We start from the raw sequence: 72,089 nt of genomic DNA on the forward strand, positions 1-72,089 counted from the left end.
TGTGTAGGGTTCTGTGAAATCTCTGCCTTTTTCACACATACACACAGTTCTCGCACTTATGGCAGGTTATGTTTCTGGAAACGGCACTGTAAGTCAAAACGATATAAGTCAAATCTGATTTTCCCATACAAACAATGTTATAATAGGGGCTTACGTTCCTGACTCAGGGCCCGATGCTCAACTTTTAATAGAAATGACCATAAACACCATAGCCACCGAGGTGCAGATGGGACCCATCCGCCCCAGGAGTGATTCCCATGGCCCAGCCCGGCCCAGCATGCCTGGGGTCAGAGCCAGAAGCCCTGAGCCCCCAGGCAGCGGTTCCAGCCCCATGAACCCGTGCTCAGTGGCCAGGTGTAGTTCCCGTCAACATCACTAGAGCACTGCCATTTCCTTTTATCAGGCATTTTTAAGGACTGAATATATAAAAAAGCTTAACATGCACTAAGAATTCAAAGAACGCAAGAAACTTACACCCCGGAGCACATCAGGAAGCAGACTGACTGAGTGACGTATGTACATTTGTGCACTGCCTGAATTGATGTCATGCTGTCATGCCATAAGTACAAGGATCCAGCGCCATAAGTAATAACATGGGTGTAAATAGCGGAGCGCCTCAAGTGCAAATCACCATAAGTTGAGACACTGTAAGTCGAGGACTGCTTGTATATACAAAGTATCAAATTTTCAAGGTGGCCATGCAGAGAATTTCTGTAGCAGGGTGTGCCACTTGGCAGATGAATTGGTTCAGATTTGGTTATGCAAATGCAGAAGTAGGGGTCCTAGTTTAGGCACCCAAATTTGGACACTGGACCAAAATTACTGTGTGAATATGGTTTAGTATTATCAAACTGAGTCATGGGTTATAAAGGATCTCCAAAATGAAGTTTGGAGATATGCTATTCATTGTCATGAGTCCATTGTCATTGGGGTTGACAATACCACATCAGGGATGGTTGAAACAAGTGTAGTAGATGAACAGATGATTGTGCAGGCCTATAGATGATAAGCATCTTTTATCACAAATTTCAAAAACCCACTCAATGTGTGAGTTGGTCTGCTGCTGATTATGATGATGTATGCTTTTCCCACCCAAGGGCACACTGTTCCCTCACCATGGCACTCCATTGCTGCCTATTTACAGCTAAAAGCTCAAAAGAGCCAGTAGATTGCACTCAATTAAATGTGCCATTAGGATGACTCTGAAGTGCTTTCTTGGGTAACCATTATTCCCCTTCCCATGCTCCATTTCACCTTACAGAAGCTGCTTGGGTATTTGTATGTCATCCATACAAGCCACATGTCTAGACGATTGCAGCTGAGCCTTCATTATTAATGCCTCAATGTGCAGGCAGTTAGCATGCTACAGAACTTTATCATTGGTAAGCTTGCTGTACCCCTCACTGAGAGTAGAGTATAAATTCCTGTGCTGGGACCTCTCCAGCTGACCAGAGTGATAAACCTGACAGCTTTGTACACTTCTAAGTTGGGTGGAGGATGAAGGCACCATTAATGCCCTGTAACTGTAACAACAGGGAAGTAGTTGGTTAATATATGCTCAGAAGATCTTAGGCAAAAAGACATTGCCCTGTGCTAACGAGGCAACTGTCTGTACCAATTGAACCAAAAGGAAGAACTCCTTCCTGACCTCATTTTTAAAAAAAACAATAGATTACCAGAACAGCACACAATATTCTAAAAGGTCTTACCAATGGTAGTAATGCCCAACTTCTCTTTACAGCATATACCTCACATAATGCACCCCAAGCCTGCAGTAATCTTTTCCCCAGCTGCGTTGCATTGGTAGCTCATAGTCACCCTATGATCAACCAATATGCCCAGGTCCCCTTTTTCCTCATATTTTCAAATCTATGAGCCCCCATCTTACAGCCAAGCCATTGTCATTGGTCCCTAAGTGTATGGTTTTGAACTTCAAACTGTTAAACTTTATTCCATTCCATTCCATGGGATTATCTAAACCTTCCTGTACAACAGCATGTAACACAGCCAGCCCTGGGGCAGTAGTCATTTCTACTGGCCTCCTGGATCCAGCTTTTTCACCCCCTCTGGCCTCCCAGGGTTGCACCCTGTTGTCTTCCTGCCATGCCTTGGTGTTATAATTGGACAGACAGCCTGCCTCTAGAGGGTGGTGAGGTTTTACTTCAGGTCTTATATCCTTGCCTGAGCTGAGACTCTCTAGCCTTGGCTCACTTTACTCTGGCTTGGCCCCTCTGCCTAAGGTCCACTGTTCCAGGACTAGGCTTTCAGGCCCCAGTTCTGGCCTCACCCTTCACGGGTTCTGGGCTTGTGCCCTCTGTCTTTTCTGTGTGACACCACAGTCCTTCCACTGACAGCAGCACTCCCCCTCTCTGGAGAGTTTAGGAGCTAGGATCCCTCTGGCGCTCTTCTCAGTGGCCTCCTCCTCCCCTACACCCCCAGTCCAGTCCTCTGGCTCAACTTCAACACAAATGAAAAATGCTCCCAAACAAAAGGTTCCCCCAACCCTGGGTCAACATCACACCATGGTAACAAGCTGCAGCATGAGATCAAAATACTTTTTTCTGCTGCCTGGTGGTAAAAAGGCTTCCTTGCAGCTCCCGACAGTCTAGAATCCTGCCTCCTTGGCCAGTGACCCCTCTTCTTTTAAGCCTTAGCCATAGTCCTGGTTTTATAAGGCCTCTTAACCTTCTCTCTAGGGCACCTGACCCACTATTTCTGCCCCAGCCTATCAATCACTGGCTGCACTGTGCTGGCTACACCTGGGGCAGGAGGTCATTTTGTTAATGGGCCCTCTGCCACTATCAGTTCCTCCAGGGGGCTGATGTCAGCCAGCTGCTCCCTGGCTCCCTCTCTTCCTCAGTGATGGGGTGGAGGTCCCATTACCTAGGGGTGTCAAATTCAACTGGGGCCCTAAACTACACCTGGGGCCCTAAGCTACACCTATACCATGGGCCTCCTTGTGGGCTGGATCAAATCTGGGGCACAAGAGCTGCAGTGGTGGCAGTGAGGGATCCAGTGGTGGCAGTGGCAGCAGGTCTGGGGGGAAACAGTCTAGGGGCGGCAACAGAGAGCCAAGTTCACTGTTGATCACCATGGCCAGCCTAGCCAAAGGGCCCTGAAATAAGTGTCAGGCCATTACCTCCACCCTCCTCTTTGATTTAAGGTGGCCACTAATATCCCAATAGGATGGACTGATAGGCTCCACAAGCCAGATCCAGCCTGCAGGCTGCATGTTTGACACCCCTGCTGTACAATGACCTAGTTCTCTTCAATATCAGCAATGCCCCCAACTTAGTGTCATCCACAAATTTCACAAGGACACTTCCAGTCCCAGTAACAAAGTCAATGATAAAAATGTTAAAAAAAGATAGGTCTCATACCCAATCCCTGAGGAACACCACCCACTCCCTGGTTACCACCTTTCAGCACAAACCCCTGTCGTCTCCCTTTCAGCTAACTCCCTTTGAAAATACTCCACTCATGATTGTGACAGTGATCCCCATCTCCTCCAGTTTGACTAATAATGTTCCATGAGGTATCACATCAAAGGCTTTGCTTAAATCCAGGTAAATTAAATCCACCACATTGCCCTTATCCAAGATGTCTGTTACCCTGTCATAGAACAAGATTACATTTGTCTGATATGACCATCCTCTAACAAAATCATGTAGTGGTTTGTCCCACTTTACATCTCCTTCCATATCTTTAACTATTCTTCCCTTCAGTATCAGAAGATATTTCTTAGTCTGGGCCATCAGTGCACAGTCATAAGGGTATTACCACCCTTGTAGAGGTTTTTTGGTAATCTTAGTCTCAGCTAACACTTGAGAGTTAAGCACCTCTCCTGAAGTCTGAAAGTGAATCCCAATTCCCATGTTAAGGCTGAAAACTGTGTTGTGTTGCACCACTGCAAAGAACAACATGTACAGGGTGTGCCCAATGACACTTCCTTGTTTGCCACCACTTATCACAAAGAAGCAGCCAGATAGGACATTGTTTACTATTGTTTAGCCTTTACCTTGCCATACATACTATTATGGAGCTATCTTAAGACCGGCAGACACTTTCTTAGGTCCTTGTTTTACATTGCACTTACACTTCTCAAAATGGTAATCAGTGTTAGTGTTAGTTCAAGTTTAGAGAGTCACACATTCAGGCTAAAACCTTCTCTGACTGTCTCAGACCTGTACAACTACAACTTGCCGCTAGCAAGCAGGGTTCTGGAGGATTGAAAGGTAAGAATCTCCCCCTCCTTTCCCTCCTACCCCATTCTGGGCTTTGCCCCTACTCAGGGTTTATCCCCCATCCTCAGGGCTCCCCCTGCTCCTTGGGTACCTCCCTTCCCCCCTAATTTGGGGATCCCCACCTCACCCCCTCAGGGCTCCTGATCCAATCCAGGCCAGAGGGGGACAGTAGCAGCGGATGACAGGGAGGAGGGGAGTATAGCCTAGAGTGGCCACAATTTAGTGTAGCATGAGCTAGGTAACACAGATCACATATAAAACTACCCAGAAGTGGCAAAACTTTAAGATGCCTAAATGGTGCTTAAATCTAGTTTCACATCTTAATATGGAGGCACTCCCAGGGTTAAAAGCTCCCTGAGCCAACTAAAATTAATGTGTAACACAGCCCTTAGACAGTCAAGTCTTTCCACAAGGCTCCAAAATCAGATCAGCTCACTCTGTCAAATGCTACCATCCAGTCAAGAGAAGTTATGTAGACATCAAAGATGTTAATCTTAACGGTCCTGGATTTGCTGAGCAGTGGAAATCATGTACACTGTTCTTCAGTTTGCCCATAATCCACATAGTGATTGCACAAGTTTCCTTTCTACAGTGCCCAACAGCCATCAGTTTGGGAGAATCTGAGGGAATCCGGCCATCAAGGCAAGCAGAAAGATCCTTCTATAATTACTGCAATCATATTTTTCCCTTCCCTGACAAACCTTGATAATAGGTACATCTTAAGTTCTGTGGGGAAATCCCTGTACCTCAAATTTAACAGAAAAGTTTGTGCAATCACTTAGTCAAAAACTGGCAGACAACTTTATATATTTCAGTAGGGTTGCCATCTGGACCAAGGGTTTTGACATCTTTCATGGATGTTTACACATTGGTGTTCATGCAGGGTTGGCAGCCCGATATTAGGGATGAAGGTTTTCCTGCATGAGATACCATATTCCTATTAACAACCTTGATGATGTTCAGGAGACCCTAGAAACTGTTGGGCTGAGCACTTCACAAGTGCTTTTGCCTTCACAAACTGTGAGCACCCTGTTGCTGCCTCTGCTCTTGACCAGCATCATGAAATCCCACATTGGTTCATAAACTGCCTTGAAGCCAGCATAGAAGTGCATATGATGTTCATCAGCATATGCCCCAAATTCATCAGAATTGGTAAACCAGCACAGATCTTTCATCTGGTGTAACCTGAATTGGACTTCACAGCAAACCTTCCTGTAAACCATCAGGTTGGCAGTTCAGTTAGGGTGAGTCAGCACAATCTGATGAGTGCTGTGTAGTTGTTTGAGCATAAACTGAATGGCAGCATCATTGTCAAACCAGTCTTGGTATTGTAGTAGCATACCAGAGGAGGGAAACTGGGGCAGCAGCCCTGGTTGCTGCCTTTAGGGTTGGGGGAGGCACAAATATAGGCACAACCACAGCTGGTGGCTGGCTGCACTGTGGTTGGCACTGCCCCATGTGAAGCAGTTGCCCATGGTACAGAACTGCTCTATTATGCCCCTGTGGTGTTGCCTAGATACAAAATCAACAGTTTGCTCACAGACAGAATACAACATCATACAAGGTTTGCCATTCTTCCACAATATTGGCACTATTGGAAAGGGAGTCAGCAGCAAGATGCATCAGTTCCATGTGCAGCTCCTTACAACTGTCACCATGTGCCATAGGGATTTGGACAATATCAGGATAATCTCCATTATACAGAGTGCTGACTGGTAGAGGGACCATTGCAGAATTTGCTGAAGCCTGTCCTGACAACTTTCCCCAAAACAATGTATAATAGCTGGAAAGTAACCACAAAGGCTAAACATACAAAATCCAAGCAGCAACAGACATATTAGTGATGACTGCCATATACACAAGGGAAGTATGGCTAAGAAGTTGTGTTTTCTTCCTTCCTTTCTCTACATTTTTCATTCTCTCAGTCTTTTCCATAGAGCTGGTCAAATATACTATTTAATTTTCTTGACCTTCAGCTATTAAACATCTTAGCCAGGGTTAGATTATGCCATTCTCTTACTCAGCTGATCAAGAGAATAAGGGAGAGTATGGCCTCACTCTACCCACTGGTTCGCGTTATACGAATTTGGGCACAAGTCTGGCACAGAGCACAGACCTTCCTCTCCAGACCCAGCATAAGGTAATGGAAAAAGTGTGGGCAGACAGGAACAAAATATAGGCAGTGCAGAGATTTCCAGTAACAGGCAAAGTACAAGGAGAGCAGGAGAATAGAAATTAAGTTCTGTTATGTCAAGGGCTTCCATAACTGACCTCCCTGTACAGAGTATGGGAAAAATTGAGACTCTGAGTCACAATGGTGCACATCTAAGCCAAAATAGTTGTGCTGTACCTGCATCAAATCTGAACCTAAATATTCAGTCTAGACTTCTCTGAATTCTTCTTCTGGTATTTGACCAGCTCTGCTTTTTATAATTGGATTATCTGTTCTCTCTGTTCTTCATTCAATGTTTGTACCATTTTCACTCCCAGACTTATGTAGTTGTATCATCCATTTGGTCTCCTGTTTTCCCGTCTCTCAGTTCTCTGGACTGAAGATGCATCAGGTTTGTTTTCAAAGCTGAAAAGCATAAGCAATGACTTCTAATGTTTGGATGGCTGTTCATATAATGTCTGACTGTGCCATCTTGATATTTGTTTTGCACTGCACACTATGCTTCAGCTTGGATGAATCTTGACTTATTTTTTCTGCCTCTTGTCTCCTCAAATTTTACTCTAAGCCTTTTTAATTACTTACAAAATATTTAAAAGTATCAAAATCCACTCCTTTCATTCCTTCTAAAGCACTGGGTGATTTCCACAGCTTCACTTGAACACTAATGCTGAAGAGAAAGTTTCAATGGACTGATTTAACTGCCTTGGGGGCAGGTTCAACCATCTGGTGCTAATGCAATTCCTCCAACTTAGTGTTTCCTTCTCAAGATGAAGGCAGAGAAGTGAAATGATTTCTCACATGCTCAAAAAAGGATATAGTGTAAATCAAAATAGGTAGATAAGAGGACAGTTAAATGCCTGAAGACATAGGAATTGCCCAATTGTTAAAAAGATGCTAACCTGGAACTCAAGAGATGCAAGTTCAGTTTCCTTCCTGTGTTGACTTTGGGTGAGTAATTTAGTATCTCATTTTGCCATCAGTAAAATGGAGATATAGATACATGAGGTATACCAAACGGTAATTTCTCCTCTCTATGGCATGGATTCCCAGGATTCTTTAAAGTCATGAAGCAAAAGGCACAGACCCTAAAGATTCATGCCTTAAATCAAAGTTCCTGGAGTCTTATGATAATATCAGAATCTCAACTTTCACTTAAAACATGAAACCGTAAAATACTTTTTCAGCTTTCACAGCTGTGATGCAAACCTTGAAAACATGACACGAGTGTATTCACCTTCAGTCATTGCTACCCATGGCACTGTGGGCCTTCACCACCACAGGTAACAGCTCTGTGTGCAGGGAGTGCTCACTGCTGTTGTGTCATCATGGCTCTGGTAGCTTTGGTAGGACCTCTCCATACAGGGTCTGTTTCCAATTTTCACTATCACAAATCTTGCACTAGGTACTATCATGATATATATGATTATAACTGGCATCTAGAGATGATAGATATGAAATATGATATATAGATCTCTCTATCTCTCTATCTATATCTATATATGTATTTATCTCTGTCTCTCCATATATATCATATCATGGCTTAAAAATCATACATATCACACACACATACATACATATATACATATATATATATGAATTTTATATATATATATATGTATATATATATATATTTGGCACATCATGATTATACATATAGTGCGTGGTCTGACTGAACTTCTGGATGCTTGGGGCAAATGGCAATAGATCATTTGCAATATTACAGAGCTCTCAATGAAGACGGCAGAGACTGAGTCCTCTCTCCTCTTGGGTGCAGCCTTTTTCTCCTAAAACACAAAGGCTGGTACCCAAGGAAGTGCCAGTCTGCCTCACAATGCCTGGGGACAAGATTACTATCAGCTCCACAGCAGCTCATAAGCTGCAACTTCTGACAGCCAAAATAGGCGCCCAGTTATGGCTTCAGTCCAGGCTAATAGGACCGTTGTGTCTAGGGTCCCCAGGTATCTTAACCTACCCCACAAAGAACATTGCTTCATGCAAGACTCGCTATACTGTACAGATGCAGTTCCATCTCATATTATTGTCCTTCACTTCCAAGCATAGGTACCAGAATCCCTCCACTTTGCTTCATGATTATCTTGTCAAAGATACCATTCTCAAAAGCCTCGTACCATAAGACGAAAGTCATGGTTTACATTAATTTATGAGAGTCAGTTCCTAAGAGCTGTATGGTAGGCATGAGAACTGCAAAGCTAAACTGATTTGTTCTGGCACCAATATTCTGATGTGATAAGATATACCCATGACTGTCATGTATTAATTTATTATAAATCACTGTACTTTTTTTTTTACTTGTGCAGACCCCCCTACAATGAATATGGAAGTGAAATGTTCAAACCAAGGGCTTAACATCTCCAGTTTGCCTTCGTGACAGGAAAAATCTGATTTCCAAGTAACAAGTTCAGGAGGTGGCAAATGTTCAACATGGGGCTAAATATCTTTTCTCATTGCCTTTCATATTTTCACAGCCCAGATTGTATTACACATTGTGTTCTTTGTCTTGTAGCTGCTTTGTCCTTCTAGTTGTGCTTTGTCATCAACTGTTAAAACATCCCATTTTATTCTATTTGATATAGCTGCAATTTTTTGCCCAGGAACTGAGTGCTATTTCCTTCCTATACTAATACCACTAATTATTAATTATTAGTATTATTATTTATAATAGCATAGTGCCAAATAAAAACAGAGAACCATTGTGCAAGGCATTGTAAAAGCACAAGGCAAATGCCAGTCCCCGTTCTGAGGAGCCTGAAGTCTAAATGGGCAAGACTACAAAAGCAGCATTATTACATTTATTTTACATATGGGGAAACTGAGGCATAGAAAACTGAAATGGTTTGTGTCCATGGTCATGCAGGAAGCTTTGGAAAGGGGAAACAAAACCCACCTTTCCAAATACCCAGTCATGTGCCACGGCCACAAAACCGTCCTGCCTCACTATGCTGCCTCAGTGTCCACAGAAGGGGAATAGACAGTGGGCCTTGAAGGATGAGGCTCTTTGTCAACTTAGTTTTCTTTTTGTCCCTTTTCCCCTTCAAAGCACTAAGGTAATGGAACAGCACCCACCATTGCCCACATCACAGTGTATGATAGGCCAAATAGGAGGGCTTCAAATTGTCCAAAAGTGCCCAGCACCCATTGGTCAGGAAGGAGGTATAATGATTTGTAATTGCAATACTTTCATTACCGTCTCTTAGTTCCTTGCACACTAATGTCAAGAGCTTTGTCTTTATAGTGTTATTGGCATTTTTCATCATATTCATGAAGTGTGGGTCAATTTTCTTCAAAAGGCTCACTTCGCCAACTTGCCACAAAGACAGACAGTAATAAATTCTACTAGTGCACAGTGAAGGCTTCGTAGCTGCAAGCAACAATAAAAAGCAATGAGCTGGGTGTCACTAAGTAACTCCAGTTTACACTGCATTTTCTTCTTTTATTGAAACTCAGAATATGAATTTATTAATGAATACACAGGCATACTTTGAAAAGGGTGGGGGGAGACCAAGTCAATTTATTTGGTATTCACACAGTGTGTGCCTACATTGTATTGTTTCATCATTTTATGGCCAGGCATAGCTTGTTAGGCTGTGGCCCTCCAGAAAAAAGCAGGCTCATATAGCAACACCTTGACGTAGATGTACAGCTGCTCTCACTGTGGCTGTCTCACCTTTAGCCCCGTCTGTCTACTGCCGGCTTTCATTTTCCGCATTCATACATCAATAAGCTTTGCATGCTGACACCTAATTTTGCAGGCTACTTTGGTTATGGAGGCCGTGTTTTGCATATCACTACCCACCCCCTTCTGACATCTACTGCCTTTAAAGAGGGAGAGAATAGAGAGAGCACGAAAGAGGGATTCTTTTCTTCTCAGCCTAATCAGAGATTTCTTTATATTTGTCAAAAGCAGATCTGCCAAATCAACTTTAATTGATTCTTCCACAGTTCTCATGTATGATTTTTGAAGGACTGGGCTTGTGTTCCAAGACACAGTGTTGTGTTTCAAACAAATATGAGGTTTCTACAGCAAATCAAATTTGGATGCCAATTAGTTAGCATTTTCCATTCCAATTAAATTTGAGACCTTTCTGATTTTGGAAGACTTTATAGATATATATTTTATAGTGAAAACTACCCTCGGTGGTCTAATAAGCAGGGAGGGGATATATCCACCCATATGAATATACATTTTGGAGGGAAGTGGGGGAGGGGTTACCTTGTTTATTTCACAAGGATTTGCCAGCCCATCCTAACCTGACACCACAAAGGTTTTTACTTCCAGTCAGGTGGCTAATGTCATTATATCTTTGACAACTCATAAAAATGTTATAATCTAATAGGGATTTCCCCCCCCCCCCCCCCCACGCAATGAAAGCTCATTGTAGCAAAGACAGGATTATGGGCAAATGCAAGACTATTGGTTAAAATGACAGAAGGAATCTGATAGACTGTGGTTTAAAAACAAATATAATTTAATATATTTTTAAAGTATTCCAATCTATACAGACTGATTCTAAACAAGCCAGGCACAAAATGTACCGCATTTCCTATTGGAGGCTATGTATTCCGTGAAAGGATATTTTTTAAATTAATTTCTTTATAAAATAATTAGTTTGAGAACTAGAAATGAGGCTATGAATAAGGTTAGAAGATAGCAGCTCGGATGGAATCTAATACCACAATGACTGGCACAGACAGACAGACATAAACACTTGTTTAGATTAGATAGCTTTAAAATCCAGACTCACCATCAGATTTAAAACTATCCCAGACAAAATGCATGTGCTTCAAAAAAAACCACCCTGAGATTACTGAATCTGATATACAAAGGATGCTTTGGAGTAGAAAAACCTGTTATCATGAAACCCCAAATAAAAGACAGCAGGGACCTATCCCACCCCTAGTACAGAGCAGGTAATTCAGCTGGCACAACCAGCTGAAATAAACTATCTGACCTCCAGTAGTGTCATTGGAGATGTAACAGTTTTCACCAACTGAGGATTTGTCCCAAAGGGGATCTTGAGTCAAAATTCCTGCTTTCTTCTAAAATATATTAAGGTCAGGTACTTGTTCCCAGTAAAACTTCATTCCAACGGTCTGTATTCCTTCATTTCCATGAGAAAGAAGTTAATCAGTTTGTGTGTATTTTACAATATATATATGGAGAAACAAAAGCGTGTGCTCTGATAAATAAAGAGGTAGCTTCCAAAGAGCTTAAAAATCCTGGTTTGGAGCCAGTACTGTATATTGTGTTTTATACTTTGGATGTGTGTGTGCAACTAGTAGACTACCACACCACAAGCAATAAAATGAGAAATTATGAGGGCTATTGAACACTATTCACATATTCACAGTGTAGCACCGCAATGTCAATTAGCATGCGTGTTTCCATAATTGTTATACGAGGGGAAAATTTACAGTGTTAAATGGCCCTCAAACTCAAACTTCCACGTGGGCTTTGTTTTGTGGTGTTCAGTAATAGCATGCTAGGCTTTCAAATAAAACCATTAGGAAGGCTGGCTGGCTGGCTTGATATCTCCTACAGCTCTGAGTTAATGCAGCCCAAGCTGGTATGAGAACACACATGGATTTCTTTGCTTTTGTTTTGTATCCTTATAACATTTAAAAAGGGGTAACACCAAGGCTGACTTTATACAGCCTCAATGTCTGTATGGTACGGATTCCCAAATCACTGGAGTAGAGCTGTTCACCTTTCTGAAGATTTCAAGATTTCTCATACTCCTGGCACATATCCTATTTAGGTACATAGCAGGACACTGGGCATGTCTTTATAGCTTATGGTTGTGTTTCATAGTTTCATAGTGTTGTGTCAGGAAATGCTGTCACTATACAGAGACAAGCCAAACCCACATGTGCTGGGTTCTAAACCAGACATGCTATAGCCATGTTTGTGTGGCACTGTACATGACATAGGTATGGACTACCATACTATTTCCAGTTGAAGAGCTAACACAAGCGTGCAGAATAGACACAGTAGATGCATCTACATGTGCATATTAATGCAAAGCAATAAACTCCACCACATAACAAGCTGGAGTTTATTGCTCCCAGGCAGCACGTTTACGTGTGCGCCCAGGGCCGCAGCACGTTGAGCTGAGTTGGAACAGCCCTGGCTAGCAGGGGGCCCAGAGGTCAGCCTGCCAACCCAGGGCTGCTCTGACCTGGCTCAGCGTGCTGCAGAGGGGCTGGCTGGGACACGAGGGTGCTTCAGTGTGGGGCTAGCTGGCAGGCCCCCCCACACTGAAGCATCCTCGTGCCCCAGCCAGCCAGGTCACCGTCTATATACACGCTACTGTGGAGTAAAAAAATCTGTAGCAGGATAACACTTGTAAATACAATTATTTACAAGTGCTATCCTGCTGCAGAGTTTATTAGTTTACTCCAGCCTAATAGCCCTGCATGTGTTGATGCCAAGACATTTACTATGGAGCTAATTGGCCTACTCAACAGTAAGCATCTCATGTAGGCACACCCACTGTGTCACAGCGTGATGCTGACTTGCACTGTATAAACATACCCTTTTATGGGTGACTGGTGCCTCCTGAGTCTGGGGGGCACCAGATCACCAACGGGGGGAGGCAGGGGGGGAGGCAGGGGGGTCCCCCAGTGGCCAATCGCCAAGCCCGAAATCACCACTGGTGAAACCGGAAGTGCACTTCCACCAGCATTTCCAGTTTCATGGCTGGCGTTTCCAGGGAGTCCATGGCCAATCTCAGGGGGTGCATGTGCACCTATGTGCACCCCTGACACATTGCCAATGTACCCTTTAAGGCCACATCCACACAAGTGTGGACATTTGTTTCCCCAGGGACAACTAGCAGTAGGACATCTTTTTCTGCTGTTACTTGTCCCCGGGGAATGTCTGTGCCACATGCCCTCTGGATGAGTAAATTTACCTGGGGTCCTGTGAGTCTCCTGGGACTGCATCAGTGGCTATCCTGCCACTTAGAGCCTGGCTGGCAGCTAGAGTGTAGCTCTGGCCAGCCAGGCTCCAGTTTTGGGCAGTGTGTGCTGTCCCACACTTTTTTGCATAGGTCTTTTTGACCCCAGGGTCTCACCAGAGTGTCTGAGGCACTACATACCACACAGCCATGCTTGTCTGGACATACCTTAAGAGGCCAGATTTTCAGAAGTGGTTAGTGCAAGAATTTCAAGCTCTTGATACCAATAGTTGAAACTAGCTTTCCATATAAGCTCATCAAGAGCTGGGGAAAATTTTTCACCTGAAAACATTGTTAAAAAAATGCAGATTCAGAGCTACTGAAATATTTCTCAGATTAATTTGGATTTGTAAGGACAAAAAATTTAGAAAAAAACATGACAACATTTTGTTCTGATATTGTCAAAAAGAAACATTTTGAATGTTACTTTGAGCTGTTTTTTCCTTTTGAAACATTCTTTAATTTTACAAATTAGAATGACTTCATGTTGAAACGAAACATAGAAAACAACACTGAAAAAAAATTAGAACTTTTTTTTTTACTTTTCTATTTGCCAAACATTGAGAAAAATTGTTATTTGGTTTCTACTAAAATGATTATTATTGTATGGGATTGTCAGTAAACCACAAAATCACCTAGTCATCATCCCAGGGTCCTGAGGCCTTATGAAAATCCAGCCCTTCCAATCTGAAATGTATTGTGATACCATTGTGCACCATCACAAGTTGGTCACAGGGCATTTTCCTATGACTTTGGGTTATGGCAGCACAAAGCAAAAGAAAACACAGTGACACATCATGGGATGGACTGCAATAGCCTGACTGGAAACGCTAAGAGAATCGCCAGGGCTCTCAGGTGGGAATCTCACTGAAAACTCAGGAGTTAATCACACTACAGCCAAACACACTGAAAGCTACTGCACTGGACCACTCATGAAGGTGAAAACAGATATGATAAGTTATTATGTTGCTTTGTCTCCAATGTATTCATACCAACAGACACTTGTGCATCTGATATGTAGCACTGTTGTATATTCAGGTCTTTACATACTTGGCACTTTAGAGATATTTTATCACTGTAGGTAAACACAAAGGAGATTAAATTAAAAATTGACCAGGAGCTGGTTTGACTGTGGTGGCAAAATGCAGCATGTTCACCTATAGCAACAGGGTGGAGAAATCATGGTAGGGACATAAATGCTTATCTACAGCAAGATGGCTTCAACAGAGAGCAAAGCCTAGAGAAATGAATGTGGGGTTGGATATAGGGCACTTCCTATTTTCAGCTTCACTGATGTCACGGAGTTACTCCATAACTAAGTGCGGAGAAGACAGTACTCTTTATTTTTCATTCATCTTTCATAGATTCTTAGGTTTTAAGGCCAAAAGACTTCACTAGGTCATTCAATTTGACCTGCCATACAACATAGGCATCAGATTTTGTCCAGTTTATAGATAGCTCTATGAAATACCAGTCCTATACATTTCAGAATTCACAGCATAAGAAATATGCCCCTTTGAATCAGAAATCATTCACTTTCTTTATATTATCCCATCACCATAGCTTCTACACCATTGTCTCCATAGGGAAAAGTTTGACTGTGTTCCCTGAAAACACCACCTTTTCTCACAATGAGTCTTATAACAAGCTGGCCCCCAGAAGAACTCAGCAATAGCCTGGTATCTGTAGCAACATTCCCTAAAAGGCAAATCCTGGTATTCAGACTAGGCATGCAATACCAGCAGAGCAAGAGGCACTGGCATTCAAAACACTAATGTAGCTCTTTGGAAGCACTGGTCAGGAAGTTGGGAGCTGCATCCTCCCGATTTGCTGTACTTGGTACTTGTGCATCTTTAATGACAGACCCTGTCTGAAGGAGCTTACAACCTAGCCAAAACAAAAAAATAAGAGGGGAAAGTGTTTTAGCTCTGTTGTGCAGGTGAGCAACTGATTCCCAGCAAGACTATGGCAGTGTCTATACTACAGTGGCTGATGCTGCTGTCACTTTTCAAACAATGACAGCAGTGTTAAGGTGGCTTAGATGGACACAGTACTACCACTAGAAGCTGCTTTTCTGCTGCTAGAGATACCTCAGCTCTCCCAACCAACAGAGAGCAGTACCAAGATGTTGCGACACAGACAAGGGCTAAGTGATTCCCCCCAAGTCAGATGGGAAGTTGGTAGCAGTGGGAAACTGAATTCCATTCTCTTAAACCTCAATCCAAGTCTTGAGAAAAACCTTCTGCTCTACTCACTACATTCATTTAACATTTGAACCAGTCAGGCTGGGTAGAACAATTAGAGGCAATGGCTCTGTGGAGTTCAGAAAAGCAGTTTTAACAGACACTAAGCCATAAATTTTAACTGAAAGCACATCTTTGCAGAACATCCTCATCTGAAAACAATTCCCCTTCTCCTTTTTTGGCAAAAAATGGTGCAAAGCATTCCTTTCCATTCATGTTTGAAATTCCTTGAGTGGCACTGACTTTGCTGAAGTAGTGATATGTTTATCCTTGTGGTAATGAGTTCATCTAGCAGGCTAGGACCAACATCTGAGCTGCAGTGTCACCTGCAATAAGTGAACATTTACTTTGCAACCATGGTCCCCTAATGTTACACACAGCCAATGGCACAATCAAGCCTGCTTTCATGCCTGCTTTCCTGAACTGCACATTGGCACAAAACATTATTTCACTGCCAACATTGCAAGAGTCTGGCTGTCTCACTCTCCTACTTTGCCAGTGTACCAGAGAATCGGTTGTGCAATTTCATTTAAATGCTCCTGCCTAATTATTTAGCACGGTCCCAGCACTTGGTGTGTAGATAATGGGATCATTGAGGCACCATTCCACTAAGTCAGAGGTAAAGCACTGCAGTCAACATGGGGTTTTTGATTATTGAAATCAGGATCAATTGTGTAAAAGTGGATTACAATTTATTTTTTAAAAAAACCTCTCACCATCACGTTTCACTTTTAAGTGCTCACCCTCAGAGTCCCCAGTTCTTAACATGTAAACCCAGATGAATTTTAAAAGGGTATCTTAAGTCTCTGTAAAGGAGAACTGCTCTGAATGGATGCACAACACAGAGATGAGCCCTAATATGACTACCAGAGCTAGACATTTCAGATTTTCTATCTAAATCCAGATATGAATTTTGAAGATGACCTCTATATCTATAATAGGCTAACCAAAGCCTGGATCTGAGCACCCCAGAGGATTAAAAATGTTCAGACATAAAGAGCAGCCCATGGAAAACTGCTTGGACCCATCTTTGATAGTTAGCCACCCTTCACCCAAAAAGAACCTGCAGCCACTGGATCCCTAGACCAACAAGATGCTGACCCATGTGCCAAGAAGTGCTCCATATCCCATGCAAACTGTGAAATATGTTTTGAAAGCCAAATTGACATTTTGTACATTTACAGACATGCTCTGAGAGGCAGGGAGGGAGGGGGCACTCTAATTAGAGTGGTTCCAAAAGCTCTCTAATTAAAGTGCCTGAAGCGTCCCGTCTATCAGTGCCCCCATGCTGAAAAATGGCGGTGGGGGCACTTTAACTAAACCTCATCAAACAAGCTTTAGTTAAAGCATCAATGCTTCATTTTTTAGTGCAGGGATGCTCATACACGTGACACTGGAGTCTGCTAGAGTGCAGTAATTACCACGCTTCATCAGATTCAATTAATCAAGTCTGCTGCGACATGTTGTAATTATAGCACATAGGAGCAACCTCTCTGTATGTGTATAGGTGCCTTTTGGGTCCTGCTGCTTGTTTCAGTAACCTGTCCCACTGAAGTGATTTCCTCTGTGCCTGAGGGATACAAGCTGTGCCATAGCTCAGCATCAAATCCATTTTAGATGTATTCTACATTAAATGAGAAGATTACTTTGTCTTCATGGGCGAGGTTTTCAAAAGCCTACAGGGGTGGTGATCTAACTCTGTTGCCACCAAATTTGAGGGGAATTTTACTCTTCATCTTGCTGAGAGTAGCTCTTTCATCTTTCAGAGATCAGCTCTGAAAACCTTACCCTGTAAACATTCTGTCTCAATATTACATGGAAGGGTGTCAAACTCAATGGCTGAGATTTGCAGGGATTCATGTAAATATCTTATCTAGTTTTGTGTTATATGGATTTAGAAGATCCCTAATTTTCACATGGGGTCCAAAAAACTTCAAACCCAAGCAAGGAATGACTGATTTTCAACTACTTTCACATTATAATCATGCTAAATTCTTACATTTTCAACTGCAAAACCATAAATCAGACCAGGTTCACTCACGAAATTCATGACCTGTAGTGAACCCACACATCACTTTGTACAGCCTCTCTGTCTCCATTGGGACCATGAATGGAACGGCTGGGGGGGCACAGCTGCACTGGCTGGTGGCAGGAGCATGGCGGCAGCAGCAGGAGCCCAGGGGCGGTGAGCAGGGAGCTCCCACAGACGCTGCTGGCACTGGCAGCAGTGGGGGTGGCGAGCGCCGACCATAGGTCGGCGACCACCCACAGGCGCCACCAGCAGCAGTGGCAGTGGCCACAGGCAATCATGGACTGCCTGCAGACACTGCCGCCACTGCCAGTGGCGTGGTGGCAAGCAGCAACCACCTGCAGGCACCACCAATAATGTTGGCAGTGCCTTTTTGCAGGGGGTGCAGCGCCATGCTCAGGGGGTGCACGTGCACCCCCTACACATCACCCCTGATTGGGACTAGCAGATATGGTCTATGGGTGAAGACTATAGGGAAGATACTTCCTTGTAGTATCTTGGGGATGCACGAAATGAAGGTTTTATTATTATAAATAATATTATCAACAGGGATGATAAATAGTTCCAAAGCATCCGAAAAGACATGCTGTAAGAAGATAGTTATTTTTTAAATACTACAACTATGCATTTTACAGTTTGGCTGTTAGCAACGAGGATCTTCTCAGCATTAGAAAATATCACCTTTGTAACATCCCATAATTTATGTAATGGACAGGAGAGCAGCTCCCCATTGTAACACATGGCACTCTTCAGGAGGCACCACAAGTTACAATGATCCCCCGAACCCAAGAGAAGTTTGCTGCAGGGTCCTTGGGATTGGGGAATCCAGCTTGCAGCTAGTCTCCCATAGCAACACCTCTCCCCTGTTCCAGCCCTGGCACTGTTTTCAGAATGGGAGGGGGGAAAAGGAGGAAAGGGAACTAAATCCACCTTGGCAGTGGGGCTCCAATCCACCCATACAACCCTCAAGCACTGGCTGAAAAAAACCCAGACTGAACTCCCTCCCCCCCACTCCCATTCTGAAAACAGCACTGGTGCTGGGAGGCAGTACAGACACAAGTTACTGAGGGTGCCTTCCTTCGAACATCTTCATCTGAACCCTCATGCAATGAGGGCTCAAATTTTCATGGGATCGGGCCCTTTTAAAGTGCTCTGTAGCCATGCACTTCTGTTTGGTCACAGCTGTGGAGTGCTTTCAGTGGCCAGACTGGGCAAAAAATGTCACTTCTGTCTGCATCTTTATATTACAGTACAACATCAACTGAAATCTGGGCCCTATTATGCTAAGCCCCCCAAAAGCCAAAAGCCTACCTAGACTGAAGAGAAAAATTGTGGGAAAAGAATAAGAATTCTTAATATAGATGAGAATCTGATTCTCCTGAACCCCGAGACAAAGAAGGGTTTCCATCAAGGACAATGCTAGAGTATGGGCTTAAGTCTCACCTTAATCTATTTCCACCAAGAAGAGAAGAAACTGAGTGATTTCAGTAGGACAGCACATACTGAAATTTAAGCATATGATTAATGCTGTCCTGAAGATGGATGGAACAAAGTGCAGGCTTTCAGGATTTCCTGGATATGGGCCAGAGAAATTAAATTACTTGCTCTAGATCACAAAGAAGTCTGGGAAAGAACTGGAAAAGGAACCTGGATCTCCTGAGTCAGAACCAAGTCATCCTTCTTCTCTAACTGGGGATATACTTATTACCAGATGATGTCTTCCCTTACTGGTAAATTTCAATATGAAAAGGACTAGGCTGTTTCCAGGAAATGTCTGTCCTAATTATTAGTGAAAATTCCATAGAAAAGATATTTCTGCCCCTATTTTAAATACCTCAATGGTGTTTTCTCCTCCAGTATGTGAAAAGCAGGGTGGCAGCCCTTCAATCTGTGCATTTATCTAACCTGAATATTACTCCCTCTACTCCCTCCTCTCCAAGCCTTCCATCTAATTATACCAGTGCTGATAATACTCAGGTTTACAACTCCAAATACGGTGAATTCATTCAGGATCTGATTCCACAGTTCTCACAAGGTTGGTATGGAAGGCAGATGACGGGGGAGAAGAATCCTTAAAAGTCAGGGTCAAAAAAACTGATTCATTTTTGAGTTATACCAGGTTCTTACAAACAGGTTTTCCCATATTCATCTCCTAAGAGTCAGTATGAGATATTATATTTGGCTCTCAATGAACTGCGTTGCTTGGAAGATGTTTTTTATAATACATAAGTGTAAATAAAGGATGAAACTGCACATAGTACACATTGATTTATTCTAACCATCATCTACAATAATAGTCCTTAGTTTGTATCTCAGATGAAACTTGCCAGGATAGTACCAATCCCAACAAATACTATAGAGGTGTATTTTACAAAGCTGCCTGGGCCTGGCATAAAGATCATGCCATTTTAAGCAGAGAATCTGTTATTGTGATGTTTGCGAGAGGAGAACAAGTGGGAAAGTCACTTTCAAGTGCAGCTCAATGCTCTTTTAATGAGGGATGGGGTCTTCTTCAGAGCCAGCCAACTACTGAGGAGGAGCTGACACCCTTAGTACTCGACATCCTCAAAACAGCTGACAGTTTCAGATAAATCAGTTTGTGTACTTCCTCCCCTCTTCACATCACCTGCAGTGACAGGAAAGCACTAATTTCCTTTGAGAGGGAGAGAGATGGATGCATGCATACATCCTGGGCATGTTGATCCTTCAGTGTAAAATTAACAAAAACAGAGGCCAGGGAGAACTGGGAATAGGCAAAGCACTTTGTCAAGGGAAAGGCTTTGCTGCAGCACAAAACTGTATTCATCATATGGTAATTTACAAATATGCATACAGCATAGTCACATTATATTATCCCCCGGAAAAAGAAGCTATGACAAATACAGTATGTTTGGTGAACCAATTGCTCAATTCATATGTATAATTCTTTCCTGCTTGCACAGGAGATGGGCCAAGTAGACTGGCAAACAGCACTGTGCCATCACCTGCTTGTGAGCAGAAGTGGCATTGTGGGTGCCTTGTACCATACCTCAGAAACAAAGATGTTAGCCTGGCTGACATATGGAATCTCCAGCAGGAAGGGTCGGTTTTCTTTAAGCCCCCTTACAAAGAAGAGAAAGAAAATCAATGATGCAAAATAAATCAACTCATTTTACTTACAACACAAACAAAGGGCAGTTCAGTTACATAATCCCAAAACAGAGCTAGATAACTATGTTTTAAAAATTTTCAAACAGTTAATCTAGACTATCACCCCAAGTTTTTATACAGGTCCTGTCATAAAGACCATGTTAAATTGAACACAATCATACTCTTACCACATAGAATCAGCCCTCAGAGAATAGGTATGATGTAAATAGTAGGTACAGTTTCTAAAGGGACAAAAAGGAATAGGGAGCACAACTCTCACTGACTTTATGGACACCTGTAGATGGAAATATACATACTTTTTATCTATACCTATCAGTACAGAAATAATTAGCCAATATATCAAGTTACTGGTTAGACCTGGTGATTAGGACTGGACTGCATACCAGTCAAAGAGCTACAATAGAAATGATCATAGTGTTTTCCAAACGAGATTGAGGATGCCCCATAATGTCTTTGCTGAGTCCATGTACTATCGCCTTTCAATACAGCACCCACTCAGACTAATAAGAGAGAATCCAAGGCAGTGAAAGAAGAATGTTTTCCCATTATGTATGTGACTATCAATTACATTTCAAATGTCAAATGTGCATGATCACATGGAAAACCCTCCTATCCTAATGCATCTGGGACTCGCATCATTTTCTCAGGCTTGTGGGAGAGAACTCAGTTTATCAGTTGCCTGCTATAATCAATATAAAGTTAAGTACTAACCATTCCCTCTTTCACAAGCAGCCCTGGCAGTACACTTCCTGAATCCATTAGCCTGATGGTGTCCCATGACTAAATAGTGTTATATAGATTAGATATTCCAAGCCATTAAAAGCAGTACACATTCATGAAAAAGAAACCTACTAAAGAAACTCCTCTAGTAAAACAGTCAACCTTTCCTCAGAAGCTGCACCTACTATACCTCTCAACTTCCCTCACACACAAAACCCATCCTCTTGAAGCTGCCCTAGTTAGAAACACCATACAACAATAGCAAGACTTTTAAAAGGTTTGTTTCCTCTCTTTGATCTACAAAAAATGCACCTTTTTAACTGGTCATTGGATCACCACATGCCCCAGGTGCAAAGTTTCAGGTAGCTCAACCTTCAAGTGGAGATTTTCAGAGTCATAAATGGAAGGAAGGCAAAAATTTGACTTCAAGTGTGTGTTAGACGGTCCATCGTGTTTCTGGAGAATTTTCTTCCTAATCCTTTGCTTCTTGGAGGGAGGCACAGCATCACAACAGACACCTCACCAGAAATGGGCATGTCCTCACCAAACATATGGGTCAAATCCACCGCACAATTTGTGCTGGAGACACAGTGCATTGCTAATACAAGTTATCTTTTGCATTGCATTAGCACCTAGGAGTCCAACTCACAGACCAGAAGTCATTTATGCAAAATACAATTCAGGGCTTACCAACTCAACCAACCCTTTTTTTTTTTAGTTGACAGCAACTGCATTGTTGCTGTGATGCATCAGGTTATGTCAGCTAAGTCACCTAAGATTTCATCACTTATATAATGGGATGTGACTGACATGATCAGATGAGACAAGTCACAGCAATGACGTGTCAGACCCGGAAATCTAAAAGGAGATATTTTTCTGACAACCATTTAAAACACTTGGAAATTTACATTTTTAAGAAATATACACACGCACGTGCAGTTAACTGCACTAAGTTTGTTGCATTTCTTCATGTCACCTCAGGAATCTGAGTATAAACTATATAAATCAGGACATTACCCCCACTTCATGGGTAGCCCTTTTTTTTTAAAGCCTCTTCATGAACACGTCTTATAAGTTGCTCCATGTAAATTGCCCTGGTGCCCAGGCTGAATCTTGTAAATGTGAACTGTCTTTGTCATCTCATCTTTCCAAAGGCCAGGAAGAAAGCTGCTCTGACCTCTGTGGGGCTATCATACCCCACAGTACCCATGGGCCGGTCTGGAAAGCAGAGCAGTTCCCCAACTCTCTCTGTTCCTTGCACATGGAATTAGGTACTGGGAATGTATCCACTGCACTGTTTTAAGGGTGCAGTGAGTTCTGGGATGCTGGCCTTGCACAAAGACTTCTGCACATGATAGCACACATGGGTAAAATGCTGCCACCACTGAATGCCCCATCCAGCAAGCCTGCTGTTCTTAAAAGCACAATATGTTATTATGGTGCACAGATCCACATAGCTGTGGCCAGACACAGAACACAAAGCAGTGTTATTGTAGTTTTAGCACTGGAGTGGGCTTTTCTTAAATTATTGACAATTTCTGCACAGGTGTTTTAAAATACCTGCAATTTCAATTGTTTTGTTCTGTTCGTGTTTTTAAACAGCAAAGAAAATTCAGCAAATACAATCAGGCAGAATTAATTTGTATAAAAATGGAGTGATTAAACATAGTCAATAAATTACAATAACGTGTCCACAGTGAACAATGCCACCAGATGACCATAATAGAGATCCAGTGCTCTTGTGCTTTATTAAAACAACAAAGCACTGCAATTAAATGTAAAACCCAGTAATATGTCATCGTACCTTAAGCATCCTTTTCTCATTCATTGAACACTGTCCTCTGATTTAATTGAAGCCTCTGGTCCCTTTGAGACAGCAACAGTCCTTACTCTAGGCCAAGTTTAGCATTTCATTATTTAGTAATCTGAGATGGAGTCATGCTATTGACTCTGGAGCAATCCTCTTTGCTGCTTATAACAAAAAGGATGCCCACAGAAATAATTGATACCACATTCCACTTTCTAGTAAATCGTCCCTTTGTGGATTGTGAAAAAAGGTTTTTGATTTAGACTTAAGAATAACAAAAGTTGGGTATATTTTTCACTGGTGACCCCCATGTGACATGTCCATAACCCCTTTCACAGCAGGAATGTTGGCCTAAAGGCATCTTAGCTGCTAAAATGAGTAACTAGAGGCTTTCCCGGTTTTGTTATATATATTCAGTACAGAAGTGGAGCCCTCTTAAAGGGAAGTCATTTTTTTTCCATAAGACACCTTCTAGACCTGATCCAGCAAGAAGCTGAGCACCCTCCTTTCTGAGTGACTAAAAAGCAGTTTTAGCTGTGCAGCACCTCATGGGAAACAATCAGCTCATTGAAGATTCACTGTAACCAGAGATGCAATTTGTATGCTGAGATGCAATGAAATAGTGTGGGCTTTTATTCTTCTTCACAATAAACTGCAGGCACAAGACCTCAGAACTGAAATTTGTGGGTGGGTACCCTTACCGCGCACACAGCAGAGGTAGGGGGAAGTCAGCCTGACCACCAAGGGAAGGAGAATCTGAAGGGGCAGGGGGGCTACCTATGCAGTATCTCCTGGTCTGCAGCCCGCGCTTCGTGCAGCCCCAGATTTTCAGCCCACACAGCATATGGCCTCCAGCTGCCCAAAAGTTGGATAGCCCCATCCTAGTGAAATCCATAGCATTAAACTTAGTGGAAATAACAATTCTAAAGTTTGCAGTGTAACACAATTGATGCTAAAAACTGCTATGAAAAGTGAATTTAGGAAATCAAGAACATAAGAAACGCCATACTGTGTCAGACCACAAATCATTCTAGCACATTATTTTATATTTCATAGTATGGATGTTAAGGGAAAGAATATTTATGCAGAGCCCATCCAGACAGATCTGTCCTTTTTCCTTACAGCTTACAGCATTTAGAAGTATAGTAAGTCCTAATTTGGAGGACCCCTAACAGTTGCATCTGGCAACAATAAATAAACTGTTAAATGACTAATTTATTCTAGGAAAAAGAAGGGTTCCTGCAGTATTGAAAAAATGTTTTGCTGCTCTTTGGGAGGAGTTTGTTTGTATCTAACTGTGTATCATGTGACAATACATTCATCCACTCCATCTTGTCCAGGGTCTAAGAGATAAACCTCTACACATTACGAACAAAGGGAATGATTTGCTAATAACACATTAGGGTTCATATTATATTGCCTATGCTGATAAATAGGATGTGGCAACCTAGGCACACAAAGTCAATAAACATAAATACCAAGGGGTACATCTGGCATAATACTCCCACTTCTAAATAGGGATCTCTCATACTCCTAACAACTGTTTGAGAACCCCTACCACAGAAAGGCTTGGAGGAGGTAAGATTGACGGTAATGGGCTCATCTGGTCTCCAGTGACACCTCCATGCTCAGGAGGGACTGTGCCTCATGAATATGTAAATGTTGAAAAAATGTTGTTTGGTTGTTTGTCTGTATGATTACCAGATATCTATATATCCTCTGACAATGTTCGTCTTTGTACAATTACACTGAGTAACTAATATCAATATGCACAAGCACAGTATTAGAAAAACCCTGTACCAAATGAGTAGTTTGTCAGACTGGAAAGAGTCACCTACTGTCCCCGTATTCCATGGACTAGCTATGTAACAGCCTGACCATCATGGCACCCTGTAGGCTGCTACAGCCAAAATATTCCTAAGAGGTACAGTCCTTCCTCTTCTTACTCTGCAGCAACATTAGCCTACAAGCAGAGTAAGCAACAGCAACATTAGCCTACAGCTCACAAAGAAATAGTTTTCTGTGACTATCCAATAACAGGGCATGGGTATCTTTAGAAGGCAGGGAGTTCTCTATCTAGTAACTGCAGAGCCTGAAATGTAGTCCTTGGCAGCACAAGGAACCTGTGGCACAGTCTAATGTCCAGAGAAAGATGCCCCTTCACCGTGGGAGTACTTCTAAGCCATGTCCTTTCCTGGTATCCCACTGCAGGGAGCATAACCAAGGTGGCTGTCCTTGTCTGCTGGAACAGCACTTGCTGGCCCCAAGGTCGCAGAGCCATAACTGTGGCTGAACCCTACCTCCCCTGATACCACCTAATCTGCCCCTCTTGGCAGCTGTGAAAAGTCTGACCTACACCTCAGATCAGCCTGGCTGAGCTCATGGGAGGAGTGTGCCTATAGGAAGAAAGCAAGGAAGATTTCCTGCACAGGTCTAAAATCTGCCACACTTCCCTGCCCCTCCGTTTTTTGTTCCACAGGAGACACCCCGCAATGACGCTGGCTTTGGTGTAAATCCTGTAAATAGCTCATCAATCATGCAGTGTTAGGGATCCAGTCTCCCCTCAATACTCCCGCATGGTTCCCATTAATATTAATGGGAATTACACGAGTGTATCAAGAAAGGAATAGTCCCCTAACAGGGTTGCAAATCTCCTAACCCTGACCTACGCCCGTAACCGCACGCATGCACTTGAACTCAGCTGCATATAATCCTGTAATCTATTTGGCATGTTAAATATTTCAAATTAAAAAATGTATGGGTCAGAGCCAAAATAATGCATAATATGTGATAAGATTTTAATTCAGCCAATCTTGCTATAAAATCAGAAGAAGAGGAGAAATCTGCACTGATTATTTTGCATTTTGGGTGACTGACTTCTTCACAGGACATTCCTGCAATGGGTCACTGCTCAGTGGTATTTTTTTCTGTTGTTCTGTGTTTGTTTTTCCCCGATACCCAAATTATCATACATCCATTAGACTAATTAATATTAAGAACATATGCATATGCAAATTAGGCCACAGTGCCCATATATTTCACTTTACATGACAGGCTGAACTGTAGTTGTGCGAGTCAATCAAATGCCATAAATTTGCTATGCACAAGAGATCATTAATATTAATTGGGGTATGGCCACTGTGCAGTAGCCCATGCCACCATTAGAAATGGCCCCCTCACTTTAATTGTTCAGCACAAATTTAAAAAAAAAACCTCAATGCCTATGACCTGATTTAAATATGTAATTGTTTTCCAGGTAGTCTTCAGAACAGCATCAGAACTGTATTAAAAAATACAGAGCAGACCTTTTCTAAGACAGATGGCACACAATGAGGTTAAAAAAAGTATCTTGAGATCCAACCTGCAAGAACAAAAAAAAATTGCTTGCATTGTTGTTTTCATTATCTTGCTTCTGTCATTTCATGAGCTTTGTATCTTGCAAGGAAAGAAAGAAGGGAGAAAAACTGTGAAATTAATCTTTTGTGCATGGCCTGATAAAGAAGAGACATGCTCAGACAAAAGATAGACTGAGAGAAGGTACCGTGATTGATGACTAAAGTAAAGGTGTCAGAAGAGTATTATGTAAATTACTGGAGGCACAGACCATTTCAGAGAGAATGAGAGGGAGAGGGGAGGCAAGAGAGAGAGAGAGAGAAAGGACTGCAGAGTCGATGTCACCAAGACACTGGTCCCCAAGCGCCAATTTCTTGCCATCTTTCATCTGCTCAGACAAGCTCACCTCACATTCTATTTGGTTTGCACAATGTAACAAAGGAGAAAAAACTGTCAACATTAGCATGAATATAGTCAAAAAGAGGGTTTTGAGCAAGCAGTGTCTGAAGTGAATCAGTAGGAAAGGAAGTTTAAGGAAGGCATCATGGGTACTTGTATCTGGGTCTGTGTGAGAGATGTCAAGAGGGGTTGGGCTAATAGCAGATTCACCTTTTAATTTTGTGCCACAATTAGGATTTATATAAACAGGTCCAATTCCTTTCTCTGTCTCTAATCTCTCTCTGTATATAGATATATCTTTGCATGTACAAACACACATACACATAGTGAAATATACACAAGATTTAATTCAGCATTAGGATGAGTGGGCAAAACTCCCACTGATAACAATTAGTGTTGCACCCACTTATGAAGGAGGTGAATTATGTCCGTATTGTTTGTGTGCTAATCTGTCTCTTTAATTACATCTTGTCTACACATCAATATATACTCTGTGTGTGTGTGTGTGTGTTCGCTCATGCCCGTATGCAAAGATAGAAACACAGAAGATACATAACTAACATCCAAATAACGGCAGTAAACATTTCATCCAATACAGTTCTCTCACACAAACACACACACTTGCTCTTTTACTGTATTCATCTTTTGTTTGAGTCTCCATTCCTCAGCTGTGGAATAGTTGTTGGAATCCAACAGGAGGTGCTGGCTTTAGTAGCTTGCATGCTGCATTTTTTACCTAATAAAACACTTTTGAAACACTATTACTGCATTGTTGCATTTTTGTCTTTAAAAAAATTCTCAGCAATAGGCTCTCAGGCTTTTCTGAAAGTTGTTCCTTTGTTCCTGACTGTATGATTAATCTGGCTCCTACTTTAAAACCAATTATTACGTATTGTCTTTTGAATTTCACCTCTGACATATCTTTGCCCCTTATTTAATTTGATGACTGGCTTTTATTCAAAAACTTCATTTTGCAGAAGGAAAAACAACTACAAATGGTCACCTATCACCTATGTGGTAACAAGTGAAAGAACATTCAAATGAGAATACAATATTAAATTGGCATTTGATGTAATGCACTACACTATACGTGTATGTAGCATGCATTAAGAATAATATTATATGCTTAGAGAAGATAACACTATTCAGACATTAACTAATTAATTCTAAGTACACCCCTCTGGTTTGGATTAGAAGTATTGTCCTATTTTATAGACTAGAAGTGAGAGACAAAGACGGGTTAGGTGACTTTGATCATTATCAGTCCCAATTATTCCTTCATTCATTTAATAGAGCTTTTCTCCAGTATAATGCCCACGGGCCAAACATTGCTCTCGGTTACTGTGGTGTAACTCTGATTTAACTCAATTAAAACCAATACGGCTATCTTGGATTTACACCACTTCAAAAAGAGAACAGGATTTGATTCAATAATCATAACATCAGTCCTGGATACAATTTTTCTTATGCCCACTGCTCTGTCACCTCACTTTAGCTTTCAATATTAGGAGGCATGTATGTCTAGAGCTAAGCTTGGGGAAATAACATCTTGATTGTCATTTTTCCTGCTGCGCTCTGCTTTTTGTTACTGTTAAGCATTAGGCAGCATACAGGAGATGAAGCATTTGGTACAAAAAACATGGCAATATCAACAAGAATCGCATCATGACATAGCACAGGTTTGCAAGTAAAACTATTTTAAGTATTCTTTTCTTTATATTTGGATCAAATATCTCATACATAATGTTGCTTATAAATCAAAGCAGCTGAGGGATATTATAATGAGGTTTTGTTGCAAACTTTATATTTCACATTTTCTAACTGTTCTGTTGGCATTTCAGGTCAGACAGGAGAGATGATAAAAAACACCTTTTTTTCTTCTCATCCCTCCCCTTTTTTTTAAAGAGTGAGGGAATCTAGTAGGTAGGGACACTTCTAAATCTAAAGAGGTACCTTTTTCGATGCTATCAATTCGCCCATGAAAGGATTGAAATGAACAATATTTTGCTCTTCAAAAAAAAGATAAAATTGGTATCCTGGGCATCTTGCTCAGTGCAAATCAACTTTAAAAACTATCAGTGAATTCACTTTTTAAAAGACCACTTTAGTTTGTAAGACTGAAATTCTTAAGGAGAAACTCTCAAAGGAAGTTGTCATTTTAGGCTGCACAAACCAAAACCCTTCCAAAATCAGGTGCTGAGAAAAAAAATTGAAGTGCTTTAATAATTTAAATTGCTCCCCTCTGCACATGCCTAGAACCCAAATCCCTTTTCTAACTGAAGTGCTTATATAAAAATTTGACAGCTCTTATAATTTTAAATTGCTCTACACTGAGTATGCCCAGAACCTTGATCACTTCCAAATTCAAGGGCTTATAAAAATTTGAAGCACTCCAATAATTTTAAATTGCAATGCACAGTGTAGAGTGATTTAAAATTATTGGACTGCTTCAATTTTTTTTAAAAGGTCTTCAATTTGGAAATGAGTCAAGCAGCATTCTAATACAGTAGTTTAAGACATACTGTACTGATCTAAAATTTAACATCTAAAAATAATGAAAATTAAACAACATAAACTATTTAAAAAGTGAGGAGGACTATGCAAACACACCTAGAAAGCTAGGAAGCCATAACCATAGGCTGTTTGGTCTTCCTTAAGAGGCATGTCAAGAGCAGGAAGTAAACAAAGCAAACACTCGGATGAGATCAAAGAAGGAAAGGTAACTCAAAACGTCAGGCATTGGGGGAACCCTTCTTTAACAAAAGAGTGGAAAAGGGAATGGCTTTGCAGGGCATGTGTAGACAAAATGGGGGCCCTAAATTGAAGTGGTGGGTTTTAAAAAACACCGCTTCGATTTAGGGCTGATTAAACCCCCGTGTCATGTACCTACCTCGACTTACCTGCCTCTCTGGTGGGGAGGGGAGGGCAAGCTGATGGCAGGCGAAGCAGTCCCTGGGCTCTGGTGGGGACTGGTGCTACCCTCCGCAGCAGCTGCAGCCCCCACCTCCAGGTGGCACCCGCCCACAGCCACCCAGCTCGGGCAGTCCCGGGGGGCACCGCAGCTGCAGAGGGATGCACCAGGCCCCCACACAGCTCAGGCAGGCAAGCTCCAGGGTGGGGAAAAAAGAAAAGATCAGGTTCACTTTTCTTGGGCAGAGCCTGCCTTCCCAGGCTGCTGTCAGGCTGCCTGCAGGGCTTCCTGCAGAGCCTCAGAGCTGCACAGAGCCCGATGCTTTGCTCCACAGCTGTAGGGGCAGCAAACTAAAACTCCTTGAAGAAGTTTTAGTTTGCTGCACCCCAAGTTATTTAAGGTTCATGACGTCACTGAATTTCCTACAGTGGCTGGAATTAATGCATTATACGCCGCAGAGGCGTGCAAACACGACACCACTAAAGCAGTGCAAAAACATTTAGCCCACTTCAAAGTGTCATGCACACATGCCTCTCGTTTCGTCTACACAATAAGTACCGACATGACACAAACCCTACTGATGGTGTTTCATAAAATGAAGTGATGGCTACTGGAGCTGAAATTCATTCCTGTGAACCACTTACTTTATTTTCTGAGGGCTCAAGTGGGGTTTAAGGGATACAAGGTGTTCGCTACATAAGGAAAAGGGCCATTAATCCTGTCATCCTCTCCTCAAAGAACAAGGAAAGGCTGAGAAAAAAGGCTTTGAGCAAATGAAATGTGCTGCAATGCAGTGGACCTAAGATACCCTCACAGGCTGCACCCAGATGAGCGAAGCTATGCAGTAGCTGGTGCTACAGACCCATCTGCAGCACCACATACCATCCATACAGGCATTTCTTGCACTGCTACCTTACAGCACAGGGAAGGGTTTTCACCCCCTGGCGATACACGGGTCAAAAAAACCATGCAGAAAAACGTGGGGCAGTGCACATGGGGACAGCATGCACCACCTGAAACCAGCAGAGCCTGGCCAGCTGGAGCCATGTTCCGGCTGCCAGCCAAGCTCCAAGCTGCAGAAGCAACACAGCTAAAGCTTCCCCAGCCCCCAGAAACCCAGGTAATTAAACTGTGCTGGCCCCAGCATTCCCTACCTCACCCAGGGTAACCTGCCGTGTGCCAGAGGGCACATGGCACAAGCATTCCCCTGAGACAACCAGTAGCAGCACAAGGTGCCCCACTGCTAGTCGTCTCTGGGAAACCAAACATCTGCACTCATCTGGACATGGCCACAAGTTGCAAAACTGAGAGCACCTTAATTTAGAGTCCACTGCAAAGCATAGGGGAAGACTCAATGAAGCCCACTCATCTTTTTCAGCATGGGACTTTGAAATGATGGATCCAGACCTCCTGGTTATAGCTTCATTTGTGAACAAAGCAACTATTTCCTACCAAATCTTAAGTTATCTAACACAGACCGTTTAGCAAATGTTACATTCATGGCTTACAGGGATGTGTGGTGGTCCCAAATACTGATCCCACACTCTGTGCCACAAAAAATAGAAATGCATAAATTTCCACTGAGATGAGCCTTTTATGCCCTTGCAATACAGTTCAGGATCAGGTACCTGAATTTTTGTGTATGTGCTTTTGCCAGGTATTTGATGCCATCTTGTTCTTACTTTTGGGGCAGTTAATATTTTTGAATCCCCACTGAAAGTGTGCACTGGTATTTCTGTTTCATAGGCTTAATTTAATGATGCAAACAAAGGATAACACACAGTTTAGTTGGCAATTAACATTTGCTACAGACCTGAAACTTAGTATGCCAAGTCTCAGCCCCAGAGTCAGTTGCGACTCTCACAAAGTTACTTCAAGAAATCTGTATTGACATTGAGGTTGGGGAGTGAAGAAAAGAAGTAAAGTCACTGTATTTTGCATGCATTTTGGAACATCCACAAGGCAAAATGGTTTCACAGTGAAGCACTTAATAGCAATTTTGGGAACCTGCCTGTGCACAGCTTATGAATTCAATTTGATTGTGGGGATTCTGCGTCAATGACAGTTCCAGGCAGCCCAGTAATGAGACACAACACACCCACTTTGTGCACATTACTTCTTCAGCTGGAAGTGGTATAGCCACATTTGTATGGTGCCATGGAGAGGCAGAACTTATTGGTATATGTATATCACTATACCACATTATATCATACAAAGGTCAAAAAGTAACGCACGAAGAATGTGTTTCAGTATGGGCTGACAACTTTGACCTGAGCCCAAAGCATGCTGTAGGATGATATGGAAACTATGGCAAGGAAACAGGGATAATTTTTATAGTTTTATCCAGTTTCTTATACCAGATAAATAAAAAATGAACAAAAGACTAAAAGAATTGGGGTTATTTAGCCTGGAGAAGAGAAGACTGAGGGGGATTTGATAACCGTCTTAAAATATCTGAAGGGTAATTGTAGATAGACTGGAGACGGGCCACAGGGGACACAACTAGGAGCAATGGCCTCAAACTACAGTAGAGAAAATTTAGATAGGAGATTAGGATGAACTTTCTAACTATTAGGATGGGCAGGCTTTGGTACAGGTTTCCTTGAGAAGTTGTGTGATCTCCATCCTTGGAAATATTCGATAGCGGGTTAGACAGATGCTTGGCTGGATGGTTTAGTCAGGGATAATCCTGCCCTCAGCAGGTGGCTGGACTAGATGACCTTGTGAGGTCCCTTCCAACCCTACTTTCCTATGATCCTATGATTTAGGAACCCTTGCAAAATCTGTGAGTCTGTTTCAACAACCGCATGCCCCTGCAGATGTGATTATTAAGCCCAGGTTGACCATGAGTTTGGAGCCTGGGCATGGATGTGTTCAAGCAGCAGTGCTCAAACTACAGTCCACAAAACCTCTGTGGACAGCCCATCAACTGACACCATGTTCCTGTCTGAACTCACCAGCATTTCAGTGTGAGTTCTAGCTGGAGCCACTGCTTTCATGCCAGTCTGGAGCCTAGGCTATGAATGCCATTGCTGCTCATCCCCTGCTGCTGAATTAAGGCTTTGGAGCTATGTAAAAGCAGTGACTCCGGCCAGTGCCCATACTGACAACTGCTGAGCTGAGAAAAAAATTCCAGTAATGCTTTTCTATGTGGCCTTTGGCCCATTTCTAATTTTAAAGTCTGGACCACTTGTCAAAAAGGTTTAACATCACTCTGCTTAAGCTACAGGAGAAGAGGGCAAGAAAGATCCTGGGGGCCAACACACAGCCATAGCAGCTGGTCCTGTGAGGTACTTACAGGGAAAGAGCCTATGCTCTAGAGGCACTAAGGAGGCACTAAGGAAAGAGGCAGTGCCGCATCCAGACATACAGGCCTGCGTGGTTTGTGGCACCACAATGCTCTTTGTGGTTTGTGCAGACCCAGCACATTAAAACATGCCCTGCACTAAAGATTTGCAGTGCAAGGGCCAGTGTTGCTTTTGGGAAATCCTGGTAGGAAAAAAAAAAAAAAAGCGCAAAAAAAAGTGGTACACCGCACATGAGAGAAGCATGCACTAGCAAATATGGAGGCTTGATCTTCCTGGGAGATGCTTTGGCCAGCAACTAGAGCATCTCCACTCCTTTAGTTGTCCCTGGGATCCTCCAGCATGCCAGGAGCCAGGAGGAGCGGGGAAAGGGCAGTTTCCCTGAAGCAGGGCAATTTGCCCCAAACCAAAGCACACGTGAAGACGCATGCACTATGGCAAAAAGTAGTGGCACAAATTTGCTACGTTTGTGCCACTACTATTTTTGCCATTGCAAGTGCATGCCCCTGCATGTGGGGACAAACCCAAGAGGTTTAAGTGTACCTCAGCCCAGTGTGATCAAACCACAACACAACAGTTATGTGAATGTCCCACCTGGGGGAGCTGTACCAGGGCCATATGACACAGCCATTTTTTTCCCACAGAAAACCACAGAATCTCATTTATTACCTTTGAAGAAAAATACTTGTAACATGCCTGTTTCACATTCACAGGGGCTTCTGTACAATTTTAACCAGTGTACCTCATGCTGTTGGAGCAGAGGATCAAACAGAAAGTCCTATTAAGTTAGGTTAAATATATAAAGTATCCAAATATGGTCTTAGATGAAGAACTTGTGATTGTATGCAACTGGCTCACAATTGATGGCATACAAAATATCTATTTTAAAACCTTGTGCAAAGAGGTTTCATTCAGTAGGCTGTAATGGTGAGCTGTTATGGTCTATCGGGTAGATAATGTGCATCTTAAAATATTGTGTAAATACGTATTTATATAATAGACTGTTACATTTCCAAAGGAGCCATTGCAGTCAGTGCTCAGAGTGAAAAGGAGCTCATAGGAGATGAACTCTAGCACTTTTTCCCCCAGCAGGAGCTGAGCAATGGCAATTTCTCCTGAATTAAAAAGAAAGAAAAAGTTCCTTACTGATTCACATGAACAAGAAAAAACAATGCAAAGGCTGCAAGGTGAAGCAGAAGCCTCAGAGAAATCCAACTGGAAAGAAGAAAAAGAAGTGTTAATTTGACGGCCTGCTTTGCTCACTCCCTACATTCACCATATTTTCTTGCTCCCCAGCTGTGAGAGCAGCATTACATGAATGTTCTCCAATTTTTGCTTCCCAAGAGCTGAAAGAATTATTTGTTGTGAGTGATATTCATTGCAGCTTTGATCCTGTAAATGTTTATGTAGGGAAGTAACTTTATGCCTGAGAATAGTACCATCTAACCCATCTTATTTCATAGAGCTATCACAAACATGTCCCAACCGCTATTCTTCATTCTTCATTTATATCCATTCATTAACATGGAGCCAAATATGAGAATTTCTTTAGCTGGGAAATAGTTCACTTAAACAACTGGCTACTTAGGACTTGGTATGCGTCTCAGTTGTCTGTATAGCTGGTAATGCAGCAAAGAGGCGTGACCAAGGTGCCGGATCTGAATACTAAGTTGGGGGTGCGTGTAAAAACAACAGCCACTGCATGGCTGGTCCGCCCACCGCCACAGGCAGAAAAGCAGACACTGACACTTTCCCATGTGCCAACAACAAATGAGAAAAAGTAGGAACTGCAAATAACACACACCTGCAACAAAAGTATTACTTAAATTGAATTCTTCAAACTATGCACATTTAGAAACATTTTCCCAAATTCCTGGAAACCCCTTGAATACAAGCAGGCAATTAATATTGTGACCTCCCCACAAATAAGAGCAAACTAAATCAGATGCTTTTATTAAAACATGCAACTAATATGCTTCTCTTCTATTCAAACATAACTACTTTTAAACACAGATTAACTGAAAATACCATTCAGACTTTGTCAAGTGGTCAGTGTTGTGAATTGCTGAGATTGGCATGAAATGAAATATTGTATTTTACCTAGCCCTTTCCCATGTACCCTCCACAAATTTCAGGCCCATCTCCATTACAAGTCAAATCAGATCACCAAACGCAAGCCTCTTTGAACAAGGACAAAATTGATATTAAGCTCCAAATAACACACCTCTTTTCTCTTACTCTTTGGCCATACTTTGTATTTACACTCTAAACCAGAGTGGACATACAGCACATATATAATCCTTTATTGTAATACCTAAAAAAGATGCCCTATTATTTGAAATTATTTCCTAATTTGGCCGATATGAGAGGTTATTGCTGCTGAAAAGAATGAATAAAAGCATATCTGAGGCAAAAAAAGTACCAGTAGTAAAGTTTAAAAAGAACAGAAATGAAGACTAATACTCTCAGAAGCTCAGGCTTGGAATACTTAAAACAGGTAGAAAGATACAATGGAAGAGAGAGCAGAGCCAGGAACAACTGTTGTTATGACACCCAAAGCCACATGAAATTTGACAGGTGGTTCATTACTAAGTCTGTGAACATTTCAAGTGAACCTGGCCCCATTTCAAGCAAACTTGGGTTGATTAATGGTATTTCTGTGGAACTGAAGGTAAATTATACTGTTTGTGTTTGGGCGTTTACTGAAACCAGAAACTCAGAGTAGAACATTGAGCTCAAAAACATTGGGATCTGGAAGAACACACATTTTAACTTCGGAGAAATAGCTTGGGCACAGACAACCTGTCTGAAGAACAAAGAAACTTGAAGTCAGTAGGAATCTTTCAATCAAGTTCAAAGGACTTGGGCTCCCACCCCAAGCAAGTAAAAAGCAGCTTCATTTTTAAATCAAAATTAGGAATGCCCAACTTGAATTGGAGCTGTTGACCCATGTGGAGATATGAAGGCAGGCAAGGACTTACGTGTGCCCCTGAACACTGAAGGTGCAAACAAGTATTCAAATGACTCAACTCAAGTTACAGCAGCTCACTTTGAGGTACTCAAACCTGAGTCAGGTTCTGCCACATCCAGGCATTCACATGGGCACTCAGAGATAAGTTGGGGGGCAGGGGACGGAGAAGCTGGCAGAATTGCAGGGGGGCTGCCAGGTCCACAGGAGTGTAATCGAGACAGGTGGGTGGTAAAATAGCCCTGGGGCTGTGCTGTGAACGTGTGCAGGCATTTGTTACACCAGGTTAACCCATCTTAGACCAGGTTAACCCAGGTGGATCTAAAGTTAGGTCACCTCTGAGGTGAATTGACTTTAGATTGGACATGCTATTTTTAGGGAAATTTAAGCCCTCTGAACACTTGCACACACAGCCCTTTAGATCGTCCTAAGTGAAACTATTGAGTTTGGTCTATTCTAATAAAGACTGAGAAAGGAGTCCTACTGATTAGCAATGCATTTATAAAGAACCATTGCATATGTTACGCTGAATACTGGGAAAGGTACAACCCTTTTAGCCATAAATATACTGTTTGTTAAAAAGAACAGGCATAAACACTGCGAACCTACTAGCACTGCTACCCATCTAGCTGGGTAAAGCAATTAGGACACAGAATAACTGAGTTAATAAAGGCAATGGAGAGATGATTAAAAATACTTTGCTAAGGAGAAAACAGTTTTAGTCACATGCATACTGAGATGTCACCATTTAATAAAATGACAAAAACTATCTATCACATATGCATGAACACAGAACAATATAAAGAGGTTAACAGAAATTGATGGCATCCCAGCTTTAATTTTACACTGAATCGGAGTCTTTGGTGATTGAAATAGACAAAGATGTATAGGGTTATCTTGTTGAAGAGGCTTTGCTAATTACCGGCACTTGTCATTTCTCCATAGCTTTATCTAAGTCAGGAAGGCTAACTAGCTCTTTTTCCCCAGTGTGCATTGTTTGTTCAGTAAGCTTTGTGCTGAGAAAGCCTTTTTCATAACTGCACCTCATTATTAACGAGTTCATAAATAAATGAGTCCTAATATTTTTCTCAGTTAGCATTTATGATAGGGACATTTGGACTACAAAAGATTACACTTGTCTCTAAAAAAAATAGGCACTTATACATGAAGTCTATTAGGTTCTTGTTACGCTTAAGAGGAGTAGGAGGAGGTGGTAGGAAGAAAAGGGGAGGAGCGGGATTATAAAAGCAGTATCATATATTTCATGAAATTTTAGTATCCATTTGTTATCTTACATTAGCTAATTATAACTCTAATCTGTAACAGATTTTCTATGTCACATACTATATTCTGTATACTGCCATACTATACACGTTCAAGTAGGTTTGGTAAATAAGCATTCTAAATGGGGCTAATTTAGCACCTGGTGGTTCTGGTGACATAAGCATAACAAGAGAAACAGTGATGAGCCAGCATCACATAGTCCAATAGGGCCCAACCTTTTTGGCAGGTGCAGAAGGGCTTTGAATCTCATGCTGGTTAAAGAAACCCTGGGCTTCATATCTCCAGCTGAGAGAAAAGCCCTTTTTGGAGGGCTGCCATTACAACCCAGGTTTTCCCAGTGGCTGTGGAAAACCATTCACAGCATCCCCATAAAACCTCCTTCTCCAGCAGAAGCCTGGGGTTTTGTAGTCATTGCAGGAAAATGTCCGTGGTAGACCAAAACAAATAACACTTTGAACCAAAAATCAAATAACTATTTAATGGATTTGCTAAGTGGAACAATCCTTGTGAAATATTGTGGCCCATCCTGCATCTTCAACTCTAAATGAAGTCAAAGGGTTATCAAGGTGCTAAGCATTTCTCCAGAACCATCTTTTAGGATTAGACCTATTGTTATACTAGAGTTATATTTTATTAGTGCTACAAGAAACCTTACAATAACTATGTCAATTCTTTTCAGCGGGTAGGCCATCCACAACATTTTCAGACAGGTTTAGGGTGGTTTAGGACTCAAACAATGTTGTTATCTCTTTTATAGTTCCTGTAACACACCTTTTTGTCAGCTATTTATAAAATCACGTACTGTAGTCTTCTTTACACCTAATCTTCTCAAAAATAACTTCAGACAAAACAAGCAGTAATGGACAATTCAAGATGTCAAGAATATACTGATCGAGACCACAAAACTTTACTTATTTTTCTGCTGAGAAGTAGTGATATGAAAGCCAATGTATCAGAACAGCTGTCACAGTAGAGTCAGTTTTGTGCAGACAGTTTTAGGGATCACAAGCATTTTTAACATTCAGTGTTTTTAATTGGATGCCACTCTTGCTTTTTTGTTTCTAGGAGCCTGAGGTTGTTTAAATATTGTTATTGACTTACAGCATAAAATCATTTAAATTTAGCAAGCATGTTTTTTTTTCTTTTCTTAAATCAAAGTGAAGTATACAAAACCAGTTTAATCACAAAAGTACCACTTCCTTCAGGATGTCAGTGATTCTCAAAATTGCTTTAGATATTTGCTGGATATCAGAAATGGGTAATGCAGCATTTTAAGTGGCAGAAATGCATTAGTACTATGTAAGTACATGATCCTTAATGTACTAATCTTGGCAATATGTGTAATGAGAACTTTCAGTAACACTTTATTTTAAGTGTCCTCTGAGAAATGCTAATTTACAATGAAACACCTATGGAAGTACATGTGACATCTACATGAATACCAAATGAATTCATTTTGATCAATGCTATTACATTGAATATGATATGAATTCACAATGCTAGGACATTTAAAGAATTACCAAATTTTCTTTTAATATTACATACATTATGAAGATTAGCATATGTTAAGACTCATGCTGTGTGTTCATTATTAGGTATATACATTACAATCTGCATGGGATGTAGATTAATGTTGATTAAATTCATGTTTGTATCACTTGAAATATTAAAAATATATATTGGGGAACAAGTTCCCTCTTTGACTGTAACCAGGGAATCCCATGGATTTTAGTAGGATTGCAGAGTTGCAGCTGAGGACAAATTTGGAATAATGAATTGAGCTGTGTGCCAGCTACTCATTTTGGTGTGTTGTTACTCATGTGAGTAGACAAGAGAAAGAGTTGTGTTGGATTCTATACAATAATATGCCACAAGCTTTAAAGACAACAATACCAAAGGACAGATTTTCAAGAACAGCTCAGTGTATTGGTTACTGGGCCCTTCTGAAAATCCGCACCTAAACATCCTGGCTACCTGTACACAAATTAGGGCTGTGAGAAATTTCGCTCAGTGTTTCATTTTGAAGCTGTTTCGACACATTTGGAGCTCGCAACAGCGAAATCTAAACAAAACAAAAAGCATCAAAACAGCTTTGAAATGAAATGAGGGCATTCGAAATGTTTCGAGTTTCAAAGCAGCTCAGTGGTGGGAGGCAGGGGAGAGCCAGGGCTGTGTTCTGACCAGCTCCACAGCCAAATGTAGCTCAGCCCAGTGGGGAGCACAGCCCTGGCACTCCCCACCTCCTGCCACCGGGCTGTGCTCTGTAGGGCTGGTGGAGCCAATCACAGCACAGTGCCAGCTCTGCCCACCTCCTGCCACCAGGCTGCACTCCGATTGCCTCCATCAGCCCCATGGAGCTCAGCCCGGTGGCAGAAGGTGGATAGAGCCAGAGCCACGTTTGGCCTCCCACCAGCAGGCTGAGCTCCAAGCGACTCTACAGCCCCATAGAGGTCAATCCAATGATGGGAGGCAGAGCGCAGTGCTGACTCTGCCTGCCTCCCACCACCGGGCTGAGCTTCATGGGGCTGCAGAGCTGCTTGGAGCACAGCCCGGCAGCAGGAGGCAGGCAGAGCTGGGGCTGCGTTTCGCCTCCTGCCATTGGGTTGAGTTCCATGGTGGCAGCGGCAACCTCCTGTCATCTGGCGCAGATCTGGGAGGAGTCCGGCACATCTCCACAGCTCTCACAGGGGTGTGGGCACTAAGATCTGCACCCAGATAACAGGAGGCTGCCGCTGCTTCCTGGAGCTAGCAGCAGCATCTGTCTTCCCTGGCACTGGGTGTGGGCTGTGCCCAGCATGGGTCCCAGGTAGCAGCAGCAGCCTCCTGTCATCCGGAGATCCAGAGGCCCGCACCCCTGGGGGGAGTCTGGCACAGTCCCGCACCCCTCCCAGGGGTGCAAGCCCCCAGATCCGCGTGATGGATGACAGGAGGCTGCTGGGACCAGCAAATTTTGCTTTCAAGACTTTGAGGTGCAGTTTTTAAGAAACCTCTGCATCTATCTCCTTGAAAGTTGGCAGGCTTAATGCCCTCAGAAAGGGCTACCATTCCTACAATTTGCATCTAAATCAGGTATGAAACTACAATGTTTTAGGCATTTTCATGATTCCCCATTATAGTCTACGGGTGAAACGTCGAAATGAGTTGAAACAACAAAACGGGTTTGACAAAACGAAACATGACAGTGCTTCGAAATGAAATAAAATGATGAAGTGAAACACTGTCCCAGTGAAACAGATGTTGAAATGAAATGACGGTGTTTCACAGAGCTCTAACAAATGGGGAGGCTGCTCTGATGTGTTGTAATTACAGTGTGTCAGAGCAGACTCATCGAACAAGCTTTAGTTCAAGTGCCCCCACCACCATTTTTAAGTGCGGGATGCTGATACATGAAACACTGCAGTGCTTTAATTAGAGCAGCTCTTGGAGCCGCTCTAATTAAAGCACTACCCCCCGCCCCCGGAGCATGTGTAAAGTGCCCCTTAATGGCAATTATTAGTGACTGAGGATTTGAAAAGATGGTCTTTGATAGGCTGACAAAACGGAAGTCACGTTCTTTGGAAAATCAGGGCCCCGCTGTTTTGATGTTGAAATAAACAGACCTAAGATAACCTTCCAGAATTTAGAAAAGATGTTTAGGAGAATCTGAATATATTACTTTAGAGAATCTTCTAAGACGTTATGAATCTGAGTAAATTAAGGAGTTAGCATTTTTTCCTGAAATAAAAACACCACTGCCTCCACTGCTTGGGCAATTTTCTGCCTTAGTATCCACCTCTTGTCAAAAGCCTTCAGATGTATGCAGAGGGTATAGTATAAGATAAGGCAGACTCCAGCCACTGGTGAAGAACTCATTATGGACTGGCAGCTCTCTTGGGAACCCAGAAGAGCAATTAATAGCCAGGCCAGGAAACAATGATGAAAGTGGATCTGGAAACTACAGCTCTGATGTTCAAAAATCCTATATAGGGGAGTTAGCCAGTTCCAGCCACTTATACTGGCAGGTGATTTAAGAACAAATTAATGGAGGAAGAGATGATTAGACAGACAGACAGAGGAAGCTGATTATAACTGCAGTAGATCTTTAAACATATTTGTAAACAATGACGAATCACATGATTGTCTGGAAACCAATGCTAATAAAAAGCAATGCATGACTAACCACTGGTGAACAGATGACCAAGAGACACTTGTTTTGTTTTGTTTTGCTTTAAATTTGAGCAGACTTCATGTGAACTTTCAGAATTAACCAAAAATGCAACTGTGTCTTTCTCTAAAAGGCTGCTGTGTGTTGGTTCCTTTTACAAACAGCACGTAAAAGAAACCTATCATCAGGTGTGTTGAAATATTAGACAATTTTCTATTATTATTTACTGTCTTTGTCTTGGTCTGGTCCTGCTTAACTGTTGTTTTTTGCCTCAAAAATGAACTGTATCTGTAGTAGACTCATTCATGCCAATAGCCAGTCTTACGAAGAAAGGAGTGACACCTACTAATATCAAATGCTTAACTAGTGGTTTCTGTTGGCTGGACGGTACAGGAGAACTCTAAGTGCCAGCATCTGCCCCCCACTGGGTAGCTCAGGCTCCAGGAACACCTAGTAACCACTAGAGTTACTGTAATAAGGAATATGCACATCACCTGTAGGATTACCTTCATAGTGCCAAGTATCTCCTGACACATACTTAGGTGAGCCCCCAGCTCCCATGGACTTCTACAAACGTTTATGATGATCAGAAACCTACAGAGCTGAGGGTTTATATCACCTAGACTAATGGCTTTATAAACAAAAAAAAACATTTTATTCTTCACCAAACTCAGTCCCTAGACCATATGCAAGGGTCATTATAAAATAAAAATTAACCAATGCAAAGTTTAGATTATGTATATGAATACTGTACATGAATAAATGAATGAATAAAGTGCAGACTGATGACCTTTCACTACAGAGAATGTATTCTTGGCTCCAAACAGGTTTAGAATAACGTATAACAAAATCATCTAATGAACAAAACCTTGAATTGTTGCATGCCTGACATGCTGAGTGCATCACTGGAGTGTATTTAGGATTATAGGAATCGTATAGGAAAGTAGGTCTGGAAGGGCCCTCCCATCCCATCCTCAGTCTTCTCCAGACTAAATAACCCTAGTTCTTTCAGCCTTTCCTCATAAGTTATGCTTCCCCAGGCCCCTAATCATTCTTGTTGCTCTGCACTGGACTCCTTCCAGTCTGCTCACATCCTTTTTGAAGTGTGGGGCCCAAAACTGGACATTGTACTCCAGGTAAGGCCTTGCCACTTTTCATGGGCACTTTTCCTTTTTCAGTTTCATTGAAGAGATTGCTGTCTAGCCTGGCTGGCCTCCTGTTGCACGTCCTGTTCTTCTATTGGGATGGAATTGAGATAGTTTGCTCCTGCACTGTTAAAAGGAGCTCCTTAAAGTAAAGCCAGATCACCTGAACCTCTTTTACCGTCAGACTTGCCTCCCAAGGGTTCCCGCCCACCAGTTCCCTGAGTTTACTAGGGTCTGCTTTTCTGAAGCCTTTATTCGCTGTTCTCCTTCCTTCTTCCTCTTAGGATCTTGAACTCTTGTCATTTGTGGCCATTTGCAAGTTTCCTTCCACATTCTCATTCACAACCAACTTCTTCATATTGCGATCAGAAAAAAAATGGAAAGAAATTGCTTGAAGTATTTGAAGCTCAGCTATATCTAATGCATTTAAGTCCAGCAAAGGGGCACAGGCACCGCATGGATTAGAAGATCAGTAAAGGAAAGCAAAAGTATTGCACTTTTACATCACCAGAAGAAAAAAATATCAGCCCAACTCAGTAATCAATTTTGGAAAACAAGATTAAAACATCAGAATATATTTTTTTTTCAAATCAAACTGGTTCATCTGGCTACCTCACAAGTATGAAGCTTTTCAATTAAGACTAAAGAATTAAAGACATTTAAAAATGTACTTAAAATCAGATTAATTTGAAATTTGATGGATGAAATGGAGATAAGAGGGAAAAAGAACAGGGGAAATGGGAAAAAATAGAAAATTTCAGAAAATTGTATCCAGAATGAAATTCTGCCCCCTTCCTCATCTCTAGAAAGTCATTACCATCTGACAGCTGTTTAGTGGCATATGTGAGTTGGTGGTACTAGTCCAATTCCTAGTGGGCAGGTGTCTGCATCACAAAAGCCACCATCACAATTGGCACTAATTGGCACCCTTGCTGGCAGGCTTAGCAGAGAGAATAAGGATTAGATGGTATAGAGATCAAATTATCCTGTCACCATAAAGGTGATCCCTCTCTAGGTCAGAGAGGCACATTGGCAGGACAGTTTGAGGAAGTTTACACTGCTTAGGCCATTGCTTTCTGGGGATAAAAGAAGTGTTCATTGTCTAGTGCTGTCAATATGCCATATTTCACAAACCCTTCATTCACGTAAAATTTGTGACTGCTTTAAAAAAAAGCAAGCAAGCAAACAAAAAACTTCCCTGTTAATTTTGACACCTTCTGACCAATACAGAATTGCTGTTTAAGGCAGGCAGTCGCCACTATTTTCTAGCATAATATTGGTACATTTGAAAGATCTTTTGGATTGAGAATTTTTCTCCCATTTATTAAAGCACGCAGATTCTTTGATTTTTCTAAGTATAGGGTGCAAAACATATTGGAAGGGGGGGGGGGAAAGTCTTACAGCTCAGCAAGCTTTTTGAGGATATTCTCTTCGTTATTGAGATGAGTTGAATAATTCTCCACTAATTTATACACCAGTGAAACTGGCCTGTTGGCAAGTCCACAATTAATGCGAATGCCAAGTGGGATTGCAGCTTTGTTTCATCTAGGAAAACACTTAGCTGAACAGCAGCTTTCCCAGCTGAAAATGTGTGTCTCTCTTTAAACTTGCAACAGAAGCTGGCATTTCTTCGTTTCCATTCACTCTATCATTATGATGCATTATACAATGTAATGATGTAATACGCTGGAAAGCTGAAACGCTCGCTCCTTGCCAAAAATAATAATACAAAAAGTGTACAATTATTTTCATCTATGAAAGCCACTCTCACTATCATCTCCTGCTCTCCCGTCAAAGTGAAAGCTTCCCTAATAGCAGATAGTCTCTTTATGTTTGTGAATCGAACACGAATGCAAGAAATAGGACGTCAGCTCATCCATGTGAATTAGAACTTTTAAAAGATGTAAACATATTTGTCTCCTCTGCACGTTGGGCCATCACTGAACTTCCTTTGCTCTTATTTTTAAAAGTGGCAGATTCTGATCCTCTCATCCACTGGGCTAGCAAGGTCTCTTTGATTTCACTTGTGAAAGTGCTGGGGTGTGGTGGTCCAGCAGATGTAATGTTCTACTATGGCTCTAGAAGGCATGAGTTCAAAGCCTTGCTAAGAACTTGTGATGAAGGCTACCTCTAGTTAATCCAGTCTGAGTTACTTGGCTTTTCTGGATGAGCCAAAGGCAGCAGGATGTGATGTAGCTACACTGCATGCCAGTGGCTTTAAAAACAAATAAGCCAGTTAGAGTTAGACTTTGGCATGACTTGCAAAGGTATTCTTGTGAAATAAGGGGATCCAGTCTGGGCCTGTGCTGAAAGGGCAAAATAGCAGAGTTTTTTGAGACCTGATCTTTCAAATCTTTAACTACATGAATACATTTTACTCACAGATATAACAAAAATACCAAAATTTTATATAGTGCTTTACATGGGATGGTAAGCATTGGTAAGATGAAGACAGGTAAGGCACAGGGAGGTGGCAAAACTGTCTCTACTATGCACAACATCAGCAGCAAACCAGGCTTCCCAACTCCAAGTCCAGAATGTGCCATGTCCATACATGGCTCCAGTGTCAGAAAAGGACACAGAACTTGGCAAAACTGTGCCTTTCCAGAACAAGTCTTGACTTACACACAACTAAGGTATTCAGATGAACACCTCACAATTAATTATCTTCATTAAGCTTGTATAAAGCAGGCAAATACTTTGCCTGTGCCTGTTTTACGGATGTGGATCTGAGATATAGAGACTATGTGTTGTCTGTACTGTGTCAGTGGCAGGTGCCTGGGCCAAAATGGGATGCCCCATCCACCCAAGTCACCTGAAACACTCCAAAGACAGAAATTGGTCAGTCAGGCTGTTCCAGGCTTCTCTGCAGAGCCCACTATTAGACCTCCTGGAGACCAAAGGCTCAAGAGCAAACACTAGAGCACATTCACAGGTGAAATTCTTGCCCTCAAGAGCTTTACAGTATGTGGGTATGTGAGTGGGCAAGCTGTGGGTAAGGTATGCTCAGATCTGTCCTCCTGAGGACCTGCCACTGACACAGTATAGACATGCCTGAAGTGCCTTGCCAAGATCACACAAGTGTTTGGTAGAACACAAAACTGAATACAAACCTCCCAAACTCGTACCCAAACTACTAGACCCTCCTTCTTCATCAGAGCAAAAACCTGTCTGAGAAGTAGTTGCAGCTTTCACACAAACCACTTTTCAAGTTCAGTTGGAGCTGTTTTAAAAACATAGAAAGCAGCTAAAAGTACCAAAGCCAAAAATGATTATCTAATTGCTGGGAAAGGGGGCTAATTATGCTAATTTGTATTACACAATACAAGAGCATTAGAAAATGATACATTCCCATTAACAAAAGGTTACACACACAGGTGCATGTGAGAGGTACATGAGTCTGGAAACAGGTCTGTGCCTGGCAGCCAAAGCCCCTGTGCCCTAATGAACTGAGGTCTTCTTTCATTCTCAAGCAGTAGAGTGGCATAAGAATAAGAGATTCACACTGAAGAAAACATTTAGATATAGGCCCAAAACATTTTCAAATATAGCGTAGGGCCGGGCATGTCTATTTAGGCATCTAAATAATCAGTTCATTTGTCTCTTTAGGAACAGGCCCTCCTGCCTTTAATGGGAAATCTAGATGAACAGCACTTCTAAACATAAGGCAGCTTCTTCAGGTACTCATGAAAGGATTTCAGGGCTCAGGTCAGATATCTAGAAGTTGTGAAAAATATCAGAAACAGTATAGTGGGCAGCTGATGAGTTATAAGATAAAATAATTTCCATCATCAAAGTCATAGTCTAGGTACAAAACTTGAATTCACAAGCACCAAGTGGTGCAAAAGGAGTTTTAATCAACTTTGCTAAGATCCTAACAATAGCCCCTAAAACCAGGGGCTTTTCAATAGTGTTTGACAGAGCTAACAGTACGGAGACAGAAGCCATGTTCAATTATTACCAGGGGCTGAGGATAGAAACAGAAATAACTCAGTCCCTTTCAACACCCTTTCAGTAACGTTTCTGTTGGAAATGGCTGTTGTCTACCACCAAGTATCAGACTGACATGGGGCTGTCTGGAACACAGGAAAAATGAAGTCCTGAAAACTACAAGGGAAACTTTGCAGCAACCCAGTCTTACCCTCTTCCAAGACCCCAGTGCTGCCAAAAAATTGCCTGACTGAATGAGAGAAAGGGTAACACAGAAAGGGATATGACAGTAAGACTCCAGAGAAACAATATTGAGAGAGGCCTGGGGGTGGTGAATATACAAGATATTACAGATTGAAATAGCAGCCAGAGGAATGGGAGTGGCTGGCAGCATCTTGTAACCCTGAAATAGGATGTCCATCAGGGCAATGAATGAGGAAAGAGCTTAGTTTCCACTTGCTTCTACCTGAAAGGGATTTACTCTCCTATAAGATCTCTATGCACAACTGTGTATAAGACCGTTCTAAAGAACCAGGAACCTGCATGTTGTAACAAAGCGGGTGCTCTAAACACAGCCTTAGTGAAGTGGGAAACTAGATTTAGTAACATTACAATGAGGAAGCCTCATACTAGAGAGCTTTCAGGATAGGGTGCACTATGCATATACAATACATCAAATACATTCAGGTTTGCAAGGCAAAGAAAATTCTGTTCATACAGTGATATACAATTGCACAGTAAGTGTATCTTAATAATACAATAAAGTGTTAGCTCTGATTAGAAAAGAAAGATGAATTCTCTTGCTAAACCAGGGTAACCCTAAAAGCGTGTTAACATGAAATACTAAATAAAATGCTACTCATCTATAATAAATCTTATTACACATTTTGGCAATTTTACTACTAACATAGCGAAGGTTTCAAGCAATGTTTGAAAATAGAAATCTTAAATTGAATCATTGTTGCATGAATATATGCAAAATATTCATTTCTAGCACTGTGAGGGTTGAGTGCTTTTAAATTGGAGAAATCACTCATGACTTCACCTTTTCATGCAAGATAAAGTTGTATGTGGTAACATCATTACAATGTCATGAAAGGAGTGGAAATCATACAACAGTTCTGCCTAAAGCTAATATACAAAAAAGTACTTCAATATTTTTCAATATTGTTCAATATTTAAAGGTGCAGTACAAGGCTTTAAATATATAAAAAAAATCATTAGGCTTTAGATGTCAGTGAGGCCTTTACTGAGTACTGAGACTAATAAAATCATTGATGAGATCTCTTTAATATTTAACAGAATTCATGTCTTAGGTACTAGCCTATTTTCAACTCCAATCTCTGTAGAAAGAACTAAATATAGAAATAAAAAAGCAAACGATTTATGTGGTAGTCATTATAGATTTTTTTTTAACTAGGGCACTAAAATTAAACTATTTACTCAATAATACTGTCATAACAACAGAGAAAATGCTATGACATTTAAATAGTATTTCCTATAAATTCTTTAGCAGAAGATTACTTCAAAAGTACATAACACTTTTATACACATTAACAATCAGTAAATTCAATCAGTGAAAACGAATGAGCATATCTTGCGATGAGTTGCCACACCATGAATTGCCAATAGAGGACTACTAGAATCTTAAAGATATTTTAGAAGAGTAGAGAAAGGAATAATTTGTGCTCATATAGTTTTTTGCCTTGCCTTTCCTGTGATTAAAAATATAAGAGCTTAAAGTTCAGCCTCAAAAGTAGAAGTTGTACAAAAAAGCCCATCCTGCAATTTAACTGTATTATTTTTTTAAGCACATCTGTGGAAAAAAAAACCCATGGCAAAGCAATTGTACAATGTCAGACTCAACTTTAAACCCTGGTATGCATGAAATTGATAGCTCCATTTCTGTTAGCTAGTCACTAGTCCAGCAGTTTAGAATCAAGGGGATGCAAAATAAAATTATCTGTGATTTGAATTTCAAACCCTACAACCAAAATATTCTCATTTATTAAAATAAAAATGTAAATGTATAAATTATCATCCTATTTTTATGTAAAGGCATTCTGGAAAGTACCACATACCATCATCACATGGCAGAATGTTTTCAGTTTGATTGGCTGTTGCTAAGCTACAAGGAAATGGAATGGACCATTGCCAATGATGAATTAACTGATGAGCCTAGATGACAGTAATCTTTGTCACTGGATGCACTAGCTGTCTGAGCCCTGTCATTTTCTGCATTTCATGTTAAACAGATATACCTAGATTGTAAAACAATACAAAGAAGACACTGCAAAGAAAGAAGCAAACTTTGACAATCAGGGGACCACAGTTTTATGCACAGTCTTAGCAGCATTACACTGTAATATGGCATTCACCCACAGGGTTCACTAGTAGTTCATGTTTTATATGCAATTCTAAGCCAATGGGTGCATGAAACTTTACTAAGGAGCAAATAAACCCAATATAAAAAGCTACTGATGGCAATGTTATAGTTGAGACAAACTCACAAATGACACAAGCATTTGAAATTCTCGCTAATACACTGTCCAGAATGTCTATTATGTCTAGGTGTTCTAGTATGTACTTTATATACATTCTAGGTCCGAAGTACTTGGGGGAGGACCTCCATCACAGCAAAGTAAGTGAGAACTCATGACTCATCCTTGTTCTCTATGCTCACATTGATTCTTCATCATCTTAGAATAATCCCATTTGGCAAGCCCCCTCCTATACACTAGTTAAGGCATGTCTATGCCATCAAAGGACTACAAGATGAAGTGATGCAGTGAAGCACAGCATTCCTGCTCTAAACACACTACAACCCAATAGGATGTAATGGCACACCACCAAAATCTATCCCAGGCATGTTTACTAGCATGTCTCCAGTACCACGTGAAGGGCAGCTTCATTCAAGGTGCTGCAGGTGTGGAGTAGTCCCAACATGCTTTATTGTGGCACTGTCTAACATGGTTTTTTGATTAACCATACATCAAGACTTGATATGGCTGCTGTACAACTAGTTGCCTACCCAGGTAGTAAGTAGAGTGTGAGAAAGAATGAGTTTGGTCTGCAAAGCAATCCATTGGGCTGCATTGGTAGGTATGTTGCCAGTAGGTCAAGAGAAGTGATTATTCCCCTCTATTCAACACTGGTGAGGCCTCATATGGAGTACTGTGTTTAGTTTTGGGCCCCCTGCTACAAAAAAGATGTGGACAAATTGGAGAAAGTCTAGAGGAGGGTGACAAAAATGGTGAGAGGGCTGGGAGATATGACTTATGAGAAAAGATTGAGGGAACTGCACTCATTTAGTCTAGAGAAGAATGAGGTGGGACTTAATAGCAGCCTTCAACTACCTGAAAGGGGGTTTGAAAGAGGATGGAGCTAGACTGTTCTCAGCGGTGGCAAATGACAGAACAAGAAGCAATAGTCTCAAGCTGCAACAAGGAAAGTTTAGGTTAGATATTAGGAAGAATTTTCTCATTAGGAAGGTAGTAAAACACTAGAACAGGTTACCCAGAGAGGTGGTAGAAGCTTCATCATTGGAGGTTTTCAAAAGCAGATAGACAAAGCTTTGGCTGGGATGATCTACTTGGGGATGATTCTGCTTTGAGCATGGGGTTGGACTAGATGACCTCCTGAGGTCCCTTCCAACCCTAACTTTCTATTATTCTATGATTCCACATTTCGGAGATAATTAATTCACCCTCCCCCACCCATCCATACGGTGCCAGGTGACTTTAACAATGGGAACAACTACTGCCTTCCTATTTGGGGTATTTATATGGTCCCCCTCATCCTCGTAGCTGAGTGTCTCATAAACCATTAATCTGTTAACCCCTCCTTAGAGGCACAGTAACTCTGTCATCCCCATTTTGCAGAAAGTCCAGGTGGCCTGCCCAGTGTCAGATAGGAAGACTATGGCCATGCCCAAGACTGAAATGAAGTCTTTGGAGTCCTAGGATGTCACTGAACCATCTTTTTCCCCCTAACTTGAAGATACTAATAATAAATAATAATGCCTTTTCTGAGAGTACTGCAAAACTTTGGCATGGTTTTAGCATCAGTTTGTTGGTTTTTATTACAAACTGGTTCAGTAAATGAGACATAGATACACTTACCACACAGCTAGGAATTCTGACATTCAATGGCTATCTCCTCAGCCTGAGATTGTTAGGCTGATTGACTTTAAATGCCTTGACTAGGTCATCTCTGAAATCAAGGGACTGATGATGACAAGGAGTAGTTTTATATTTCCTTGTTTTTCTTTCTATGTAGAGACCTGATTAGACAAGATCTAAATACATCTTAAGTTTATTCATTTCCTTTGAAAAACATAAAACAAGGCCATGACAATGAAACAGACTTTCCAGTCTTATTCACCTATAGATTATTGACAAGATAAATGAGAGTCATTGGACCTAATACCTTCAATACTCAAGGGCTAGCTAAGCCTTTTTTTCTCCTCAAATATGTGGATCTTGAAATGATAGATCATAACAACAGGCCCAGTGCCTATGAATGGGGATTGCAAACACTTAATATTTCAGTAGAAGTGTATGCAACATGATCCAATCAGTCTGAACAATGTACAAAATGGAAATATATAAAGAAATCTGCTGTCAAAAAAGAGAATAAACAAAGAAATATTGATAAACCTCTGTATGGATTAGGCAAAATATACTCAAGTTGCATTTGAATAATCTCATATATATTTAGATATGTGTGTATATATGCAACATGCTAAAAGATCTTACCTAATAATTGCCTTTTTTCAAAGGACATATCTATGAATCTACTTCTGAAAGTTAATACCAACTCCTGGTAAAAAAAACCGTATAGTTTTGGTGTATGATAAACCAGATCCCTAGCTACTGCATTTTACCATGGAACTACACTTTACTGGAGTCTAGCTTCACAAGGGACTGAGCACTCTCTGCAATTCAGGACAGCATGGATGTTCATGTTTAGTGTTAGGCACAAGTGTACACCATTGAGGATCTGCCCTATAATTTACCAGAACCAATCCTACAGTCCTTTCTCACATGGGCAATCCTATTGGCTTCAGGATCAGGTCCTTTGAGGCTATTTGAATTATATGTGCTCAAGCTAGATTCTTGGATTGTCTGTATCCTTCTCTGTATTAAAAACAACTTGAACTTTGAAAGCAAGTTTTATTAAAAAAAGTGAGAAATCCAAAAATGCCTTTAAACTATGCCAATTACTGACCTATGGCAAGTGTTAGTGGCAGATATATAAAAAGTGGTATTTATAAAGAAACACTCCTAGATTCCCAAGTATAAGGAGCTAACGGGCAACTCTGTAGTTTTAAGCCATTTTACTAATCCATCCTCTCATAAACAAAGTATCTCCAGTACTCACAATGGCATTCTTGCTGGTAAGAGAAGTCAGCAGAGCAACCTGAACCTACCAGACACTAGTAGTCATTACCACCGTTTCTTTATTATTATTATTATTATTATTATTCACAGCCACCCTAAAAGCTTTCTTCACCCAGTGACAGCAAGCCTTATTCACTAGCTGGATATTCTATATAATCAGCTTTGCTGGCTCATTCTCCCATGTGATTACTCCACACACCATTGTGACTTAAATAATTAGCTCTGTTGGCTATGCCGGCCCATGCTCAGGAATTCACAATGACTAACTTCAGCACAGAAATTTACACAGAGGAATGTGCCAGGTTATCACTCCTCTCTTGTTTGAACATGGGCCATTAGCTCATCAGTCCTATCTTGTTCCTTACACTGACTCCTTTGGCCAAAACTTCAGCTGATGCCAGACAGTCAAAGCCCTTCTGACTTTGGAAAGGTTCATAGCTTTCTGCCAGCTCTGGATCTGGGCCCTGCTTTATGAATGAAGCCTGAACAGGTACTGACAAGAGGTCAAAATAAATAAATAAAAGCTTGCTTTATGATAGATCAAGCTATTGAGTGCCATTAGAAAAAATCAATAGTTGAGACTTTTTAAAAAAAGTTCAAACTTTCTTTCAAATGTTTTTGATCTTCAGACTAACGAGGCTATTTAGAATGTATACGATTGCTCTATGTATTATATAGTGCATATATATACACATGCACCCATTCTATATGCTTTCTATGAGCCAAATCCTTGATTATAGCATGGCCCTATATGTGGCTAGGGTGGTACAAAGCAGCTACAGATCTATTGCAGAGAGGTGGACTTCCTACATCGAACCCTCGGTACAGGAAGGTACGGTAGGACAGTGGCTGGGGATCAAAGTTCTATCATTTCCTAGTTGGCACAATGGTTAATGAAGGTCACTATCCAATAACATCAGTCAGAGCAGCCAGATCTGTTCCCAGCCAGCTGGGAAATTAGGGGCCCAAAATGGTGGCATATTTTTTTACACACCACACCTAGGTCTAAGTACAGTTCTACCACCCCCAAAATGGAGCCCAATACGTTTATGCTTAATTATGCATGTTTACCTTCAGTTCCAGGGATGGTCAAATCCTTTTAAAGTGGTTCGGGTAAGCAAAATTTCCAGCATTAAGTCTAGAATTACCAGCATTAGTATCAGAGGCAGGTCAAACAGTGACAGTTTTGTATACATACTCTTAGTATAAAGGGGCCTAGAGACCAATTACCCCCAAAATATATTTACCTAAACTAACCAGCATCATCTTGCCTGAAGGCCATCAGGAACACACTGTTGTAAACGCAGATACAGAACAATGCCACATCACTCACAGGAAAGCTCCTTTGAGAGACAATGGCACATGAAGATGGGTATTCAAGGTGTTCACAACGGGGGGGAAATGGAAGAGGAGACTTACAGTGTGTGCTAAGATCCAGAGAGAGCAGCTGAATTACTGCCTGTCTCCACTAAGAATGTTCCATTGTAATCATCAGACACCCTATTTGTTTCCCCTTCACAAGGAAAATCTGTTCGGGCCATATTCTGATTTAATTTACGCTGGTGTAGATTCTATATAATATAGACTGATATCTACCATTCCTCCAGATTTAAATGAGTCAGCCACTGTTGGCAAACCTGGCTCCTTTATCACGAGCCCTCTAGAACGAGGCTGTTATCCTGTTGCGTAGAGCTTCTGACACATAAGGTGGAATAACCCAGGGAGACCACACATACGTACAAGGGCAGAGGTTTAAAACAACAACAGCTTTTCTCTTAGCACAGGGCAAGAGCTCTTTGGTTTCTTGAACAGGTGGACTACCTGACGAGCAGCAGGTAGCCTTGCTTTTGACTACCACATTTTAAATCAGGCTGTTTGGCAATTCATTAGTGTCTGCTAACTGTTAAACACAAGAAAGTTCAAAAACATGCATATGTTTGCCTCCCTGCCTCCCAGGTGGTATCTGTTTCAAGCAGCAACCTTTTCACTTCGTGCATCAAGACTTGTAAACTTCCTGTGGCTACAGCAGTGTTTCCTAACCAGGTGCCTGCGACAGAGCTGCAGTCTCTGAAGAGCAGCAAACTCCATATGCTGATCTCACTCCATGTAGATGCCATTCGTTTCTCCTTGAAAGTTTATTGTCAGAATTACTGAAATGTACACAAATGTCTGTATTTGAAGGTGAAATTTGGTGGAAAAATAAAGATATAATAGGATTCTTTCTTATATAATTTCCTGGTGTGATGTCTGTCTAAAAAATGAAGTGAAATTATATGATGTCAAAAAATCATGTTTCAAAATGATTGACAACATGTGAGTGTTTTGCATTGTGAAATGAGGTGGAAAATTTTAATTGCATGATGGAAGGACATAATATTTATTAGAACCTTGTAACCACACTGGATTTCAGTGAAGAGGACACAATTTTAAATTTCATATTAGTACTTCAGGCTAAATCTTAAATGAACACGCAGAAGTAAAATTCTGAATCAGAGTCTTTTCTTATGGTATGTGATTAAGTTTTCAATCTCTAATAGTAAAATAGCATCAGTGTGATTGGCACATCATCATAATGACAAGTGATTCCCTTATACATATACTATTATTCTGATTTGAATGTACAAATGCAGAGTTTCCAGGTCAATGAAAGAAAGAGATGGTCCACACATCCTAAGATGAAAAATGTGTCAAACAACCTGATAGGCTGAAAATCAGAAGTAGAAGATGGAAGTAGATGTTGGTTAAGTGCCTAACTAGCTCTTCAGATTAATCATCACAAAACATCCAATAGTAATCTAGCAGCATGAGGAAAAAGTAAATTCTGCTAAATCTCAGAAGTCTAAAGCATACCCTATTAGTATCTGTAAGGTAACACATCTTTTTCAAAGAAAAAAAAAGGTGAGTTTTGAATCTTAACCAGCTTAAATCTAACCAATTTAACCAGCTTAAATCTAAGCTCCTTCAGGCAAAAAATGCAAGTGGATTCAAACTGCAAGTCAAAGACATTGAATAGAATATACCTAGCAAGGAGCAAGTGAAAAGCAACAAGCAGAAGTAGACCTCTTTCTGGTCCATAATTGTTTTCTGAAGGCCAGAGAGTCTATACTGCCATTGATACTAGTGCATTTTTTGACAGCAGAAGTGAACTGGGAAAGTGGTATTATGCACTGTAGGAGGAATATGTATACAGATATATGTAACACACAACTTTAAAAAAATCAATCTTGTCTTTAAAGCATGCCCTGAACATATATTTTTCCAGTGCGGAAAAATACGTATAGATGGAGATATAGATGGAATGTCCCATGAAAAAAAAATACACAGTGCCTTTGATATTTGGCTGTTTTGGGAACCAAACATGCCCCAACCCTCCAATTCCTCATTTCAGGTTAAATTAGACCTTGAAACAATGGTACTGTCACAATGTATAAGTGACTGATCAGAATATAGTCAGATGGGGGCCAATTTTCAGTGCTAGAATGTAGTCCGCATTTTGGAGAGTCAAGAAATTTTCAAGATCAGCACCTGATTTCTCTGTGTTCAGCTCAGTCATATTAGGACTTTGAACCTTTAATATTAAACCAATTTTTACTGAAAACTAAAAACTGATCAACTTTTTTGTACCAAAATGGTTTTTTTGTTTACCAAAAAGAATGTGAAAATATGGGCAAATCTCTGATGAGGCAACAGACAGAATAAGGGCACAACAACTGGGCCGGAGGTCTTATTTTTTAAAGACTTGACAACACTAAGAAAAGAAATTAAAGATCTAGAACTGTGAAAGCATGTGTCAGTGGAAAGGACCCAACTAGTTGATTTTGTTTTCTATAGAGTCAGTGTCAGATGCCAGAAGCAATATTGTGTAGGTCTATATGCATCCATGCAGAGGGGACTGATTAAAATTATACCCACCAAGCTTAAATGAATCACCAAGAGGGGGAAAGTATGGAAAATCAGCAGATGATATCTTGCCATATATTGGCAAAGAGGTGGGGGTAGCAAGAAAGCCAGCTTCCAATTTTATCAGTGGTTCAGCACGCTAGTAATTCAGAAGAATTTGGGCTAAGACATAAATCACAGTGTTGGGAATCCTAAAGGGTCATTGAATGGGTCTGTACCTACTCAAGCAGAAGAGGTCAGAAATTAAAATGGTTAGCAATGAGTAATAAGAAATCTTAGAGGCTTAAACTGTTGTTTGAAACACATACTTTATACTCTTTTCCAAAGAGAGAAGGAAGGGAAAGGTTTCTCTTTTCTTCATAAAGCTAGCTCTGGCTGTATATTGCTGAAAATTCTGCTTGAGAAGACTCTCTCAAATGTTTTAATTAATTTGACTTTGCCTGTGTTCACACATTGTGCAAACACTGGGGCAATCCAGTTTTACTGGCATGAATACTGGAAGAAAGCAAAATTTCCAAGTCCCATGTGCAAATATTTGCAGAGAAGGAATTTTAGATTCACATATATGAATATTAGTACTGGCACTGCTTCTACCCATGCCCAATGCTAGAGATGATAATAACATTATTATTAGTTATCTAACCAGTATTGTTACGGTTTACCTGATCAATCATTACTAAACAACAGAACTCCAAAAGGGCTGTATACAGATGACCTGTGTAACCACTTTCATCCAACAACTAGTGTACCAGCTAAGTAGATGCATATGCCTTATTAAGTTCTTTTGTGTAGTGGTGAATTCCAGCCATAGCAAAAGCCAGTAGAAAACAGTTTGTTATTGATCTATATTGTGAAAAAATATTAAAATGTATGAAATATGCCTGAATACAAATAAATCTGAGGGAAACACAATCTGTTTGCAGCTATTCCATGAGCAGGAAAAACAGCCAGATCAATTATTCATTTCAAATTATTCACTCAGTTCTCCATTACACTCTCTTATAAGTTACAAACATTACAGGATAATGGACCCCAAACAAACCCATACAATATATTCAATTGAGAGATAGCATTATCATTATAACTATGGGCCCCCCCATGTCTCAGTGTCTGTATGCTACATATTGCACACTGACAAGGTATTTGCATTCCTCCAAGCCCCTTCTATAAGCTTCTTCTGTTCCAATTCATCCCAATCCTGCTATTTTAGGGACTCCATGAGATTCTCCCAGAATCAGCATTCAAATCTACCTTCCTCCCAGTCCTGAAATTTAGTGTTTGGATTTGTGATTTCCTTCATAGAAGCAGAATAGATGCAAAATGTGGATCAGGCTCTGGGTTCCCTCCCTCCCAAAGCATAAGGGTATTTTAGGGTTTGTTTTAAGGCCACCAATAATTCTTAACAATATCCCACAGATCTGATTCACTAGCAAGGAATTTGAATCAGAAGATTAATAATCTGGAGATTGCTCTTTTCTATGTCCTTTATAACATCCTGCTTCTGAATATTAATGAAAAGATTTTTTTAATAATGATACATAATACATAAAACAGCTGCATGTTTGTGCACTCTAGAGAAGCTTATTTCAATAATGTGAAATAAAAATGTTGGGGTTCTTCACATTGCAAGTCACTGAAGACCGATCTACCTCCTTCCACCTGTTTGTATCATTCATTTTGCTCAGTTCAGAAAAGAAATAAGCATATCTGAACAAGCAACTACAGAGTACATAAGAGCATCACAAAGTAATTATGAGTTTATGACATCATCTTAATATTACAAGGGAGAGAGTGAAAGACCCAGGAGAAACTCCAGATTTCCCTTTTGGGAAAATGTTAATGGATGCTTACAATCTGTTTTCCTTTGTTTGGATGTTACAACCAATAATACACTTTTATGTCTATAAATAAAGACTAAAGTTGAATAAATCCAACAAGCTCCTGAGCCTGCAGCTCTGAAACTTGATTCACATTCATGGTAAAGATTTATGAGTCACTTGCTGAGAATAAGTTGAAACTGCAAGATTTGGGGTGAAATTATTCAAAATGGTGATTATTTTTGGAAGTGATTATGCATGCACACCTGATCAGGGTGTCACCTGTGCCTGCTAGTCCTACATGATAAAACATGGCAATTTTCTGCATTTCACTTTGCTTGCACAAAAGAAATTCATATACGAATAGTCAAACTATTTATTTTACATGCATTGACTCATCAGCAGGTATATTTTTTCTCTTTTGCATAGACTATAGATATGTTACTTAAAAAAACTCCATAAGTAGTCTAAATATACTGATGACGACAAAGAGAATAAAACTGTGTGTGTGTGTGTGTGTGTGTGTGTGTGTGTGTGTGTGTGTGTGTGTGTAAGAGAGAGAGAGAGAGAAAAAGAGAGAGAGAGATTAAAAATACTTAAAAAGCCTATGTTAAAAGAATGTTAAGATTGCAAGGTCAAGCACTCAGACTTCAGGACCAAAGTTAGGAGTAACTGGATATCAGTAGTACCCTGTCATCTTCTCCAAGAGAGGATAATGGGACACACACTTTCTCAACTGGTTTCACCCATATTTGATGATATTTGAAAAACCATAGGACTCTGGAAAGTTTGTTTCCAACCTAGGCTCTAAAGGGATAAGTGCCCTAGTCACAGAACATGACCCCCCTTTTTGACCTTGCTGCTTGAGTTTCTCCTTATCCTAGTACTTTTTCTTTCCAAGTCCCAGTCCAAATCTCCTTCCTGAGCCAGTCTAAGTCTACCCTTCCAGGACTCAATCAAAGACCCATTTTTTTCCCTACCAAGCACTTTACTTTTTAAAAATTTGATCGTATCATTTCCTTTTTACAAAGTGTTTGTGCCTTCTTAAAATTAATTAGCCTTTACTTCTTTTTAGGTTCATATCCCTGAGGTTGTAAGAAGCATTTATTCACTCCTCCACAAGTAGAGAACACAAAGACCACTCCTCCACAAGGAGAGAACAAAAAGCTCTTGAAATCAGCAAGGTCAGATCCAAGACCAGTTTTTAATAGTTGGGGTTCATTTATTCTAGGTTAGGTCCCAGAGACATTTAGGAGGGAAGAGTAACTGGCTCTGCCAGTTTCAAGCACACAAGTTTCCAAAGGGGGAGACATATACATAGCAAAGATACAAGCCATATATGAGTTCCCACAGGCTCAGGTTTGAATATCTTTCTATTGCAATGTTTTGCACAGCAAAATAATTGTATTTTATAATAGTTAGTCCAAATATAGAAAGCACTGTAAAGTTCAGACCCATAAAGCTGGGAAACACTATTCTTGATCATCAAGTGCAAGTTTCCCTGCAGTTAGAAAGATCTTTCTCTATGCCATTTTCTCTCATGCTTTATCTAGTCTCCTTTGAAAGACTTTTTGGTGATAATGCCCCCACAGACTTCCACAGACACATCATTTCATTGCTTCATTATTCTCACTGCTAAGAATTCCCCCTCACCACCACCCAAAAACAAACCCCATCTGATTTTTTTCCTTTTTAGCCCCAAACTTTTCTTTCTTGTTCCAATTGTTAAGAACATGGTATAAATCATCCACGGCCCTCCTGTTTGTGACAGAGAAAGGACTGAAAACAAAAGTCAGTTACCAAATTCCCTGAACTTTGAGGAACGCCACCTATTGATCAAGACTTTGTAGCTGGTTCCTATTCCTATACTTGGCTGAAGCAGAACTCTGAATTTAAGAGCCTGGTTCCTCAGAGCAGTGTGCCTCCTTCTAGTGGAGATCTCCAAGCTGAAGACTGCATACCACTCCTCAACTTTTGTATTCTCCCTGCAGAGCTGTACATTGGGAGCATCTACATGTGCATTTAAGCACGCCTAAATTTGATACATATTAAGTGATTTTTAGCAGGTGTCTACCAGGCACAGCTGGTGAACTCAGAGTGGTGGGATGGTGGAGCATCTCATGAGAGTGGGGGGAGTAGACGGGGAGGGTTTGCAGCCAGCTGGCAATTAACCTAACTTCACCATTTTTAATAGTCAATAAAAGTGCAGACATGTAGATGTGCACCCATAAGGTACATTAAATTAGGCTAGTGTGCATTAACACATCTCGTGTAGATGCCCCCATAGTGAAACAAATTTGTATTCACTGCTGTACTTATAAAACCATGGTGTTTCATGAGCAGTTGAAACTAAGAAGCATGGAAGCAAGGCTTCTGCAAGTAATGCCTGTCCTATTGAGTAAGGTCTGCTTGTGGTGAAGAAGCCTGTTTTGCGTATGTATGCCTGCTGTGCTTTCCTTTGAAAACCTGGCCCATTTATTTTCTCAGCAATTTCTCATACAATGGATTCCCATAATCCTTCCATCACTGGCCCTGATCACTAATTTATAGATCCCTAGTGATGAAGGCACTACTTTATTAGTGCATTATTGCAAATCTAGAGATGGAGTTGAACCAAAAATCCTGCATCTGAGCACCACTGAATTTGGGGGCTATTTGTTTTTTGAACCCAAATCTATGCCTAAATTTTGCAAAGTCTCACTGTTTTACATACGTTGTACAGCATGTAGTATCAAGAAAAACCCTGGATTTAAATACCTGAAATGTTAGATCTGCTAAACCCACACCTAGATGGGGATCTAAATACCAGTACCATGTGTCTGTCTGTACTCAATAATGACTGTAGGACTGTGCATCTAGGTTGATAGATGGCATTATTACCTGTGTGGAATAAGCATTTATCTATGCATGTACCCCAAAATTCCAACAGAGTTTTTTAAGAAATAATTTATTCCCACAAATATTTAGGATTGAGGGAACCAAAAATATTTGACCTTTTAGGTCAAATGTAGCTAATTGTTTTGGCTGAAAACGATGGGAAAATTTCAGAAAGGTTTAAGTTTTTTTAATTTTCATTTTGCATTTTCATGAATGAAATTATTTTTACACATTATATAAAAGTGAGGTCATGTGAAAAAAAGATGAAACTTCAGTAAAAAAAAATAATTTTTCTTTTGAAAAATGTCATATACACCAAAATGACATTTTCTTGGCTCTTTTTTCACTAAGGAAACCAAAAAGTTTTTATTTTGAGGGATTTTTTTTTTAATTAAAAAAAAAATAAGTTTGGCTGATTAATTGAAAAGACAAGCACTTGTGAAACAGTGAAAAGAATGGTATTTGCCTTTTCTGTAGCTACACCACATCTTCCAGAGAAAGGTTTCTTTCTTGCTCTCTGCTCTGGAGAGGAAGCCAGGAGGCTGACTCTTCCTCCAACTCTTTCCATGGCCCTGAGGTAAGTACGTTTCCCTTCTCTGTGTTGAATCTAGAGATGAGCATGCTTATAGCAATGTTGTCAGGATTCATGATTCGTATACAAGCACTTTGAAGGTGGAACATGTTATGTAAGTGCCAGGCATTATTACTGTCCAATTTGTTATCCATTCTTACCCTAGATCTAGCCACTTTCTCAGAACAACACATTTTCACTTCCCAGGAATAACATGCCCTAAACACAGAACAAAAACAAAAAAAAAAGGTAACAGTTGAAATTCAAGAAATGGTGGCATATTAAATTAACTTTTTAACCCCTTCGTAAATGGTGGTGTCACAATGCCTATGCAATTCTTTGCAACTAAGGAAAGATGGGCTAGATACCAGGCCTTGTACTTCCACGTAAGTGTGGTCTGTGTTTGTCCTCCTGCTGCTGCTGTCTGGTGCTCTGTGCTGGATTCTGCACCTTTCCTTACAGACACAGCTCCTCTGGGACTAGTCCCCAGGACTAAATTATTAAAACCTTATGAGTTGGTCCACCCAGGGTACCCAGAAGGAAGGCTCCTTTTATCCTTTGGTCCTTCTAGTCCACCTATGCATGGGTGGTTGTAATTTAGCCCTGAGTATCATGTAGTAAACCAGGCTGCAGTAATTATTAGCTTCTGGAGAGTTATTTATGGCACTAATGAATTAGGGTTATTTTACAACATTATTATAGATTAATAGTGATGCTACTGCTTCCGATGTTCAGACCTTCCTATGGGTTAAGACCCTTGAAGGCCTATACCATTCAAAAAAGCAATGCAATAAAAATAGAGGAATCATTTCTAGTAAGTTCTGACTCTGATTAAAAAACAATCATTATGAAATAGAAGCTAATAAAATTGCTTTCCTAATTACCCTGAGCTAGTTCATTTCCCAGCAAATATAATAAAACAGAGTTACTTGGCTCTGATTCACAAAATCTGAACCCAAGCTCATTATTAAGGCATTTAGCAGTGAAAAAGCATGTGTGCATAAGATGCTGTCCCATCAAGCAGAATGCAAGAAATCTTTTGAAGTTAGACCTTTGAAGTCTCAAGTTATTGCAGCATTTTTTTTAAAAATGCAGGTATTTCAACAAGAGAAAATCTCTCTGTATTTCTTACGCAAATGGAACAGGGGCACCTATTATACTATAACATTCAGGTGAGATTTTAGTTAACAGCAGCAAGTCTTAATTTTAAAAAATATTTAGAACTGGAGTAGAACGCTTCTTAATCTGTGCAACTATTACAAGGCCACAAGACTTTTACATAATAGAATAGCCCAGCCAATGTCCCAAGGCTATTATTGCTATACGCTACAACACTGAAATCTCTTTCATCTGTGCACCCTGGGATTCTGATTATTGCAAATATGTTTTGGTGTGGGGGTTTATATTAATGTTTTATTTATTTTTGCTAATATTTTTCCTTTTTCTTTAACTTGGTATAATCTTTAGGCGAACAAAAGTTCTACCAAGTTCTTCTGTTCATAGTCAGCCTAAATCCCCTTGATATCAATGGAGGTTTCACTCTTATAATGACTACACTCTTTAGCTACATGTTTTTCAGGGTCCAGACAAAGGCAAACACAATTGATTACAATGATATAGGGCAATAATCATCACCCCTTATCAACAAAGCCTGCAGAATAGAGACAGTTCATACAAATTACTTTTGGTGCTGATGGCATAGAAACTGCACCCACAGGGTAGCAGTGGGAGGGACGGACCCAGGGTCATAGCTTCAAAATCACACAAAGTCTAGAATCTATAGAGAATACCAGCCTTGAGCCCTGGGATCTCAAGGGATTCACAGAGAGTACCAGGAATACATTCTCCAGGGATACCTCTGCCTCCTGGCACTGTGACCTTATTGGGGTCCTTCCTCCCTTCTTCCCCCGCCTTCCCCCCTAGTTCTCTCTGAGGGGCTTGGAAGCCGTGGATCAGGAGTCAATGCTACAGAGAGCTGAACTATTTGCTATGTGGGTTTTTTACCTGCCATCATATGGTTTTGCATGAGAAGCCTGCTCCCAAGAGTGGCTGTTTCCCAAATGCCCCATTCAGCCAGCCAGGCCTTGCAAGTTCTAGAAAGCCACAAAGTACAATTCATTCAGAGAGTCTAACCCCCACTGTCTGTCTGAGAAATATCTGCACAGGGCCTCTATTTTATTACATTTTTGTCCATTATTCAACAAATGTACTATGTGGATAAATTTCAGCCTGTGAGTTGCTCACTAACTAGTGACTGTAACTTATGCTGGGGTTATTGCTCACACAAGTCACATGGAAATGCTACTGCTCCCTGACTGGTTGGCTAACATTTTAGAACAGAAGAGTTTGAATAACCCCCTGGGGGCAAGAGCATTCACATGAACCCACCATTTGTACCAGCATTTGAGTTACCTCTGAGCCAATGCCTGGGCATATACATTCCCCACAAGCTCAAGGTCCATGTTTTTGGCCTTATCTTCTGTAACATCAATACATAATATACAGGTGTGTAAGTGTGTGCTTGTGTATACATGCTACCAGACAAAACAGGCGTTACCTTCAGATACTACATAGATACTACACAGATGTATGCAGTATAAGAACCTGTATAAAAATAAATAAGACTAGTTTATTCTATATACTGTGGAACAGTATTAATGGGAAGCCCCCCCCCTTTCACAATCATGAATGAGCATGTCAGTTATGATTAGGATTTTTCGGGTGGCCTTTGTGATTAAAACATGAGACTAAGGAATCCACAAATCTGAGTTCTAGTCCCAGGTGCATCACAAGGGCTCCATGCAAGACAAGTCACCTTTTTCTTTGCCTCAGTTTCTTCACCCCTAAAATGAAGGTAACCCTATTGCCACAACATGGTTGGGAGGTTAAAAATGAGCATTTTTACTGAACATTTACATGAAGAAGCCTTACCTCTTCAGATACCTTTTGTAACCAATACTTCAGCATACAGCAAGGGGAGCATTTAAAGGGAAAGAAGGAACCCGGTGTCTTGGTTCACCTGTCCTGTGCCTTTCCTGCAGCAGATGCATGCAGGAGAATAAATGCATGCTATTGTTTTGGGAAATAGACTAATAGATGTTATTAGAAAAATCAATGGGATTTTTCAGTGGCTGTCATTTCCACATTAGATAAATTGTGTGTGGCTGTGTTAGAGTGAAAATATGGCGATGCAATCTACTTGTAATGCAAGTAGATTGCAAAGTGAAACCCATAGGCCAGTAACTGCACAGACTAGATTAGAGCAGAGGTGCTCAACCTCCAGCCTGCAGGTCAAATGAGGCCTGCAGAGCTTTGGAATCCTGTATGAGAGGATCCCCAAAGGTCAGGAAATTTGGTGGCAGGGAAGCAGTGGCGGTAATATTGCCATCCCTCCCCACTGCCAAAATCCCAAGCCCCATGCAAAGGGTTCAAGCTGAGCCATGACCTTCCCCCTGCACAGACTAATTGGGGCCAAGCTACATCCCCTTCCCTCCACCCAGTCAAGTTGGGGCTAGTCCATGCCACCTTACTCCCTGCAGGGCTGGGCCACACCCCCTTCCTTCTCACTTGGTCAGGTTGGTGCTGGACCTCACCCTCTCCTTCCTCCCACCACTTCCCAAGGGGCCAAGTTGGGGATAAACCAGGTCTCTCTTCCCCTGCATGGATGGACTGAGGCTGGGCTGCCCCCACTGACCTCTGTGCATCCAGATGGGGCCCCACCATGCTCTTCTTTCTGGTGCCAAACTGGGTCCACCAGCTGGATCTGGCCTACATGGGGACCAGGCATTGTCAATCCAGCCTACTGGATGAAAAGGCTGAACATCACTGGTTTAGAAAAATGCATCACAGATGTGCTAGGTAGTTTTCACACAAGATAACATACTCCCTTTAACCCCAGTCATTACATTAAGGAAGCACCTGTGTGGTCTTACTTTACCATACTTGTCCAAATAATTTGTTATGAGCCAAATTGTCATGCTACCACATTGGGGGATTCTATGAAAAAAAAGAAACCCTTCCTCTTTGGTCATGAAATTCAGCAGGGTGACTCTTCAACCAACCCCTTTGGCCTGCAGATTGTTTCAGTAGCATTGCCTATTTCCATGGGTCCAATCCAGGAGCTTACCAACTCACCCCAAATTAGTCATCTACAAAACCTATTTGTTGCGGTCTTAAGAGCACCCAACACTCATATGCAGAGAGACCATATACATAATACAGAACCCACAGATCCTGCCCCACAAATCCAAGGTTTCTGTGGGGTGCAGGATTTATCTGTATGGAAACTGTTCCCCTCCCCCCCCCCCACTTTGGTTTTATAGGAGGCATAAAAATTAAAAACCCTGCTTTGCAAACAGTCTTTTTATATTAGCAATGTTAAAGATATTTGTATACTATAAAAATATCAATGCATGCTTTTTAAGATTTTCATACTGTACTATGCATGTAAAAAAAATCATTCTGAAAATGAATTCTCAGTCTAAAGCCTAGCAATAGGGAGCCCCACTGTTCAGCAGACCTACTTCTCATTGAAATCAATGTGGCTCTGTCCACTTGAATATGACTGAAAGATTGGGGTCTTAGTTAACATTTATCTGAGGAAGCACAAGCCAGAAAACTCTCTCCCACTACTGTATTGGTTCCACTAGCTAACAGAAAGAGGAAAAAACAGTAAAATCTTTTAGTCAATGAATTAAGCAACTCTGACTCAAAATACAAACAGGGAGCAGATTTGTGAAGTGAGAAGGTGTCATTTTTAAAGTCCCTTTCCTAACTCTGTCCTGCACATTAATGTAGCTGCCTGTGACTTGCATACCTATTAGGTAACTTACTGTAGTTTCTGGTGACATCTGTAATACCTAGACCCAAGAGGGTGCATGAAGGCTAAAGTTTCTATCTTAACTTTGAATTGCCTTGTTTTTGTGGTGGTAGCTTAGATCCTTAACATTATCTTAATGCACTTTTTATGGTTTAATTTCCTCTTTTGTGGTACTGTTTTCCACAATAAGGCTCTTCAATTGAAATCAGATTTCCTCTGAAGGAGCCAGCCCGATTTTCTTCGAAAGTCCAGTACAATGTAGTCATTCCGCTGAGACTAACAATTTTATTAGGGTTGCATTTTCTTTCTGCCTGTAAAATGTTTGTTTTAAAAATAAGCTCTCTCTTTCCTGTTTCCTTTTTTCTCTTTTTTCCAGAGGACCTGAAGTAGTCTGAAAACATTAAACACAACAATAACAATAAAACATTGTTTTCATTACACAAGCCCTTCTTAACTTTTTTTTTTTGGCTGGAAGGGGAAATTTCACTGCCACCTGAGAGACTATGTAAGGCAAGTTTCAGTCTAAAGTCAGACTTCCCTACCTTTGAGTCATATATCCTAGAAGATGTGCTTTTATAATGAAAACACCAACAAAACTCTGTACCACTCACCACGAAGAACAATACAACACAATATGAAAGCAAGGAGGAGGACTGTAAATAGCAAGTATATGCCACTAGTTGATTTCAGATTACTCTGACAATTTATTACTGCAGTCTCAATTCAACAAGTTATTAACCACATGGCATATCTTTAAGGATAGAAATAATTTCATTGACTTAATGGAACTGTTTATCCTTAAAGGAACGCACATGCTTAAGTACCTCACTGAATTACAGCTTCTATTTAAACTGTCAAAGTAAGCTTGTAGGAGTCCCTCCTCTGTCCCCTCACTCTCACAGAAGAACTAAGTCTAATGCAAGTAAGGTGTTTGCCTTCTGTAGCAAGTAGTTTGTTCTGCATATGGACCAGGTAATGAACAGCTTCAGGACTCTAGCCTCTTCATCCTACAGATCATTTCAGGACAGATGAAGAAACTTATACAGAGCAATTCCTTTTCCAGCTTTGCAAGGCCCCTATCATTTGGCCTCCAGATGTTTATTTTTGTGAGCCACCATAGAAGGCTAGCCACTATCCACAGACTAAGTGTAAAATAATGTGGGAGAAATGAGTAAAAGGGTGGTGTACCTTAGATCATCTTTAGAAAGCACTAAACTAGAACCTCTTTGCTCTTGTGAACTTGAAGATTACTTCTATACTACCAGTCATTTTTAAATTGATTTCAATTTTTTAAAAGGTCAACAGTCTTTATTAGACCATATTCAGTAGCTCCATGGTTGCCACAAACACTAACAAAATGCTCTGTCAGAATTTCTATCTCCTGTTCAATGCTGTGCATTCGAACCATCTCTCAAAGTAATCCCCGACCAGAGAAAACGTACCAAAAATATCTCCCGATAATCACACATGCATACGGATTGTGTTTTGCATTTTTATAATTGTCAACAACTAGTCTGAATTACTTTAGTTTAAAATGTGGCAACAGGTTTCACATACTCACTATAATATTTCAGCATATTCATTAGTTTTCAAGACCCCTATGCAATAAAAATGTAGCCATTCAAGGTCACAGTTTGACTTATTTACAATTGATGTATAACTTGGCAAACTCTGCATTCAGCTACTTTGTACAATGGAAAATATATTGTCATTCAGGTTAACAAAAGACTCTTTTCTTTGCCACCTCACTACAATGGCCCTGCAAATGAACATCGCCTGAATAAAATCCTAACCACATTTTCACTCTCATTAACCACAGTAGGGTATCACACAATTTGCCTGGCTCCTACTTAGACCACTGTGCACCATTTTACTAGCAGCAGTTTGATGGGTTTTATGGCAGGTGATATATGGAGTGGGAGTTTCGGGAGTCGTAAACAGAAGCCACAGTGTATCACAATGTGGTTTAGGGATATAATGACTGTGTTGTAAAGCAAAGGATGACAATACTGCACTAGGCTTGAGGTAGTGAACCAATAGACCAAACAGCTCGACATAATTCAAGCTACAAACAGAGAATCCTAGGTGTGTACTGGTCTTCCTATATCTTTTATTAATTACCTCAGATGAATTTTAATAAAAACTACTAAAACTGAAATAAATCTATGTCCTAAAGAAAAATATATATAGTTTCTCCTTGTATATCTTAGAAGGCATTCCTCCCTCCAGCACACATACTCCAGGTTAGCTAGCCATTTGTATTTCCAACTATATATCTTTGCTGATGAGGCCAGTATCACTTATTGGTGAGCTACAGTTTGATTTTTGAAGAATTTACACACAATACTTAGAGCCAAATTCTGCTCTATGGAACTCAGTAGGATGACAAAGACACAAGTGAAGAGTAATTTAAAATGCTATTGCTTTGTCTAACACCTGAACGTAGTTTTAAATCTCCTTTAAAAAAGACTTTGTGCTTGTTCTATATGTTCCAGTTTTTACTGGTCATTCCATTTTGAGGTACTTGCACCAAGCAGTGCATAGAAACATTTTGGGTATTGATACTGGCCAATTCTGACACAAAATAAACCTAAACCAGGACAGAATAAGAAACTGTCTGCATGGCTCCCAAAACTGCATTATTAGCAATACTGGGATAGACTTGGATTGGTAAGAGAGCTCTCTCCAGGCATTCAAAAACTGTTCAGCAGCATTTAAATACATAATAATACCTAACACATATAGTGCTTTGCATATTCAAAGTGCTGTACAAACATTCATTAATTAATCCTCATAACTTCCCTTTGAGGAAGGTAAGTATTATCTCAGTTCTACAGATGGGGAAACAGACACAGAGAGGTTAAGTAAAATGAAAAATTAAGGTAAAGGTGTCCTGATTAATTTGGAATTGCACTTTGTGTAATTTGAAAAATAAGGAGCAGTACTGACTCCCTAAGTAAGAGCCATTGCTTCAGTTGAGAGCCTTGAAGCTAAAACTCTGTGCTTTCTGGTTGGGAACTCACCTCTGAGACATGCCAATTATGGCAAAGGAATGCCCCAGGCCAGACATATCTCCTATTTCATAAGAGGTTTTAGATCTAGTTTAGGTTACAGAAATCTAGATCAGAATATTCTCCTTAATAATATAAGCTATTTCAAGGCCTGGACACACAACATGTGTACTGGTTTAATCAGATATGATATGAGTGTAAACAAGGCATAGACACAGAACATATAGCCTAGTTCATCTTACTCAGTTCTGGTGGAGAGTTACCCAAGGGGGAAAAAATCAGTGGTAAACCTATGTTGTTGTAAATTACACCAGAATAAATGTCATCAGTCTGCATTTTATCCCAGGTTAACCACTTGTTTAAACTAAGGGGGCTATTATCAGCTCCTCCACCACCTAGAAGTGAGACGTTTTAAGAGCCACCCACTGTGTGTAGCTCCCCCAAGACAGCTACATGCATGTTCATTCTAGGGCCTGCGCTTGCAGAGAAAGGTCCCTTTTGGGATGGGCAGGAATTCTGACAATAAAGTCCTTATCCTTTCACTATGGTGAAAACCCCCAACAATCAAATCAATTGAGTAATCAGATGCATTTTCTTGTGAAAAGCATGTCACGAATGAGCAGGAAGCAATTACCCCAAGTTGGTACATTGCTACCTGTAAACTAAACACTCAGGGAGTAACACTCTTCACAAGTCCCATTCAGCAGTGCTGCCTCACCTAGTCTTGGGGGCTTGTGCCAAACAGAACTGAACTCTGTGTATTTAGTATCTCCTTGCCTTGTGTTGCTGGAAGATGGTGTGAATGGCAGGGACAGGTAAACGCTGCACACTGTTCTATATTTTCACAGTATTTGCTAAATAAATCAGTGTGAGTTGTAGCTTTTTATCAGAATTCAAGCTTAAGGTTTTTCAAAGTACGGTCTGTTTTAAAAAACCCAAATCCCCAATATTTTCCTAACTAAAGCAAAATCTGTGGTATGAATCAGAAAGAGTACATACCACAAAACTAGATTAGCATCAGTGGGTGTCCTGTACTGTACAGCATATGGTATATATATAATGGGCCAGATCCTTCTTAACTATGCTTTGAGCTGCTCTGGAGGAGCAAAGCATTCAAAAAGCCAGCTGAAGCAACCAGTTGAGGCCCTCAATATCATTTACCTCCTGTGACCAAAACTTGAACTACAGCAATCACTGACTGCCAAATGACAACTTCAGTTTGCCAGTAGCTAACGCAATATAAAGCACTGTACTAGCACGCTGTTACCTGAGGGCCTTGTTACACATTAATTTTAGGTCACTCCTGGAGCTCTTAACTCCTGGATTGTCCACATATTAACACCTGAAACTAGTTTTAAACACACTTTAGGCAGCTTAAAGTTATGTCCCTCCAGGGCAGGTTTCTCTCTGATCCGTGTTACCCAGCTGACGTCCCATTAATGTGTGGCCCCTCCCCACAGATGAACTGCCCATGTTGCAGTCCTCCAGCATCCCAGGATGCAGTTTCCCATCCTCCACCCTCCTCCTTTTCTCTGTCGACAAACTTTCCACCCCCTGAACTCTACTGCCCCTGCAGAGGGGGAGTTCCAGCACCAAGCCAACTCCTTATCCCTCCCCTCCCTGGTGTGTGACCTTCCCCCCAGGGTGCAACCCCATGCACACAGCCTGCAAAGCATATACCAGCTAGCCAGGTTGCATGGAACAGACAGGTCCAGGAGCAGGGTCTAAGGGGGTGGGGGTGGGAACAGGGTAGGGAGCCAGATGGGGTCCCCATGAGCTGGGGCTTCCTTCCTGGGGCAAGGGCAGTAGCTCCCCCAAAAGCACCTTTCCTCACTGCTCCCACCTCCCAGCCACCTGAGGAAGCATGGCCAGCACACCTCATACCCCAATTGCAATTTATTAAAACATGAGACCTTCTTTAATTTATATCCTCTTTATTTCTTTTTAATTTTTTAATCCTTTTTATTTTATTGTTCAGTGGCAGACTTTCTTCATTTTGCCACCCTTCCCCCATTCCCACCATTTCCTTTCCACCTCCCATTTCATTAATCCCACATCCCATTAACTCCCAGCTTCATGTTCTGCCCCCCCCCCCCCCCAATGCAACCCATCTCTCACAAACCCACATCTAGAGCAAGGATAGAAGCCTGTCCTGGCTCATCAACCCTGTAGTGGCAACTTAGTCAGGCCTCTAGTGGCAAACCACAGCTCTGCAGGTGGGGGACAGTCAGAGAAGCTTTTTAGCCTTAAGGTGTGACTGCATCAAACTTAAGCTAGCACTAACACCAATCAACATTTGAGCAGCAAGAAGTACAGTATATAACAAGGCCCTCAGAACCAGCAAGCTGCAAAGATGGAATAATCCACCTTTGAAACAAACTTTCCCAATGCAATCAGCCCTAGTCACCAAAGAACATTCCTGAGGTTCTCCCCAATGGGTGCTGACAGACATGCAGCTCCACACTGTAACTCAGGGGTCAGCAACCCCTGGCACATGTGCCGAGCATGGCACGTGAGGCCATTTTGCTTGACACGCCACGGCCAGCCCCGGCTCTGGGTAGGTGCTGCCAGGGACGGAGCCTGGGCTGCTCCCAGCAGGGCTTGCAGCATCCCAGCTACAGCTGGGAGGCTGCAAACAGCTGTGCCGGGCTCCAGAGCCCAGTCACCAGCTCTGTGCCGGGAGTGGGGGAGAGACCAAGGTTGCACTGCCTCGGGCCCCTCCCCCACTGTCCACTCCAAGGCCTGTGTGCACGCACCGGTACAGAGCTGATGCCTGGGCTCCAGAGTCTGGCGCAGCTGTTTGCAGCCTCCCAGTGTTTGCAGACACTTTTAAAGCACTCTGTAGCCACGCACTTCCATCAGGACACAGCTGTACAGTGCTTTCAAGGAGCTGATCATGCAACAAATATCACTTCTGTCAGTGCCCTTTA

Source organism: Alligator mississippiensis, chromosome 1 (genome assembly GCF_030867095.1).
Source record: "Alligator mississippiensis isolate rAllMis1 chromosome 1, rAllMis1, whole genome shotgun sequence".
Lineage (NCBI taxonomy): Eukaryota > Metazoa > Chordata > Crocodylia > Alligatoridae > Alligator > Alligator mississippiensis.